This window comes from Amblyraja radiata, chromosome 1 (genome assembly GCF_010909765.2).
Source record: "Amblyraja radiata isolate CabotCenter1 chromosome 1, sAmbRad1.1.pri, whole genome shotgun sequence".
Classification (NCBI taxonomy): domain Eukaryota; kingdom Metazoa; phylum Chordata; class Chondrichthyes; order Rajiformes; family Rajidae; genus Amblyraja; species Amblyraja radiata.
Window position 1 is genome coordinate 103,946,496 of NC_045956.1, and position 72,089 is coordinate 104,018,584.

The 72,089-nt window shown below is 42.6% G+C and overlaps 2 long non-coding RNA genes across 2 annotated transcripts in view; both read left to right on the forward strand.

The window, feature by feature from the left end:
* The first annotated feature begins 14,921 nt into the window (after window positions 1-14,921).
* Window positions 14,922-25,627, forward strand: LOC116974240. The gene is made up of 3 exons (XR_004412320.1): window positions 14,922-14,966; window positions 22,430-22,433; window positions 25,573-25,627. It is a non-coding gene; the product is annotated as an uncharacterized LOC116974240 (long non-coding RNA).
* A 31,206-nt stretch (window positions 25,628-56,833) lies between these two features.
* Window positions 56,834-72,089, forward strand: part of LOC116974286 — an 18,856-nt gene continuing 3,600 nt past the window's right edge. Inside the window, exons 1-2 of the long non-coding RNA XR_004412329.1 lie at window positions 56,834-56,844; window positions 61,041-61,046. This is a non-coding gene — a long non-coding RNA (uncharacterized LOC116974286). The remainder of the gene's footprint in view (window positions 56,845-61,040; window positions 61,047-72,089) is intronic.

The window sequence follows — 72,089 nt, forward strand, 5'->3', positions numbered from 1 at the left end:
AATGTCCTTCCTCAAATTAGGGGACCAAAACTGCACACAATACTCCAGGTGTGGTCTCACTAGGGCTCTGTACAACTGCAGAAGGACCTCTTTGCTCCTATATTCGATTCCTCTTGTTATAAAGGCAAACATGCCATTCGCTTTCTTCACTGCCTGCTGTATCTGCATGCTTACTTTCATAGACTGATGTACAAGGACCCTCAGATCCCATTGTACTTCCCTTTTCCCAACTTGACGCCATTTAGATAGTAATCTGCCTTCCTGTTTTTGCTACCAAAGTGGATAACCTCACATTTATCCACATTAAACTTCATCTGCCATGCATCTGCCCACTCCCACCACCTGTCCAAGTCACCCTGCATTCTCATAGCATCCTCCTCACAGTTCACACTGCCACCCAGCTTTGTGTCATCTGCAAATTTGCTAATGTTACTTTGAATCCCTTCATCTAAATCATTGATGTATATTGTAAATAGTAAGATTAAACGAGAACTTACCAGTTTGAAGTTTGATCTTTATTTTATGAGGAGTAACGTTGAGGGAATACGTGAAGAACCCCGCTAGGACGCATGCGTGTCATTCTTCAAAGCAGCGGTGTGAAATCACAGATAACTGTAATGACTAAACATAGTAAGATTAGAGAAGAGATACCAGTTGAGTATATGATCAAGGGTGGGAGCGGAGGGCACGTATTCCCTCAACGTTACTCCTCATAAAATAAAGATCAAACTTCAAACTGGTAAGTTCTCGTTTAATCTTCCTATTTTACTTCGGAGTCACGTGAGTGACTACGTGAAGATTTTAAAGCTCTGTGATTTCATGCCATGGAAACGAGTCCATGCATCACATCTGCCTTGATTATGGGGAGAATAGTGTTAACATCATTAGATATCAATATGATATTAAAATAACAAAATTTTATTAACACCAAATCATAGCCCCTATTTATGGGGTAAAATCATATTACAGAACTTAAAAGTGTTTCTGCAAATGTTCCAGGTTCAATAACTGGTTTATTATAAAATCGTTGGAACGTTCTTTCCGTTGACCATCCTGCAGTCTTGAGGATTTGGTCCATAGGAACATCCAACTGTATTGCTGCTGATGTAGCTGCAGCCCTGGTGGAGTGACATTTAAAAATGTTAGTATCTACTCCCGCCTTTTTTAGGACCTGTTTTAGCCATCTTGAGATGGTCTGGACTGTCACTTTTTTGTGTGGCTGTTTGAGGCTGATTAACAGTGCCATTTCTTTGCCTCTGATGATTTTTGTATGTTCCATATATAATAGTAAGTGAGTTACTATGCAGAGACGATCATCCGTCGGGTAGGCCCGGAACTCTATTTTTTGCCCTGCTGATCCCTGTCTGTTCTGTTTAATTAATTCATGGATATGAAAAGTCAAATTCCCAGATGAAATAGTCAAGTTGTCCAGCCTTAGTTTTTGTAGTGACTGGACCCTTTGTGCTGTGACCAAAGCCATCAGCATGACCGTTTTCATCGTTAGTGTCTGTAGGGACAGAGCTGTAGGTGGAGACCAGTTCCTCAACATGGTCAATACAATGCTCACATCCCAAATTTGGGTGTACCTGGTTCTTGGGGGATTAGTATTTAAAATGCCCCTCATGAGTTTTGTTACCAAGGGGTGTGTCCCTACAGAATGCCGCTCTGTTCCTTGCCACAGGTAGTTTGACAGAGCACTTCTGGCGCAGTTGATGGCACTATAGCTGAGGCCCTCATCATAGTGGAGGCTTGCCAGAAATTCCAGAACAGACGGAATGTTGTTTGATCTGTGGTTGAGGTTGTTGTCGTGACAGTATTTCCCCCATTTCTTGATGTGCACCAAGTACTGTTTTTTTGGTGGACTGTCTGTGGGCCGATGCAATCATATCCATTGTTCGGTCCGTCAGTCCCAGGTGTTGTAGTGGCGCTTTCAAATTCTACAAGTTAATAGGTTTGTATGTTTATGACAGGGGTGACTTTCCTGTGTTACCGGATGGACCAGTAAACTTGGTCTATGATGGATGGTGATGCATGGTTCTAATACCATGTCTAGTATCACCGGGAACCATGGTTGAGTAGGCCAATCGGGTACTATCAAAATACCAGACGCAGAGTCTTGTTGTATTTTCCTTAATACCCGACTGATGAGGCAGAAAGGAGGGAATGCATAAATAAACAATTTCCCCCAATGCAGCGAAAATGCATCTGTTGCTGCTGCCCCAGGGTCTGGTTCCCATGAAACATAATTTGATAACTGGTGATTGAGCCTGGATGCGAAAAGATCGATATCTGGTGTTCCATACCGTGCTGTAATTTCAGCAAATACATTTTAATCTAACATCCATTCAGTGTTTTCATTGAATTTGCGTGACCTGGTGTCTGCCACTAAATTTAGTTTGCCTGGTAAGTAGGTAGCTGATATCCAAATATTTCTCTGGATACACCATTGCCAAATTGTGTTGGCCAGATTGTGACATGATGTCGATTTATTTCCACCCATATGGTTGATATATGCTACCACGGTGGTGTTGTCAATTTGTAGTCTAACATGCTGGTGATTTAACCCAGAACAATATGACTTAAGGCCATGGAATGCACTTAACAATTCCAGGTAGTTTATGCCCAGTGTTTTTAATAATGATGCCTCCTGTGCATTCCATCTCCCTCCACAGCTGGAGATGGAATTGATAGCTCCCCAACCAAGTGCACTGGCATCAGTTTGTAGTACCATAGACGGGTTGCTGATAATTAGTGGATTGGAACAATATTTTATGTTGTGTTCCCACCATTTTAGTTCCATTATGGCCTCTGTTGGTAGCTTCATTGGTCTGTCAAAATGGCCACCATTAATTTTGAGTGCTCTTATTTTTGCTCTCTGTAAATTTCGATAGTGTAAAGGTCCAAATTGTGTGGCTGGAAATGCAGCCACTATTTTCCCAATTATTCTAGCTACCAGTCTAATGGATGGTTTGGTGATGTCAATGATTTTGCTGCAAGCCTCTTTTAAGGCTGTTACCTTTTCTTTCGGCAGTCACTGACATGAAAACCGAGTTAATGGTGAACCCCAGATAATCCATTTTTGTTGAAGGCGTTAATTTAGACTTAACTGGATGGATGATAAAGCCCAGTTCTTCAAACAATTGTTTTGTGGCTGTTACTGCTCGTTTAGTCAATTCCAAAGTTTTGCCAACAATAAATATGTCATCTAGATATGCCATTACCAAGTGTTTTTGTTTTCGCAGTAACGCTAGGGCTGGTTTCAAAATTTTTGTGAATAACCTGGGGGCTGATGTCAGCCCATTAGGTAGTGCCCTGTATTGTCAGAGCTGACCCATCCAGTTGAATTTTAAATAACATCTGTGGTCACCTCTTATGGGTACTGTATAGTAAGCATCTTTTAAATCGATGCTTGCCATGTAGTAGCCTTCAGAAATCAATTGCTTAGCAGTAACAAAGGTTTCCATTGTCAGAACTGAACGAGGAGGAGGACACAAATGCAGGCTCAGACACAGGGCAGATCAGTCTTCGGCGTTTAATCGGTCCAAGTCAGTACACAGGTAGGCAAAACAGAGGCAACAGTACCATATAGGAGCAGGCAAGAACCAGTGGTCGAAAATACAGGCAAAGGTCGAGATCACAAGGTCACAAGATTTCGAGAGCTGGAACGAGGTGATACCAGGTAGCATACACAACGAACTGGCAATGGGAACTAAAACACAAAAGGCTTAAATACAGACTAGCAGGGGATAACGAGACACAGGTGAAACACATCAGGGCGTGGCCAACAGACGAGCAGGGGATAACGAGACACAGGTGAAACACATCAGGGCGTGGCCAACAATCACATGAGGGTAAACGACCTGACAGGAAATGGGACCTGAAACAAGAGGAGATGTGAGACACCAAAATAAAACAAGAATGCAAACTCTAATACTAAAAACCAATAAGAAACAGAAACTAGATCAAACGCGAGACCTGACAGTACCCCCCCCTCCACGGCCGGCTCCTGACGGCCCAGGATCTTCAGGATGTTGGCGCCGATAGTCCCTGATAAGTTCCGGGTCGCATATGTTGCGAGCTGGCACCCAAGACCGCTCCTCAGGTCCATACCCCTCCCAATCCACAAGATACTGACAACCACGACCACGCCGGCGCATCCCCAGCAACCGGCTGACCGTAAACACTGGACCCCCATCAAGGAACCGGGAGGGCGGAGGGGGTGTGGAGGCAGGAACCAGAGGACTCTCCTTAAATGGCTTCAGACGGGAGACATGGAAAGTAGGGTGGACCCTCATGGCACGGGGGAGTTTGAGACGAACCGCCACAGGATTGATGACCTTCGATATGGGGAAAGGACCAACAAAACGAGGAGCCAGCTTCCGGGATTCCACCCTCAGCGGTATGTCTCGAGTGGAGAGCCACACCCTTTGACCAGGCGAGTATACTGGAGCCGGCGTTCTTCCACGGTCAGCCATCCTCTTGTAACGCGCAGAACTGCGCAACAGCATCTGACGAGCCCCATTCCAAACCTTGCGACAGCGACGGACGAGAGCCTGAGCGGAGGGCACACTGGACTCCTTCTCCACAGCAGGGAACAATGGCGGTTGATAACCATAGGCACACTGGAAAGGAGAGAGACCAGAGGATGAGCAAGGAAGTGTGTTGTGTGCATACTCCACCCAAATAAGGTGTTTGCTCCAAGTTGAAGGGTTCTGTGCCACCAAGCACCGCAGTCCTGTCTCCAATTCCTGGTTAAGGCGTTCAGTCTGTCCATTGGATTCCGGGTGATAACCAGATGTAAGGCTGACCGTGGCGTCCAACAGAGAACAAAACTCCTTCCAAAACCTGGACACGAACTGAGGCCCCCGGTCAGACACAATGTCTCTGGGAAATCCATGAATGCGAAAAACATGAGACAGCATGACCTCTGCCGTCTTCTTGGCGGAGGGAAGCTTGTGCAACGGAATGAAATGGACCATCTTCGAAAATCTGTCCACTACAGTCATGACTGAGGTGTTACCTTCAGAAGAGGGCAAGCCTGTGACAAAGTCCATGGAGATGTCTGACCAGGGGCGTGAGGGGACAGGCAGCGGATTCAGGAGACCAAAGGCGGCCCGACGGGAGGTCTTGTTCTGAGCACAAATACTGCAGGCGGCGACGTACTCCTTAATCCCCCTCTCCATGGAAGGCCACCAAAACCGCTGTTTGGCCACAAACAGGGTTCGGCGGACACCGGGATGACAGGAGATCCGAGACGTATGAGCCCAGTGAATCACCTGTGAACGAAGAGACTCGGGAACAAACAGACGATTAGAAGGACACCCTAGCGGAGACTGAACACCAGCAGTTGCCTCGGAAACTCTCTTCTCAATCTCCCAAGTAACCGCCCCAACAAAACAGGAAGCAGGCAGAATGGGAGTTGAAACCTTAGGGGATGGGTCAGGATCAAACTGTCTGGAGAGAGCATCAGGTTTGCCATTCTTGGCACCAGGGCGGTAAGACAGTACAAAATCAAATCGATTAAAGAAGAGAGCCCACCTTGCTTGGCGCGAGTTGAGGCGTTTGGCTGACCTGATGTATTCCAGGTTTTTGTGGTCAGTCCAAACTAGAAACGGCTGCTTGGTACCCTCCAACCAATGTCTCCATTCCTCCAAGGCTGTTTTAACCGCTAACAGTTCACGGTTACCCACATCGTAATTTCTCTCAGCAGGAGAAAGCTTCTTTGAGAGGAAAGCGCAGGGATGTAATCGACCATCTGTGGAAGATTTCTGTGAGAGTACGGCCCCGATGCCCACACCCGAGGCGTCCACCTCAACCACGAACTGGAGTGACGGGTCAGGGTGAACCAGGATGGGGGCTGAGGAGAAGCTCCTCTTGAGTCTCATAAATGCAGTTTCTGCTTGAGAGGACCAAGAGAAAGGCACGTGGGGTGAGGTAAGAGCATGGAGTGGTGCAGCAGTGACACTAAAGTTCCGGATAAACTTCCTATAAAAATTAGCAAACCCAAGGAACCCCTGAAGTCGCTTACGACTGGAGGGTGTAGGCCAGGTGGCCACAGCACTGACCTTGCTCGGGTCCATCTGTATACCAGCAGGTGATACAACAAAACCAAGGAATTGAACAGTGTTAACATGAAATTCACATTTCTCAGCTTTCACAAACAGATCATTCAGGAGCAAACGTTCTAGCACCTGGTGTACATGCTGCACATGGGAAGGCTCGTCTGGAGAAAAAATCAAAATGTCATCAAGGTACACAAACACAAATCGGTTCAGCATGTCCCGTAATACATCATTAACCATGCCTTGAAAAACTGCTGGAGCATTAGTAAGACCAAACGGCATGACCAGATATTCATAATGACCACTGGGTGTGCTAAACGCAGTTTTCCATTCATCCCCGTCCCTTATCCTCACCAGATGATACGCATTTCTAAGATCTAACTTAGTGAATACTGCAGCGTCTTTTAACAGTTCAAATGCAGAGGAGATAAGAGGAAGAGGGTATCTGTTCTTAACAGTAATGTCATTGAGTCCTCTGTAGTCAATGCAGGGCCGAAGTGTTCCATCCTTCTTATCCACAAAGAAGAATCCAGCTCCTGCAGGTGAAGAAGAAGGTCTGATGATCCCAGCAGCAAGGGCATCGTCAATGTACTTTTCCATGGCGAGCCGCTCAGGTGAAGACAAGGAGTAGAGATGGCCCTTAGGAGGCGCTGTACCTGGCAGAAGGTCGATGCAGCAGTCGTACGGTCTATGCGGCGGAAGAGATGTGGCCTTGGCCTTGTTGAACACCTCCTTTAGGTCTAGATAATATGAGGGAACCTTGGTGAGATCTGGAAAATCCTCCTCCCTTGAACGGGGAGGCTGCCGGAGGGTGGTCCTGGAAGATCCCAGCAAACTGCTCCTTGACGGATCCTTCATAGACTCAGGAGAAGAATCATGCAGATAGATGAGTTTACAGTTATTCCCCCAAGAAATTACTTCCCCAGTACCCCAGTTCATGTGAGGATTATGGTAAGACAGCCAAGGGAGCCCCAAAACCAGAGGATGAAGAGGACAGTCGAGGAGATGAAAACTGATGGTCTCAAGGTGATTACCTGCCACGATGAGTTGAACAGGTTGAGTTCGGTGAATTACCCTGTACAGTAGGCGCCCATCCAGTGCACTAGCCTCCATAGGATCTTGAAGCTGTTCACGTTCCAGCTTCAATTCATCAGCCAAGCGAATGTCCATGAAGTTCTCATCTGCCCCAGAATCAACCAAAGCCTGCAGGGAGTGCCACTGGGAATGCACCAACAATTGTACCGTCGACAATGGACGAGAGGAACGGCTCATAGGAGCGGTACAACTCACCAATGTCCTCTCTTTCATTGGTGAGCTTTGTCTTTTACTGAACAGCTGTTCAACAAATGTCCCAGTTCACCACAGTAAAAACACCTCCCCTCCCTTAGGCGGTGCTGCCGTTCCTCCGGACTGAGTTTGGCTCGTCCCACCTGCATGGGCTCCTCCGAAGATGCAGGCGGCGCTGTAGGCTGACTGGACCGGCCGAGAGGGAAGAAGTCCCGACTGGAAGGTGAAGGGCGACGCTGCCGCCACTGCTGGGAGGAGGACCGAACTGCAGCCGATCTCCTCTCTCGATCTCTCTCTCTGAGCCTAGCGTCAATTTGGATAGCCAGGGAAATCATAGACTCGACGTCGGAAGGCAGGGTTAGAGGAGCCAATTGATCTTTGATAGCTTCAGACAATCCATTGCGAAAAGCATCCAACAAAGCAGCCTCATTCCATCCACCCTTAGCAGCAACAGTTCGAAAGTCAATAGCAAAATCCATAACAGAGCGATTACCTTGTTTCATGGAGACCAGGTTCTGTGAAGCCTCTCGGCCAGGATTGGAGTGATCAAACGTGCGGGACAGAGCTTCCATGAACAGGACCGATGTCTGGCAAACAGGAGAATTCCGAGACCACTCCGCCGTGGCCCAAGCCTCTGCCCTACCCGACAGGTGCGTGATGATAAAGGCTACCCTTGAGCGTTCTGATGAAAAGGAAGCCGCTTGAAGTTCGAAATGCAGTCCACACTGAATCAAAAAAGGTCTACATTTCTCCGATTCCCCCGAAAAGTGTTCCGGTCTTGCCAGGTGGACGAATGGAGATGCTGCAGCAGCCGCGGCCATCGGAGCTCCTGGAGACACAGACAAGGAAACAGACTCGGCAGGCACGGGAGCCGCAGCAGGAAACAAAGAATTCAGCCGAGTAACCAGGTCTTCAAACCGAGAACTTAAAGTGTTCACCTGTGAACCGATGTCTGCCTGGAACCCCTGCTGACGCTCGCCGAGATCCCGGAACCCGGCGACGATCGAGGAGAGTTGACCCTCGTAATGCGAGATGCGCTCCTCTTGCTTCTGGAGCGCTGCACGAAAAGGATCAGAGCCCGCTGAGTCCATTGTTGGCCAGTTCGTAATGTCAGAACTGAACGAGGAGGAGGACACAAATGCAGGCTCAGACACAGGGCAGATCAGTCTTCGGCGTTTAATCGGTCCAAGTCAGTACACAGGTAGGCAAAACAGAGGCAACAGTACCATATAGTAGGTATGTTGTAAAGCCTACCTGAAACGTCGCTGAAAATCTGTCGCTGAGGGTGTGCGCGATTTTGGCGCCGTTTAGAGGGGGGCGGGTTTAAAACGCGATTTTCTCTAGACTGTTCAAATCGAGGATGTTCAGCCTAGTTAATTATTAACGAAAAATCGCTGAAAGACCCCGTCGCAAAAGCTATTATTAGTTTTAAAGGCCTCGTAAAATAGTTATAGTAGTTTAAAAATCAATCTCTAAACCCGCGAACACCAGCAACCGCAGGGTCTCATAAAGCAGTCAATTGAAGGTATGCTGTATATTTTTACATTAAAAAGGGCTTCTAAAGATCCCTTTATACAAAGTTTAATATTGCGAGTAGCTCATGTTGGCCCCATTATATCCCGCAGTATTTTTCTGGGCATTTGGGGGTACAAATCTACCGCAATGTGAACGTTCTAAACCAGCGCGTTCCACAGGAACCCACTGGAAAGCTGATTTAAATGGGCATTTATTTACAGCAATTAAACACTAAATTCCTTCCATTTGGTCTATAAATTAACGTAAATGAGATTTAAAAATCATGTTTTATTGTGAATTATTTGTGAATATTATTTGGACATTTAGGCTATTTAAAAATGTTAATCATTTATTAAGAAATGGATAGATGTTTAGATCTAGTAATTGAAGTCTGAAATTAGCAACAATTGGGTAACTAACTAATTATATGCTTTAATTTCAGGTCATCCAAGTAAGATTATTTTATATTTGTTTCAGAATGCTTCAATCTATGATAACTGAAAATTTCATTCAGTTCTCTTAATTTTTAAGAAAGTTATGGGCTTTTGACTGTTCACGATCACAGCTTTTTTGTTATGTCCATAGAAAGTCAATAGGGAACAAGATGCTCATTTCCCAGTATGAAAATGGCCATAACTTTTTAAATACTTGAGATATGAAAGTGAATTAGGTGTCAAATTAAACTTATGTTTATGCTTTATCTGATGGGATAAATTGCAGACTTGATTTTTAAAATCTCAAAATTTTGTAACATTGCTACATATAGGAGCAGGCAAGAACCAGTGGTCGAAAATACAGGCAAAGGTCGAGATCACAAGGTCACAAGATTTCGAGAGCTGGAACGAGGTGATACCAGGTAGCATACACAACGAACTGGCAATGGGAACTAAAACACAAAAGGCTTAAATACAGACTAGCAGGGGATAACGAGACACAGGTGAAACACATCAGGGCGTGGCCAACAATCACATGAGGGTAAACGACCTGACAGGAAATGGGACCTGAAACAAGAGGAGATGTGAGACACCAAAATAAAACAAGAATGCAAACTCTAATACTAAAAACCAATAAGAAACAGAAACTAGATCAAACGCGAGACCTGACATCCATCTTGAAATGAATATATTGTACAAAGGTATTTAAAGTAGTCAAATCGATGATGATGCGGCAACCACCATCTTTCTTGTTTTTTATAAAGATATTGGACACGAATTCCTGTGATTCGTGTTGGGTGTGTTCAATTACTCCTTTTTTATATAGCCGCTGTAGTTCAGCATGTGCTTTAGATTTTTCTATACCTGTGAGCACGAACATTCGGTTCGGTACATGCTGTACTGGAGGGTTATGTTTTTGAATAAATTCTATGGTATAACCCTGGATACTGCTTAGAATGTAAGTGTCGGTAGTTATCTTATTCCATGCATCCAAATAATATCGTAATCTCCCACCAACTTTCATGCTCCCTTTGATTCTTAAGGAACCAGACCCACCTACCTCCATGGTTACCAGTGGTAGGTGTGTTATTTCTTCGGCATCCTCCGTGGACGTTGAGGCGCCGTTGCCTGGGTCTGTTGTTGGGTTTGTATTGAAGGTTTGCGCATTTTCCAGGACGGTCGGTCTGGGACATGGCCTAAAAAATGCCGATGTTGGGTGTTCCTGGTTTTTGCGCTAGCTCCGGTTTGTATTGGCCGACTCGGGGGTCCGTAGGGGTGATATTTTTGGCCGTAGTAGCTTTTGGTTGCTGATTTTATGAGCCCTGCCGTTAGGACTTTTAGGACTTTCTGAATTTTCAAGTCCCTGGTTCTAATTGATGTCCCCACATGTTTCCAGATGCACTGATTTACACTGGGAACATTTAGCGACTTGCAGTTCCCTGGAGGTAAATGTCGTGCCATGGTGTCTGATAGTGCCTGTGCCTGCAGTTGGTTAAATGACATATAGTCAATGCTTGCCGCTATTTTCGGCTCCAGGTCTTGGCCAGTTTGGTCTGGTTGGATAAACTGGGACACCATGTCCAGCATGTTTTCTGTCACCCCAGGCATACTGGGGGTATGTGCACTGCCCTCTTCAGGGTCAGCCCAGAATGGACCCTCCGTGCTCTCCTCTGATAAGGGAGAGACACTGTGCAGCCCCACAAGGGGTACTGCTGTGGGGGTTACTAATTGTCCACTGTGGCTAGCCTCCACCTCCCGGAGCCTGCCACTTTGGAGTATTTCCTCCAGCAGCCGCTCCAACTGGCTCTTATGCTCTCGGGCATAGGCCACTCGCGGCTGCTCCTGGTCCTGCAGCCGCTCCAACCGGCTCCAATGCTCACGGGCACTGGCAGCTCACGGCTGCTCCCAATCCTGCAGCCGCTCCAACCGGCCCCGGTGCTCACGGGCACTGGCCGCTCGCGGCTGCTCGTCATCCTGCAGCCGCTCCAACCGGCTCCAATGCTCACGGGCACTGGCCACTCGCGGCTGCTCATCATCCTGCAGCCGCTCCAACCGGCCCCGGTGCTCACGGACACTGGCCGCTCGCGGCTGCTCAAAGTCAGACTCATCGGAGTCTGGCATTCGGTCCGTTTTTTGCTTCGCTTTCCCGCCCGGCTTCGCTGGTGCGGGAGCGAAGTCTGGCACAGCTGTTCCCATTTCGGGAGATTGGCGTGCCGTCGGCTGCTGCTGTTGCTGCTGGCTGTCCGCAACTCCGCGGTTCTCCCCCGCCAGCTTTTTCGCAGCCTTCTTTCTCATGGATCTGTCCATCTTTCCACCTGCAAGGTAAGTGGGAAAACGCAGAGTCTCCTTACCTGCTGTTCCTGGCTTTTAAATTCTGCCGCTAAAGGGGAACGTCCTTCCCCCTGCTGTGACTCGTGCAATGCGTGTAGCGATATGGCACGCATGCGTCCTAGCGGGGTTCTTCACATAGTCACTCACGTGACTCCGAAGTAAAATAGCTGCGGTCCCAGCACTGAGCCTTGCGGTACCCCACTAGTCACTGCCTGTCATTCTGAAAGGGACCCGTTAATCCCTACCCTTTGTTTCCTGTCTACCAACCACTTCTCTATCCATGTCAGCACTCTACCCCCAATACCATGTGCCCTAAATTTGCCCACTAATCTCCTATGTGCGACCTTATCAAATGCTTTCTGAAAGTCCAGGTACACTACATCCACTGGCTCTCCCTTGTCCATTTTCTAGATACATCTTCAAAAAATTCCAGAAGATTAGTCAAGCATGATTTCCACTTCGTAAATCCATGCTGACTCGGACCGATCCTGTTACAGCTATCCAAATGTGCGGCTATCTCATCTTTTATAATTGACTCCAGCATCTTCCCCACCACCGATGTCATGCTAACTGGTCTATAATTCCCCATTTTCTCTCTCCCGCCTTTCTTAAAAAGTGGGATAACATTAGCTACCCTCCAATCCACAGGAACTGATCCTGAGTCTATAGAACATTGGAAAATTATCACCAATGCATCCACGATTTCTAGAGCCACTTCCTTAAGTACCCTGGGATGCAGACCATCAGGCCCTGGGGATTTATCAGCCTTCAGCCCCATCAGTCTATCCAACACCATTTCCTGCCTAAAGTGGATTTCCTTCAGTTCCTCCATCACCCCAGATCCTCTGGCCACTACTATATCAGGAAGATTGTTTGTGTCCCCTTAGTGAAGACAGATCCAAAGTATCTGTTCAACTCATCTGCCATTTCCGTGTTCCCCATAATAAAAGGCATAGAGAGAACATGCAAATTCCACACAGATAGCATCCAAGATCAGGATCAAACCTGGGTCTCTGGTGCTCTGAGGGAGCAGGTGCCACTGTGCCACTCTTCTGACTGAGTGCATTATTGGGAGGGTGGGGGGGCGCTTCTGCTGGATGCACTGTCCCTCAAATGAGGTATTCAGCTGAGAGGGCAGCCTGCTCCTTCAATAGACACCAACCAACGGTGCATGGTGTATTATGTGAGGAGGGTCCAGTTGACAATCTGATTCAATTCTGTGGACCACTCCCTTGATCGTGGAAGCCACAAGCTTCTTCATGGCTCCTCCCTGCTGCTATTCATTGACCTTCAACAACAGAATCCACTGGAAGAACACTGACTACCTGTGGTTTCCCAGGAGCTAATCTGGGAAAAATCTGTCGGATTAGAATTTGTGCAGGTTCAGCTGCTCCATTCATGCTTGCTAGGGAGAATTTAAAAAAAACACTTCTTCCTTTTATATTTATTGAATTAAATTAATGATTGTGTCATGAGCCTTTGTTCTTGTATCATTTTGTGCAATTATTTATTTTGAAAAATAATTAATTTAAATAGATTTTGAATATTTTTCAAGGCTTGCAAATATTACAGATATTCATTGGGGCTGGGGCTTGGTTCAAGCAGCTGCCATGTGATTTCTGGGGATGAGGCTGCTACTTTATTTTTCTTTTAATCAAAAATAATTTAATCAATATTAACAATAATATTTACAGTACAAAATAAATCAAAACAAAACCCACCAGCATAATACAAGACAAACAAATATATTAAATAACTACTATACAACTATATTACAATCCTTATTGAGGATGACGTCCACCCCAAGCGGAGCCCAACAGTCCCGGAAATCCCCCACGGCGCCGAGGTTGCTACTTCGGGTAGGAATACCCAGTGCAGTGCACCACATGAGGATCAGGAGTCAGCCTCAGTAACTTGCTCCAGGCAAGGTGTGGGAGTAAAGTCAAGATCCATCTTGGTGCGGTGTACTGAGCAAGCTTGGAGGGCAATAAATGGCTCCGGCTACACAAGGTTAATGCTGCCGCATTTTAAAGTTAAACATTGTGTTCATATTTTCATCCTCTATCGTTTTGCTGTTTTAAAGCTAAATTGCAAAATATGAAGCAATGTGAGAAAAGATGTACAACTGAGTGGAAAAAGTGTTGAAAATGCTTGAGGTAAACAGTGCTACAGACCTACTGACCTGTCATGGGCTTTTCAATTTAATTATACGATTCATTGTTAAACATATTGCACACCCTGTGTATTGCTCGGTCTCTTTCCCATTCCTGCAGTGAGCTGTTAGGGAGCCAATAAATTTAGATGGCTTCTGGTGAACAGCAGAATATTTGAGAAATGGAATGTACCTTTATAGATCAGGTTGAGAATAGCAGATTTAAGCAGTTCTGCTGAGTACATTGCAGATGCCAATAAATATAAATAACCCTCAAATAGTAGGTTATTGCACAGAGACAGACGATGAACTTATTTTAAAAGCAGCTCCCTCCAGGAGATTTTCACTGAGTGCTATAAGTAACAACACCATTATTATGCTTGTAAATAATTCATTTGCAACTTTGCTACACATTGGGGACAAAAAAGTGCAGTCCTTAACATCATAAGCACTATGTCTTCCCCAAGCATACTCCATACCTTGTTAAATTGAGATTCACTTCAGTGCATTGCAGCATTGTAAATCAATTTGTGGGAAAGGGGTTGAAGTGGGATTCGTACTGTGCAGTTCTTTCCTAATCGTTCTTTAATATGAATATACTATTCAGTGCAAATGTAATTCCCCAAATGCATTTTGTGTGGGATCAGCAAAGTGGCAGTAGAAATGAATAGTTTCAAATTGTTGTTTTCTCTTGTCAGAGCAGTGTGGGTTTTGGATGTGGGCTTTCCAGTCAAACATGACCACCGGCAGGTGAGTATAGTTTCCAGCTCACATACCCTTCAATAACACTGACTATGCTTCAATGAAACTTCCCTGAAGAGAGTTTGTTACTTTGGAGATATAACCTAGAATTGACCATTTAATTTGCTTGAAGCACGTATGTTGTGAAGGTAATAAGTTTTGACTACTGTAAATTTCACTGTACATAGGTCTAATTGACTATTTAATTTGCATGGCACGGTGGTGCAACTGGTAGAGCTGCTGCCTCACAGTGCCACAGACTTAGGTTTGAACCTGATGTTTGGCGCTGTCTGTGAGGAGTTTGCACATTCTCCCTGTGACCACGTGGGTTTTCTTGGGGTGCTCCATTTCCCCCCACCTTCCAAAGGTATGCAGGCTTAGAGGCTAATTGCCCGCTGTAAATTGCCCCAAATGTGCAGCAAGTGGGTGAGAAAGTGGGATAACGTAGAACTCGTGTAAACGGGTGATCAGTGGTCGGTGTGGTCTCGGTGGGCCAAAGGGCCTGTTTCCATGCTGTATATTTCAATCGTTCAACCAATCAAGTTAGCTCAACATACGGTGCATTCTAGACAAAACACTGAAGAATCTGAACAGAATGTTTAATTTTAAAATGGAGCTGCATTAACTAGCATTGTTACAACATTTTGAGATTTTAGAAATCAAGTCTGCAATTTATCACATCAGATAAAGCATAAAAATAAGTTTAATTTGACACCTAATTCACTTTAATATCTTCAGTATTAAAAAGGTAATGGCCATTTTCATACTGAAATTAGCATCTTGTTCCCTATTGCTTTTCCATTGACTTAACTCAAAAGCTGTGATCGAGGACAGTCAAAAGCCCATAACTTTCTTAAAAATTAAGAGAACTGAATGAAATGTTCAGTCATTATAGATTGAAGCATTCTTAAACAAATATGAAACAATCTTACTTGGATGACCTGAAATTAAAGCATATAATTAGTTAGTTACCTAATTGTAGCTAATTACAAAATTCAATTACTAGATCTAAACATCTATCCATTTCTTAAGAAAAGGTTAACATTTTTAAATAGCCTAAGTGTCCAAATAACATTCACACAAGAATTCACAATATAACATGATTTTAAATTCTCATTGTCATGAATTTTTAGGCCAAATGGAAGGAATTTAGTGTTTAATTCCTGTAAATTAATGGCCATTTAAATCAGCTTGCGAGTGAGATTTTGTGGAACATGATCGTTTGGAACGTTGCGGTTTGCGGTGAATTTAAACCCCATATCAGCAGGAAAAACACTGCCGGTTCGTATGGGGCTTTAATCACATTTTCGCCGACGAAATTTTGATTAAAGTAATCCTAAGAAGCAAGTTTATATGTAAATTAAAGGACTTACCTTATGTTTTCTCCCCTACGTGAGATCCGTCCCGTTGTCGGCGTTGACGGTGTTAGAAGTAGATTTTTATTTTACTCCAGCAATTAAATTATCCCACGGTTTAAAAAAATAAATTTCTGAGATCAGCAGTCTGAATGATTTTTCAGCATCAGGTAGAAGCCCGAGAAAACATATTTCGGATAGGCAGGAGAGAACGGCATTTTAATTCCACCCCCCCTTCAAAGGCGCCAAAGTCGCGCACACGGCCAATGACGGAACTGCAGCGCCACTGAAGGTAAGTTTTGTAACATACCTACATTAACTCTGCATAGCCTAAGCCTTTTATTGTCCTTCACCCTGCCCCACACATCTATATTACTAAAAGTAAGATCTTGACCACTTCCTGTTTTTCTGTTTCATGATTTTAGAAAAAACGCTGCCACTTACGGCTGTGATTTTTGGCCAGCTTACTCAGAGCCCCCTCCGCTGTGCAGGGCAAGAGATTTTTCCCATCAATGAAACATAAAAGAGTTATTAATGTTTAATTTTTTTTGACATTCTCTCTGCTGCCCCTGCTGGTGGGAGGGGGGAGGGACTATAAAACCAGGAAGTGTTGTGCCTCAGTCAGTCTCTGCAAGATGGGGGAAGTGAGAGGGTCACGTCTCCCAGTCTGATCTGTGAATAACACTGAACGCATGCCCACTAAACTGTGAGTGTGGTTTTACTGACCTTGAGTGCCCTTAATGTGGTTTGAAAAAGAAAATGTCGTTGGGTTGAAGTAAATGCACTGCAAATGGTTGGGTGGGGTTTTGGGTTGAAGTTAAAAGCACTGCAAATGGTTGGTTTGCGGCTTTGGGTTGAAGTAAAAATCACTGCGAATGGTTGGTGGTCTAAACTTGACAACTTCCTGTTTGCACTGTATATTGATTTTAGTTAAAATGCCACCACTTGCGGCTGGGATTTTTGGCAATCTTACTCAGTCCCCCTCCGCTCATCAGGTGCAGAGGATTGTTCACAACAATGAAAAATAAAGTGTTATTAGTGTTTAAAAAATGTTGAGAATCTCTCTCCTGTCAATCACGCCAAGAAGACCACACCTGGGAGGGGGGAGGGATTATAAAACCCGGAAGTATGGGTGTGGCAGTCTCTGCATGATGGGGGAGGGAGAGGTCACGACTCTGTCTGAGCTGTGAATCAACTGAACACACTGAATGTCTACTGAACTGTGTGGTGTTTTGTGTGTTTTAATGGTGGTTTTATGGTGGTTTCACCCTGCTTGAAATGGTACGAAACTGCATTTGAATGTGGTGACCTTGCACCCTGCATGAAATGGTATGAAACTGCTTTTGAATTTGGTGGCCTTGCACCCTGCTTGAAATGGTATGAAACTGCACTTGAATTTGGTGGACTTGCACCTTGCTTGAAGTGGTAAGAAACTGAACTTGAATTTGGTGGCCTTGCACCCTGCTTGAAATGGAATTTCAAGGAATAGCCGTGAGTCAACTGCCGGCCCACCAGCCTTGAGTGAGTTGCCAGCAAATCAGACTTGAGGGACTGAGCTGCCACCCCACGAATCCATTTGGCCCACAATGTCCATACTAGCCCTCTGGAGACCAGTCCCTTCAGCCCACAACACCCATACCAGCGCTCCAGAAAGCTCAACCCCCCCCCCCCTACTGGCCACCAGTATTGGAATTGGTGGAGAGGTGGAATATTGCGTTGGGGGACCAGCCCTCCCGTGTGAACATGAGACCCAACAGGTCCCACTTAGTCTAGTATTTTTTTTATAAAATTCAATTACTTCAAAACTGACTTGGACCTAAATTATGACATTCTGTATCTCATCAGTCATGTTGGTCATACCAAACTGAAAATAGAACAAATTGTGTTCTCTTTTAGTTAGCTGTTCCATTTGAAATATCTCAGTAATTGTAGAATTATGATGGTAGAAAATATACAGAATGCAATTTGATGGATGATATTCTTGCAATGATCAATAGAAAACGACTCCAAACTTTAGTTATCAGTTGCATCAAACGTTATGAAAGTAGCACAGTGTTGCAACTAGTAGAGCTGCGAACTCCCAACGACAGCAGACTCGGGTCATTGCTGGCTTCAGGTGCGGGCTGGATGGGGTTTACTTGTTCTCACCGTGACCGTGCACTTTCATCCAGGTGCTCCCACACATGAAAGACGTGGAGAAAATGTGTTAATTGTTCACTGAAAATTGCACCTAGTATGTAGGCTAGTGTTGGAATCTGGGAGCAGTAAATGGGAATGTCGGGAGAACAAAATGGGTTTGGAATAAATTTGTGTTAGATGGTTAGCCTGGACTTGCTGGGCTGAAGGGCCTGTTGCTGTGCTGCTTCAATATAACGCTCTACTTGAAAAGGATTAGAGAACATTTTACACTAATGTTCATTTTCCAATCTGCATTGTATCAATTCATCTGACTAGAGAGCATGTATTATTTTAAAAATTTGTTTTTAAATATTTTATTATTTTATTATTAAATTATTTTAAAATATTTCATAGTTTATAGAAATAACATATTGAACAAGTTTTTCTGAGGAAGCCCGACACGTTGTGCAGGTGAAGAACAAGTTCATCCAGTGCTTTGTCGGCTTTATCTTTAAATCATTTACAATAGATTAAATGGGGCCAAGGAAAGAGCGTTCACGTCGCGGCCCTGTTTCAACCAATCTTTCCACCACCACGCACAAGAAGCACAAGAAGCGCAAGACAGACACCATTGTGCAGATGCCGAGAAGTGTGTTCAGCTCTGGCTGAAGAACTTCTAATCTTGTGTGTGGACTCGATAAGAAGAAGAATAGATTAAATGCAATATTTACCAGCTTGTGTTATAACATGCACACAAAGTTTGCAATTTGGTCTTGACCAGCATTAAATTAATTAATTCTGGGGATATCAAATATCATTATTTGAAATAATGTTGAATTGATTCCTACATTATTTTTTGTACATTCAAACAGGCCGCACTAATTATTTAAATGAAATTATGAAGTCACTTTTACTAATGTTCCCCTTTCTCAAGACAAATTGTTTGTGAGGATTTTTCAGTTTCAGAATAAATGTTTCAGGAGGATTTTGATTGCTACATTACAATGTGAGCGATACATTACATAATCTAGTTCCAATTAAAAATATATTCACAGGAGATTCTTCCAAGATTGAGAATTAAATTACAGAAAGAACTACTAACAGATCAAGTTAGCAGCTCCCAAGATTTTGAATATAATGCAGATTATCATCAAATTGTTTTGCTCCTGGCCACGTCCTCATTTGACAACATCCCCACGCTTCAGAAGAGATTTTGCTTTCATCAATTGGTTTTCTAATCAGATTCAAATTAAAGAAACTGTTACTTGTGTAAGAAAGCACTCAGCAAAAATATCTCTGCAATTAGTCAACTACTTGGCACCACGGTTCAATATTAATTTTAAGCATTTGGGAATAGGAAGGAAAGATTGCTTATTTTGTGTTAATCTAGAGAATAGATACATTAATCCCTCCAGTGCAAAGTTATTATTTGTGATAAAACAGATAAATCATCTATATCAATGATTTGGATGAAAACATACAAGGCATGATTAGTAAGTTTGTAGATTACACTAAAGTGGGTAGTATTGTAGATAGTGAAGATGGGTGTCAAAAATTGCAGCAGGATCTTGAATGGTTGGGCAGGTGGGCTGAAGAATGGTTGATGGAATTGAATACATAGAAGTGCGAGGTGTTGTATTTTGGGAAGTCTAACATTGCAGGACCTACATAGTGAATGGTGGGGCTCTGGGGAATCTAGAGGAAAGGGCATGTACATAGTTAATTGAAAGTTGTGTCACAGGTAGATAGGGTGGTCAAGAAGGCTTCCCGCACAGTAGCCTTCTTAGTCAGAGCATTGAGCATGGAAGTTGGGAGGTTATGTTACAGTTGTACAAGACATTGGTGAGACCACATTTGGAGTATTGCATTCATTTCGACCACCCTTTTATAGGAAACATTTTATTAAGCCGGAAACGGTGCAGAGGAGATTTTCAAGGATATTGAAAAGGACCTGAGGCTCTGAGCGAGAGGGAGAGGTTGAGCAGGGAGGGACTTTATTCTTTGTAGCACAAGAGAATGAAGAATGATCTTACAGAGGCGTATAAATCATGAGACGAATAGGTAGGGTAAATGTACAGTCTTTTACCCAATAGGGGAATCAAGAACCAGAGGACAAAGGTTTAAGGTGAAGGGGGCAAGATTTAATAGTAACCTGAGGGGCATAATTTTTACACAAATGGTGGCAGGTATATGTAATGAGCTGCCAGAGGAGGTAGTTGAGGCAGGTATTATCATAACATTTAAAAATAGTTTGGACTGGAACATGGATGGAATAGGTTTAGAAGGATATTAGCCAAACACAGGCAGATGGGACTAATGTAGATGGGTCATGTTGGTCGGTGTAGGCAAGCTGGGCTAAAGGACCTGTGTCTCCAGAAGTTATATACACCAAACATGATGACCTCTCTAAAAATTCCACCCATCTAGAAAACCAGTAGTAATTGGCTTTTTGTTACTCCTATCTGCCAGACATTCTCCTTTTTATTGAAAATAAATGATTGCAAAAGCGAAACAAAGACAGAAAATTTAAAAAGCCAAAATATAGGTTTTACAGCAACAGAAGAGTGAAAAGTGATAATGCTTCAGATGCACTCTTCCTTTGACTTTGGTTTCAAGAAATAGCTCAGATTTGGATAATGAATGTCAGCTTTCCAGTATGTTGTAATATTGTACAGATGCACCCTGTCTTGGGTGAACATGTGCAAATTTGTCCAGTGTTCAGTTCTGTTTAATGTTGTCTGCAGTTTCAAATATGGGAGTGGGGTAAAGCTTTTTAATTCATTCATGGGATAAAGCTCTTGGAAGCTGGCAAAACCAGCACACAGTGCCTTTCCATACTGCATTTAAGATGTCGCGGTAAGCGGACTTGCAATCCCTTTGGCAGAAGTTCTGGCATTTTGCTGTTAGTGTGAGGACTTGCATGTTGGCGTATTTCTAAATCAGGGTGGTGTGTGACAAGAAGATGATCTTAAAGGTTGTGAGGTTTCCATGCCTCCATTGCCTTTATTTTTCTGGTTGTAAAACGGAACTTTAGGTTCTGAAGATACAAGTTTTGCTGTCCATGCCAACTCGTCCATGCCTACTGGGATACCCCATCTATGCTAGTCCCACTTGCCTGGATTTGGCCATTTCCCTCTAAACCTTTCCATGTACCTGCCCAAGTGTCTTTTAAAATCACTTACACTATCTGCCTTAATTACCTCTTCTTGCAGCTCATTCTATTTATTTACCACCCTCTGATTGAAAAGGGTGCCGCTCAGGTTTATGTGAAACTAGCCCCTTAAATATATGTCCTCTTGTTTTTGATTCCCATACTCTGGTTACGAGATGCTGTGCATTCAACTTATCTATGCCCCTCTTGATTTTATACACCTTATAAGACCACTCCTCAGCTAATAGCACTCCAAGGAATAAAGTCCTAGCCTGCCCAATCTCTCCCTGTTGCTCAGTCCTCATATCCTTGCAACATCTTCATCAATCATCTCGGCACTCTTTCCAACTTCATGATATCTATATTACTAAAAGTAAGATCTCGGCCGCTTTTGAATCACTGCGATGTGATTTCCGAGGGAACGCCGCCACTTACGGCTGTCATTTTTGGCCACCTCGCTCAGAGCCCCCCTCCGCCGGACCGGACGAAAGGGTTTTCCCCATCGATGGAAAATCAGAGAGATATTAATGTTTAAAAAAATGTCATCATTCTCTCTGCTGCCCCTGCTGGTGGGAGGGGGGAGGGACAATAAACCCCGGAAGTGGTGTGCCTCACTCAGTCTCTGCAAGATGGCAGAAGCGAGAAAGTTACGTCTCTCTGAGCTCTGAATAACACTGAACACATGTCTACTCAACTGTGAGTGCCCTTAGTGTGGTTTGAAAATGAAAATACCATTGGTTTGAAGTAAAAAAGGCACTGCAAATGGTTGTTTGGGGGTTTTGGGTTGAAGTAAAAAGGCACTGCAAATGGTTGTTTGGGAGGTTTGGGTTGAAGTAAAAAGGCACTGCAAATGGTTGTTTGAGGGTTTTGGGTTGAAGTAAAAAGGCAATGCAAATGGTTGTTTGGGGGGGGGGGGTTTAGGTTGAAGTGAAAAGGCACTGCGGATGGTTGCTTGGGGGTTTTGGGTTGAAGTGAAAAGGCACTGCAAATGGTTGTTTGTCTAAACTTGACAACGACCAGTTTACACTATATTGATTTTAGATAAAACGCTACCACTTACGGCTGTGATTTTTGGCCATCTTACTCAGTCCACCTCCACTCATCAGGTGCAGAGGATTCTTCCCATCAATGAAAAATAAAAGTGTTATTAGCGTTTAAAAAATGTTGAGAATCTCTCTCCTGTCAATCACGCTATGAAGGCCACACCTTTTCCGGTTGGAGGGGGAGGGATTATAAAACCCGGAAGTGTAGGTGTGGCTCAGTTTCTGCATGATGGGGGAGAGACAGGTCATGACTCTGTCTGAGCTGTGAATCAACTGAACACATTGAATGTCTACTGAACTATGAGTGTGGTGTCTTGTGTGGTTTTATGGTGGTTTCACCCTGCTTGAAATGGTATGAAAATGCATTTAAATGTGGTGTTGTTGCACTCTGCATGAAATGGTATGAAACTGCACTTGAATTTGGTGGCTTTGCACCCTGCTTGAAGTGGCTGGAAACTGCACTTGAATTCAGTGGCCTTGCACCCTGCTTGAAGTGGTATGAAACTGCACTTGAATTTTGTGGCCTTGCACCCTGCTCGAAGAGGTAAGAAACTGCACTTGAATTTGGTGGCCTTGCACTCTGCTTGAAATGGAATTTCAAGGAATAGCCGTGAGTCAACTGCCAGCCCACCAGACGTGAGTGAGCTGCCAGCACATCAGGCTTGAGGGACTGAGCTGCCACCCCAAAAATCCATTTGGCCCACAATATCCATACTAGCCCTCTGGAGACCAGTAGTCCTTGCAGCCAACAACACCCATACCAGCACTCCAGAAAGCCACTGGCCACCTATATTGGTATTGGTGTAGAGGTGAAATATTGCATCGGGGGACCAGCCCTCCCATGTGAACACTTAGTCTAGTCCTTTCTATAGAAGAGTAGTCAAAACTGAGCACAATATTCTAAGTATGGTAGCACCAATGTGTTATACTTGGTTCTTGGTTTCTTGGTCCTCCAAAATATTCCAAATGGAATTTAAACTGGAGGTGGTGAAGGGAGGGCTTAAGCCAGAAAGGGTTATTGGGAAGAAAGAGCTACTTTAAATTTAGTTGCATCTGGTTGGGTAACTATAGTTGGAAGGAGATTATTCCATGCATTAATTGTGCGGGGGAAGAACGAATTGCTGTATACATCTGTCTTTGTAGCTGGGATCACAAATTGGATCGAATGCCCTCGTCTGCTCCTAATTGGTTTGGGTTTGGTGTAGGTCTTGTAATTTATGTCTAGCTGACCATTTAACATTTTGTAAAAACAGGTCAAACGATGAGCTTCACGTCTGTCTTGGAGAGGGTTCCACCCCAGAGAATTTAGAAGTTTGGTGACACTCGCTTCTCTCTCATAGGTGTTAGTAACAAATCAAGCTGCCTGTCTTTGGACACGTTCGATGGAAGAAATGTTTTTATTTGTGTATGGGTCCCATGCTGCAACTGCCTAGTCCAAATGAGGTCTAACGAGGGTGAAGTATAGCTTCTCCTTGACAGAAGTTGAACAATGATGAACAATGATGAAAGTTGCGCCTCAGAAAGTTTAGGGCACCTGTTGCTTTCACCGTTGCATGATGAGTCTGACCATTCCAACGCAGATCATTCTGCAACTGTCACGTAATGTCTCGACGTCTATACTCAATATCCAATCTGATGAAGGCCAATGTACCAAACGACCCCTTGACCACCCTATCTACATGTGACTCCACTTTCAAATCCTGATGCAGGAGTTTGACACAAACCATTGACTACTACTTTACCACCACAGATGCAGTTTGAACTGCTGGGTTCAGTGATTTGTTTTTTGTACGAAAAGTAGTTTGAGATACTGGTATTGAATTATTGAGGTCTAAAATATTGCTTCAAGTCTGACATGTTTAGATGTTGAACAAGGATCAATAGGATCAGATCTTTGGGCCAGGTGCCAGTAATGCTGGATACAATTGAAATTCTAGCAAGGTATTGACTTCAGCAAGGTATGTGGCTGAAGAAGGGTTCCGGCCCGAAACGTTACCTACTCTTTATCTTTAGAGATGCTGCCTGAGTTATTCCAGCATTTTATCTATCTCTCAGGTATCGACTCAAGAAAATCTTAATGAAATATTAATACTTGAAAATTTCATTTAACACTGACCAAGGATCATTGTTCAATGCAATATTAAAGATGTCATTGTGAAATATAATACATTTAAATTACTTAATTTGTAACAATATCTATTGTTCACTATCTTGTTATTTTTGCCATATTATTTTAAAAACCTTCTTACATATCTTTATGCTTCATTGGACAATTAATCTTAAATTTAAGGGTCTGCTTTGAATTAACCCACAAATATGGGTTGAAATATGCACTGAATAAAGGAAAGTTGTCTTCTCACTTGTACAATACTCACTAGTAGCCTGTTGAGAAGCCATTTTGTGGTTCACATTTTCAGGGGTTATTGCTCTTTGTGGCTTGTAAGCTTAGAAATCTGATTTTAAAAGCCTATGGCCACATTGAAATAAATGTGTCACTGTGCCACTATGGGTTGACACAGTAGCACCGATGTTAAACAACAGCCTCACAGCGCCAGAGATCCAGGTTAATCCTGATCTCGGTTGCTGTCTATGTGGAGTTTGCACGTTCTCTCTGTTCTCAAGGTTACATACCTAAGTTTAGCAATCATCTTTCTCCTCATTTCCAATGACAAATTTAAATAATAATTTCTCACTGTTGAATCCTCTGCAGTGGAAATAGTGGAACAGATCTCGATTAGACCAATACTGTGTGGGTTTCCTCCTGGTGTTCCGGTTTCCTCCCTTATCCCAAAGAGGTAAAAATGTCATGTTGAAGATCTCCTTCAACTATGTAGAAGACCTCCTTCGACCTCCCTCGACTATGTTGAAGATCAGCTTCGACTAGCTACGACTAGCTACGACTAACTTCGGGAAAATTGTATACCGAATAGTGGAGAGTGAAGACGACCTCCTTCAATCTCCTCCGACCTCCATTCGACTATGATTAAGACTATCTACGACTACCTTTGACTACCCTTGATTACCTACGACTAACATGTCGACCTACTACGACCTACTACGACTAAACCTACGAGTAAAAAAAGTATCGATATTTTCTATGGCGACCTTTTTTTACTCGCAGGCATTTTACAACATGTTGAAAAATACGCCGCGACCTAGCTGAGGCCTCGAGTACACGGGGACTACTCTCGAGCATGAAGGAGAGTCACAAAGACCTCCTACGACCTCGTGTCGACCATGCTGCGAGTATGAGTCGAGGGCAAACTCGCCTGAACGGATTAGGTCGCCCAAGTAGGACAGGCCCTTAAGGGTTTGTAGGTTAATTGGCTTGTGTAAATTACCCTCACTATGTATAGAGTGGATACAAAGCTGGGATAATGTAGAACTGTTGTGAACAGTTGATCATTAGTTGGCATGTACTATGTGGGTGAAACGGCCTGTTTCCTTGCTGTATCTTTCAATTAATCATTCAACCAATCGGAACGGCAATACATGTCTGCCAAAGAATGGTTAAGAAGCCTTTTTGTTTGATTTAGTTCAATAGGTTTAAATGAATCTAAAGGGCCTGTCCCACATTCACGACTTAATTCAAAACCTTTGCCGAGTTTAAAGGATCTAAAAAAAAATCAAGATCGTGGTAATCTACGAACTCCTACGACCTTCCACGACTATGTTCACAAACTCCTACGAACTCCTACGAGTATGTCTACGAATTCCCACGACTATTTCGATGCCCTTACGAGTAAAAAGTTGCAATTTCTTTCATTCCGACCATTTTTTTACTCTTGGACAATTTTTATTGGGCTGGAAAAAACGTCCCGAATTACCTGATGCTACGAGTACCTACGGCTAGCATAACGAGCCGTTACAATATATCTACAAACTCCTACGACCTCCTACGGACCCGTTACGAACATTCTGCGAGTTTGAATCAAGGGGGAAACTCAGGAGAATTCGTGAATTACCTCGTGAAAGTGGGACAGGCCCTTAATTGTTTTTCCATGTGTGTGCCTTATAAAAAAAACACAATTAAAAAAACTAATATTAGTATTAATTTTATTCCTTGGATGTTTGTTACAGTAAATGAAAGACATTCAGCCATTTTTAACAGCTCGTGAGACTGGGGAAGGGGGTCACACTGTCTTTCAAGGTCTTACTGTGAGTAAAGCTGGTCACTAGGGGGAGCAGCATAACCTATGTGATGCTGGGCCAAACCAATGAACTGGGACCTGGCATCTGAGCATCTGTCTGTACCCAGCACCAGGCTGGATGTCACAGTAAAGTGCAAAGCTAGCAGTTATTGGTGCTCTGGTCAATGCAAGATCTGTTCCACTATTTCCAGCGCAGAGAATTCAACAGTGAGAAATTATCATTTGAAGTTGGCATTAGGAATAAGGAGAAAACAGATTGTTAGCCTTAGGCATGTAACCTTGAGAACTACCTCATATTTTATACTGAAGGGGCCGTAAAATCAATTACTTTGCCTTTCTTTTCACCCAGATGCCAGCAGCGCACATGGTATTCAGGGTGGGCAGGAGATTTCTTTAAATTTAAATCTCCACCATTTGCAGTCTGGTCAGTTTCATTTCAAAAACTGAGTGCTCAATCTAAATCTGGATAGGCTTCAATCCTGAAATAGAAACTCTACAAACAGCATATGTTCAATTATCTGGTGTTGCCAAATGCAATTAGCTATACAATGTTTTGTGTTGATAAATTAACCTATCAGTAGTTGAAATATAAACACAAGCCTGGGTGCAGTCCATGCAGTCAAGGAGTCATAGAACCATACTGGATGGAAACAGGCCCTTCGGCCCAACTCGTCTTTGCTGACCAAGCTGTTGTCCCAAGCTAGACCCATTTGTCTACAGATAGACACAAAATGCTGGAGTAACTCAGCGGGACAGGCAACATCTCCGGAGAGAAGGAATGGGTAACATTTCGGGTCTTTTCTATCCATGTACTTGTTTAAATGTCTTTTAAATGTAATTAGGTCATAAGATCATAAGCAATAGCAGAATTAGGCCATTCGGCCCATCACGTATACTCCTCAATTCAAAGATGGCTGATCTATCTCTCTCTCTCCTAACCCCATTCTCCTGTCTTCTACCAATAACCTCTGATACCTGTACTAATCCAGAATCTATCTAATCACACCTGCATCTGCGGCTTCCTTTAGAGGCTCGTTCCACATACCCAGCAACCTTTTCACCGAGAGAGATGTGAATCTGTGGAATTCTCTGACTCAGAAGACAGTGGAGGCCAATTTTCTGGATGCTTTCAAGTGAGAGTTAGATAGAGTTCTTAAAGATGGTGGTCAAGGGATATGGTGAGAAGGCAGGAATGGAGTACTGAATATTGATGATCAGCCATGATCATAGTGAATGGTGGTGCTGGCTCGAAGGGCCGAATGGCCTTCTCCTGCACCTATTGTCTACTATCTATTGTCTATTGTCCATAACTTCTGTGTGGAAAAAGTTGTCCTTCCGTGAAAAAGGATGGGTGATGTTTTGGGTGGGACCCTTCTTCAGACTCATCCCAATTCATCACCCATCCTTTTTCTCAAGAGATGCTGCTTTGTTAATACTGACCAAATTAAAGACACCATAAAATGGACAATCCCTGCACTTGTCAGCTGAAAGTTTACAGGCTTTGGATGGTGCCAGCCAGTTTAGGCTTAGACTACTATGCAGGATGGTGAAGGATCCAGGTGTTCTCCTTGTTTCTCCCTAACTTGATAAAATGTATAGCAGTTTTGCAAACGAACCTTAAATACATAATTTTGATTGGATCACTGCAAGGGCATTGTAAATAGTATAAATAATGTTGCGAGATGGTTAATTTGTTAATTGTTGATTGGTTGAAATGTTGAGCCTTGGAGGAACTGTTTGAATCCCAGGGCACATGTTGCACTATTCTTCTGTGTTGGCTTCCTTCTAGAAGCTTCTTGAGAATAAAATGTAGTTAAGATTATATTATTGGGTTGGGGAACTGTCAATTATGTACTGTTTTAATCAATATAACCATATATAACCATATAACAATTACAGCATGGAAACAGGCCATCTCGGCCCTACAAGTCTGTGCCGAACAATTATTTTCCCCTTGTCCCATCTACCTGCACTCAGACCATAACCCTCCATTCCTTTCCCATCCATATACCTATCCAATTTATTTTTAAATGATAAAATCGAACCTGCCTCCACCACTTCCACTGGAAGCTCATTCCACACAGCTACCACTCTCTGAGTAAAGCAGTTCCCCCTCATGTTACCCCTAAACTTCTGTCCCTTAATTCTGAAGTCATGTCCTCTTGTTTGAATCTTCCCTACTCTCAATGCGAAAAGCTTGTCCACGTCAACTCTGTCTATCCCTCTCATCATTTTAAAGACCTCTATCAAGACCCCCTTAACCTTCTGTGCTCCAGAGAATAAAGACCTAACTTATTCAACCTTTCTCTTTAACTTAGTTGCTGAAACCCAGGCAACATTCTAGTAAATCTCCTCTGTACTCTCTCTATTTTGTTGACATCCTTCCTATAATTGGGCGACCAAAATTGTACACCATACTCCAGAATTGGTCTCACCAATGCCTTGTACAATTTTAACATTACATCCCAACTTCTATACTCAATGCTCTGATTTATAAAGGCTAGCATACCAAAAGCTTTCTTTACCACCCTATCTACATGAGATTCCACCTTCAGGGAACTATGCCTAGATCCCTCTGTTCAACTGCATTCCTCAATTCGCTACCATTTACCATGTACGTCCTATTTTGATTTGTCCTGCCAAGATGTAGCACCTCACACTTATCAGCATTAAACTCCATCTGCCATCTTTCAGCCCATTCTTTCAAATGGCCTAAATCTCTCTGTAGACTTATATGTATGATTGGGTTATAAAGAGACCATCTCCATGTGGTACGGCCCATCAAGTTTCGGGGACATATAAAAGGCAGCACCCACGAGGTCCGATGTCGATCTTCTGGAAGAGCGCTTGTGACTGCGTGACCTTTTGGAGTGTCTCTGCTTGCACGAGGCTAGAAGGGCTTGGCCAAGCAGATACAAGGATCGAACCTGCGGTGGTTAGGTATCGTATAGGGGAATTTGTGTTGTGTTATCCAAAATAATGTTTAGTTGCTCAAGTGCTTGATTCAGTATTTTATTGACTGAAACTAGACGGGGGGAGCTTAGAATGAGCTATTTACAGCTTGCCCCGCTGAGTTACTCCACCACCTGTGTCTATCTTTTGTGTAAGATAAAGACAGCATCTCTTGTTCCTTGCTTCTACATTGAACCATAAAGGGGCCTTAACTTCCCTTAGTTACAGCTTTGCTCTTAATATACATCTGTTGCAAGTATATAATTAAGATAACTCTTGTCCTCTTTTTGTCCTCCTGATTTCTCTCTTAAGTGTAGTACTACACCTTTTAAATTCCTCAAGGGGTTTGCACCAGGCACGGGGGATAAATTAGCATTAAAAGTGCATAAGAGGTCAGAATTTGTAAAGGTCAGAATTAGAAACATAGAAACATGGAAAATATGGTGCAGGAGGAGGCCATTCGGCCCTTCGAGCCAGCACCGCCATTCATTGCGATCATTAAATATATTGATTAATTAATTATATTGATTACATATTCTCGCCATTAGATGAGCGGAGACTGAAATATGCATCCTAAAAATAATGACTTTACCTTCCTTTAATTTGTGTGAGTTAAGGCAATAGATAGCATCTGTTTTTTTTTGTTGTTGCCATGCCTCAATATTGCCCATCACAATTTAATACAAATTCTGAAAATTATGTGAAATGTCTTAGAGAATAAAGGAAAATGTTTTATATGCACAATATCTGGCTGTTGATTATTCGGAGGTATTATGAGAACATTAAAAACGTTTGCCAAAAATATAGATTGTAAATTTGTATGCACGTATATATGTAATCACATACACACCACACCCACACATTCACATGCATTCACATATGCACATTCATTGTAATTCTCTCTTGCTCACTCTCCCCCATACCTCCTTCTCCCCCTCCCTTCCTCTCTCTCCTCTCCCTTCCCTTCCTCTCCCTCCCCATCCCCCTGTCCCTCCCTCTCCCTGTACCCCCTCCCTCTCCCTCGCTCCCTTCCTTTCTCTCTCTTTCTCTCAATGCCCAGTATTGTCTTTGTTGTTGGAGGAACTTTTTCACACTTTTACAGTAATCAAGTGCAAACCAGTTCCCATTCTCAGGCATCACAGCTCCAATACATAACAGGTGGTAGAATTGGGGTTGTGTATGCAGCAGGAAATGGGCTTTGAGTCTGGAAGGCTGGGGATGTAGATGTCCACCTAATCAGTAACTCTTGTAGATGAGTTACAAGCCGGGCAGTCTGCCAGAGGGACGAAGCAACAGTCAACGGGATCTGATGGCGATCCTTGTGAATGGCCCTCGGGAAGAGAGCATGGCAGTAATTAGAAGAGAGACGAGGCCCACACTCAGGGGAAGGAGTGGAAAATACCCCAAAATAGAAGAAAACACTCAGCAAGTCGGCAGTATTTGTGGAAGGAGGATTGGAGTTAATATTTCAGGTTAATGACCCATCAACAGAACTGGGCTAGGGACTGTCATTGAAGATCACTCGCTAACAATATTGTTCAAAACAAACTCTCAATTATTGTGTGGGAGGATGGCCTATATATTAAGACTTTGAATGCTGACCTTGTCATTCCCAAGGGCAGCACAGTGGCGCTGTGGTAGAGTTGCTGCCTTACAGCGCCAGAGATTCAGTTTCGATCCTGACCTCGGGTGCTTTCTGTACGGAGTCTGTACATTCTCCCTGTGACCATGTGTATTTTCTCTCACATCCCAAAGATGTGCTGGTTTGTTGGTTAATTGGCTTCCATAAATTGTCCCTAGTGCACAGGATTGAACTAGTGTGAACAGGTGATCGCTGATTGGCACGGACACGGTGGGTTGAACGGTCTGTTTCCTCGCTGTATCTCTAAAACCAAAAATCTAAAACTAAAACTAAAGTCCCAGAGTTATGAGCAGGGATCTGAGTGTGCTATGGAGGCTCATAAGTTAAACTTCTTTGTACCTCTCAGCAATACTATCTTTATACCCGCTCAGGGTAAACAAACCAGACATCAGGTTTAAATAAACATAAAATATTATGAGCATAGCGTCCTGCTTTCATTGAATGTGTTTCCTCGGAGGAGGAGGATTTTTTAGTTTAAAAAGATACCATTACTATTTAAAAACATTTGCTTTTGTCGTAGAGCTCAGGTGGCAGTTAGTCACTCTATGCCGATAATGCGAAATGAGAAATATGTGACAGGACTGTAAAAAATTGGCAAGCCCCTTGTCCAGATGGATGTTTTATTCTGCTAGCTTGAGGATGTGTTCAACAAATGAACCAAAAAATATATATTTAGGTTACTTTTAATTCACACTTTCCTCCTTTTCAATTATCTACAAAAAATTTACCCTGAATCATATTGGAATGTTTACTTTTCATTGAATGTTTATTTTTTTACTATGACATGGATGTACGATAATATGATAAGTATATCATTTTTAGATAACTAATAATCTACGGTGCCCTCCATAATGTTTGGGATAAAGACCATTCATTTATTTATTTGCCTCTGTACTCCACAATTTGAGATTTGTAATAGAAAAAATCACGTGGTTAAAGCGCACATTGTCAGATTTTATTAAAGGCCATTTTTATACATTTTGGTTTCACCATGTAAAAAATACAGCTGTGTCTATACATAGTCTCCCCATTGCAGGGCACCATATTGTTTGGGACACATGGAATCACAGGGATTTGTAATTGCTCAGGTGTGTTTAAATGCATTCTTAATGCAGGTATAAGAGAGCTCTCAGCACCTAGTCTTTCCTCCAGTCTTTCATAGAAACATAGAAAATAGGTGCAGGAGGAGGCCATTCGGCCCTTCGAGCCAGCACCGCCATTCATTGTGATCATGGCTGACCGTCCTCTTTCCATCACCTTTGGAAAATGTTATTGCTGTTTATCAACATGAGGACCAAAGTTGTGCCAATGAAAGTCAAAGAAGCCATCACGAGACTGAGAAACAAGAATAAAATTGTTAGAGACATCAGCCAACCTTGGGCTTACCAAAATCAACTGTTTGGAACATCATTAACAAGAAAGAGAGCACTGGTGAGCTTACTAATCGCAAAGGGACTGGCAGGCCAATGAAGACCTTCACTGCTGATGACAGAAGAATTTTCAATAATAAAGAAAAATCCCCAAACACCTGTCCGACAGATCAGAAACACTTTTCAGGAGTCAGGTGTGGATTTGTCAATGACCACTGTCCGCAGAAGACTTAATGAACAGAAATACAGAGGCTACACTGCAAGATGCAAACCACTGGTTAGCCGCATAAATAAGATGGCCAGGTTACAGTTTGCCAAGAAGTACTTAAAGTGCAACCACAGTTCTGGAAATAGGTCTTATGGACAGATGAGATGAAGATTAACGTATCAGAATGATGGCAAGAGCAAAGTATGGAGGAGGGAAGGAACTGCCTAAGATCCAATGCATACTACCTCATCTGTGAAACACGGTGGTGGGGGTGTTATGGCCTGGGCATGTATGGCTGCTGAAGGTACTGGCTCACTTATCTTCATTGATAATACAACTGCTGATGGTAGGAGCATAATGAATTCTGAAGTGTATAGACACATCTGATCTGCTCAAATTCAAACAAATGCCTCTAAACATTGGCCGGTGGTTCATTCTGCAGCAGAACAATGATCCCAAACATACTGCTAAAGCAACAAATTAGTTTTTCAAAGCTAAATAATGGTCAATTCTTGAGTGGTGGCTCAATTGAGCATGCCTTTTATATGCTGAAGAGAAAACAGAAGGCTACTAGCCCCCAAAACAAGCATAAGCTAAAGATAGCTGCAATACAGGCCTGGCAGAGCATCACCAGAGAAGACACCTAGCAACTGGTGATGTCCATGAATCGCAAACTTCAAGTAGTCATTGCATGCAAAGGATATGCAACAAAATACTAAACATGACTACTTTCATTGACATGACATCGCTGTGTCCCAAACATTACAGTGCCCTGAAATGGTGAAACCAAAATGTATAAAAATGACCTTTATTTAAATCTGGCAATGCGCACTTTAACTATGTGTGATTTTTTTTCTATTACAAATCTCAAATTACAGAGTACAGAGGCAAATAAATAAATAATGGGTCTTTGTCCCAAACATTATGCAGGGCACTGCACCACATGACTTTAACGGAGAGTGTAAATAAATTGAAATGAAAATCATGGCCGTTATATAATGTAGGTATGTTGCAAAGCCTACCTGAAGCGTCTTTGAAAATCTGCCGCTACGGGTGTGCGCGATTTTGGCGCCGTTTAGAGGGGGCGGGTTTAAAACGCGATTTTCTCTAGGCTGTTCAAATCGAAGATGTTCAGCCTAGTTAATTATTAACGAAAAATCGCTGGAAGACCCCGTCGCAAAAGCTATTATTAGGTTTAAAGGCCTTGAATAATAGTTATAGTAGTTTAAAAATCAATCTCTAAACCCGCGACCGACAACAACCGCAGGGTCTCATAAAGCAGACAACTGAAGGAAGGTTGTATATTTTTACATTAAAAAGGGCTTCTAAAGATCCCGTTATACAAAGTTTAATATTGCGAGTAGCTCATTTTGGCCCCATTATATCGCGCAGTATTTTTCTGGGCATTTGAGGCACAAATCTACCGCAATGTGAACGTTCTAAACCAGCGCGTTCACAGGATCCCACTGGAAAGCTGATTTAAATGGGCATTTATTTACAGCAATTGAACACTGAATTCCTTCCATTTGGCCTATAAATTAATGTAAATGAGATTAAAAAATCATGTTTTATTGTGATTTATTTGTGAATATTATTTGGACATTTAGGCTATTTAAAAATGTTAATCATTTATTAAGAAATGGATAGATGTTTAGATCTAGTAATTGAAGTCTGAAATTAGCTACAATTAGGTAACTAACTAATTATATGCTTTAATTTCAGGTCATCCAAGTAAGATTATTTTATATTTGTTTCAGAATGCTTCAATCTATGATAACTGAAAATTTCATTCAGTTCTCTTAATTTTTAAGAAAGTTATGGGCTTTTGACTGTTCACGATCACAACTTTTTTGTTATGTCCATAGAAAATCAATAGGGAACAAGATGCTCATTTCCGAGTATGAAAATGGCCATAACTTTTTAAATACTTGAGATATGAAAGTGAATTAGGTGTCAAATTAAACTTATTTTTATGCTTTATCTGATGGGATAAATTACAGACTTGATTTTTAAAATCACAAAATTTTGTAACATTGCTATATAATGGGCAATCATATGGATTTTGCCAGAGATGTGCAGTTAGAACAAGAAGATGGAACATTCAACAGTACAGGATCAGGATCTTAAGCCCACAATGTCTGTGCCATGCACGATGCCAAAATAAGCTAATCTCTTCCTGCACAAGATCCATATCTCTTCATTCCCTGCCTATCAAAAAGCCTCTTAAATGCCACTCTCATATCTGCCTCTACCGCCACCCCTGGCAGAACATGCTAGGTACTCGCCACTCTCTGTGTTAAAAAACTTGCCCCACACATCTCCTTTAACCATTGCCCCTTCCACCTGGAAGCAATGCCCTCTAGTCCTTGACATTTCCACTCTGGGAAAAAGGTTCTGACTGTCTACCCTATCTATGCCTCTCATAATTTCATAACACCAGCCTAAAGGTGACTTTGAATCCTGTTGCACCACATTTCAGTTTAAAGGCAGAAAGTTGTGCTGGTTTGATTAACTCCAAATGTAACCAAAACATAACCAAATTATTTTTCTAGTCATCGATTTGTTGTTATCCCTTGGATCTACCGTTTATCGCATGCACTGGACGAAAATAATATCTCAAATTATACTTGCAGAATGAGAATTCAGACAGCATTACCCTTGCATTCAAAGTCCTGCAGGTGTCTATTGTGTGTGATGTCCTTTGAGGTAAAATGTCTGGAGTGATGATTTCTTTAAGACAATACTGGTGAAAATCTCTGTAATGGTTGTTTGCTTTCTGGAAATAAACTACTTGTTTTTCTTTAAGCATCTTTCATAATTCCCTTGGAGCATTCCTGACATTTCTGCAAGTCATCGAGTAAACAATGCAAAAACCTTTTGTAAATCAGTGTGCAATCATCACGCACTGGCACAGAGGTTTGTGCTGCTGCCTCATAACCCCAGCAACCTGGGTTTGATCTTAATCTGGGGTTGCTGTTTGTGTTGAGTTTGTACATTCTTTCTGTAAATCTTCCATGTTTCCCTAAATCCTCTTTTCTCATCTGATCACCCCCCATCCCCTCAATCCCCCACACACCCCAAAGACATACTGGTAACTTAATTGACCACTATAAAATACCTCCCGTATCAGTGGGTAGTAGGATGATAAGGATGGAATTTCTGTGCATGTAGAGAGAAAGGGTTGCATGGAAATAAATGTGAGGAAGGAACTGAAGGGAATGTTATGAGAGCCACAGGGACTCAATATGCTGAATGGCCTCATTCTATGTTTGAAAATATGACCCACTGAAGTACAGGTTAAGCTATTATTGTTCTGGCATGGAAATAGCCATTGGTAGTCATTAGGTTTGTGTCTCACTAATCTGATCAGAAACATAGAAAGTAGGTGCAGGAGTAGGCCATTTGGCCTTTCAAGCCAGCACCGTCATGGCTGATCATCCAGAATCAGTACCCTGTTCCTGCTTTTACCCCATATCCCTTGATTCCATTAGCCCTAAGAGCTATATCTCTCTCTTGAATACATCCAGAGAATTGGCCTCCACTGCCTTCTGTGGCAGATAATTCCACAGAATCACAACTCTCTGGGTGCATTTTTTAGATGTAACCGAAAGGGTTGATGAGGGTAGAGCTGTAGACATTTGTATATATTTATTTCAGCAAGTCATTCGACATGGTAGGCTGCTCTGGAAGGTTAGAGCACATGGGATCCAAGGAGAGATATCTGAATGCATTGAAAATTGGCTTAATGGAAGGAAACATGGAAGGAAGTGATGGTGGAAGGTTACTTTTTGGACTTTGCTTTGGAGGCCTGTGACTAGTGGTGTGCCTCAGGGTTTGGTTATGAGCGCATTGTGGTTTGTCCTCTATATCAATGATTTGAAGGACAACGATCATGGCAAGATTATCAAGTTTGCAGATGACACTAAAGTGGGTGATATTGTAGATAGTGAAGATGGTTGTCAAAAAATGCAGCAGGATCTTAATTAGTTGGGCAGGTGGGCTGGGGAATGATTCATGGAATTTAATATAGAGAAATGTGAAGTGTTGCATTTTGGGAAGTCAAACATGGGCAGCAGCTATGCAGTAAACTGTAGGACTTTGGGGAGTGTTGTAGAGGAAAGTGATCTAGGAGTCAGATACACATTCGCTTGAAAGTGACATCACAGGTAGATAGGGTGGTGAAAAAGGCTTCCGGCGCATTGGGCTTATCAGTCAGAGTATTGAGTATAGAAGTTGAGAGGTCATGTTGCTAAAATATAAGATATTGGTGAGGCCACATTTCAAGTATTGTGTTCAGTTTTGGTCACCATCGTTTTGGAAAGATGTTGTCAAGCTGGAAGTGGTGCAGAGATGATTTACAAGGATGTTGTCAAGTCTCAGGGGCCTGAGCTAAGGGGAGAGATTGAGCAGGCTAGGACTTTATTCCTTGGAGTGCAGGAGGATGAGGGATGATCTTATAGAGTTGTACAAAATCATAAGAGGAATACATTGGGTAAATGTACAGAGTCTCTTGTCCATAGTAGGAGAATCGAGAACCAGAGGACATAGTTTTAAGGTGAGAGGGGAAAGATTAAATAGGAACTTGAGGGGTAACTTTTTTACACAAAGGGTCGTGGATGTATGGAATGAGCTGCTAGAGGTGGTTGTTGAGGCAGGGACTATTGCAATATTTAAGAAACACTTAGACAGGTACACGGATAGGATAGGTTTAGAGGGATATGGGCCAAATGCTGTTTGGTGGGACTAGTGTAGATGGGACATGTTGGTCGGTGTGGGCAAGTTGGGCTGAAGGACCTGTTTTTGCATGCTGTATGACTCTATGACTATATTTGATATTAGGGAATTGATTTGAGATGTTATTCTATGGGTGCCAAGCTTTACATTACTGAGAATGCTGTGGTCAATGGTCAATGTCCACAAGAATCTGATCTGCATTAAATCCCATCATCCTGCACACATCCCCAGAAACGGACAGAGCTCTGTGACAGAGCAAAATCCTAAAACTGTGGGCTTACTTTAACACAGCCAAAAGGATAGTAAAAATGGCTGCTGTGGGAATTGGAAAAATGTCACGCTCTTATGAAGTTGGGTTTAATACACATCTCAAAGTGATTCTGTGGAGCTGTAGCTGAGCCGAGAGTGCTGGTTGCTGGGCACTGAAGGCATCGCACTGAACCATGACCCAAAGTTTAAAAGCATAAGCATGAAATTAAAAAGCTTTGAGAGAAGCTGGGGATTAGAAGAGATTCTTTCCCAGTGGGAGAGTGGATTCATAGAACAGACTCTCAACCAAAGCAGAATAAAACAAGAACTATATCAATGGCAATGCAGGTGCCGAATTGAATGTTTTAGAGATAAATACCATCAGATTTGATCAATTACTCTGTAAGGCTTAATGTGCTGCTGATTTTACAGTGATGTCCTCACCGTACTCGCTGGAGTAGAAGGATGAGGAGGGACCTCATTGAAACTTAGTGAATAGTGAAAGGCCTTAATAGAGTGGATGTGAAGATAATGTTTCCACTTGGGGGAGAGTCTAGGACCAGAGGCCATGGCTTCAGAATAAGAGGAACGTACCTTTATTTTGCTTACCCTTAGTGCCAGGGTGAATGGAATGAAAGGAGGGATGCTCCTCCTGATCTTCATTTATCTAAGTGTTACAGGTGATCGTAAGCATACTGTCATCTTTCTGGAATCAACTAGTATAATGTCAGCTGGCTTCATCTGAAATTTTGTAACTTGACAACCACAATGAAAAATATACCAAGTGCTCAAAGAGGAGTAGGAGGATGCTCCCTTGGTCCCTGCTGATATATTTGCTGTTGACTCACTGAAGTATAACCAAAGGATTTCAGAACAGGAAATTGAGCTTTGCAGAAATCAAAGTGAATGAGGTCTTTCCTTCAAAGGATTTGGAGGGAAAAAAACTTCACAGGTTTTCTCACCATGAAATGTTGTGACAGTTTGGTTTCACAGAGAGCTACTCTGGAAAATATTTCTGAAATAATTCTCACTACTTTGCAAGCTGATCATTGGGTTTCTGTAGTCATGGCTGCTGTTTTTGTTTTAATGTCACTGATGCTGACAGGTTTGAAGAGGTGTGTATCATATTATTTAAAATTATTGAAGAGGAACTAATGAAATATTCAATTTACCGAACTGATACTGCAGCGTAATTTCTTTATGCACAGCGAATAATCAGATTAGGGCAAAAAACAATGAAATACCACTTCTTAGTGATCCCCTTGGCACTTTACATAATCTCACATTGAGAGCAAGTGAACATACCATCACTGCCACTCGGTACCACTGCCACGTTGCAAGTGAGGCAAACCATACTCATTCACTCTTATTCAGTGGGTAAGGGGAAACCGCTTTGGTCGCCTCCTCCACGGAGAGGCGACTTTTTCTATGTTGCCTCCCCTGTGGCCTAACAGCAAGGATCGGTGCGGCCTTTCCCGGAGATGCGCCTGGGGCTTCAGCGGCGGGCGCAGCGCGGACTCTCGCCGTGGAGCGGGCGAGCCCTCGCCGGGGCTTGCTGTAGGGGAGAACTCCAATTCGCTGGCCCGCGGCAGCCTGAAGCCTGAAGCAGCGGTCTGCAGAGCTCCAGCTGGCGCGGCGTCCATAGCCTGGGATCCCTCGTGGGGGACCCGGGGGAAGAAGAAGCTCCGAATGCCGGCCCACGGCCAACTTCTACCGCGGGCGCTGCATGGACTTACCATCAGGAGCGGGGTCCCTCGCCGAGGACCACTGGAGGGGAGCTTCGACTGCCGGTCCTGCAGTCTGCGGTGCTTTTGGCTGCGACGCAAATTTTAAATCTTCGACCGCAGGCCTGCGGCCTACACCAACTTGAAGCCGCGGTCTCCAGTGGGGGAGGCACCGTTTCAGGACTTACTTGGACTTTTTACCTTGTCTGCACATCTGGAGCCCCGCATGGGTGACGGCTGCGGAGGGTTGAGGTCCCGACCACGGGGGAAAATGGAGGAGGACTGGCCAAATTTTGTGCCTTCCACCACCGTGATGAATGCTGCGGTGGATGTTTGTGTTAAATTTTTAGTGTGTTTTTGTGTGTTCTTTTTCATTGTACCGCTGCTGGCAAATTCATTTCACTTGCACTTTATGTGCAATGTGACGAATAAAACTGATGTTGATTGGTTGATTGTTGATTTCTCTTTCTGGAAAGACACTCTTTCAGCTTCATTTGATATCCTGACAGTATTCAAGATAGAAAAGGACCTCATTCTGACACTATTTAGCACTTTAAAACATGAGACCAGTTATTTCTCATGATTTATTTAATAAGATCCTCTTTGATAATTGACATTTGCATGTCTCACAGCTAGACTCCTGTTAATTGAATCTTTAGGTATAATATTTTGATGGTGTCTGTGATAATTTCCATTATGATAGTGCTATTGACTGAGGACAGAAGACAGAAAGAAGGAGTAAATGGTAGCTTTTCTATAGGGTTGTACAATACTTAAGACTTGGCCACATTTGGAGTATTGTGTGCATTTTTGATCACCCCACTAAAGGAGGGATGTGATTAAACTAGCAAAGATTCACATTGATGTTGCCTGGACTGGAGGGCTTGAGTCATCTGGAGATATTGAGTAGCTGGGACTCTTTTCCTTGCAGTTAAGGAGGATGTCCCATTGCCATAGTGCAGTATTAGTGCCAATAGACAATAGATTATTGACAATAGGTGCAGGAGTAGGCCATTTGGCCCTACGAGCCAGCACCACCATTCAATGTGATCATGGCTGATCATCCCCAATCAGTACCCCGTTCCTGCCTTCTCCCCATATCCCCTGACTCAGCTCTCCTGTATATTAAGGGGAAGTTCCGCATTTTAGCCTTCACTTAGAGATCATGAACTTCCAACCAGTTACATCCGTAAAAGTCAGTAATTCCTGGTAGCATTACAAGCTTTTAACTGAATGATCCAAGCCAATGAATACGGTCTCCTCGCATTCATACAATTTTCTGTGTAAACTATTTGTATTTTGCATTTTAATCTAAAGTCTTACAAAGAGCATGGAATGGCTATCTTTATTTACCTGCTGTAGATAGACATTAGTACATCTAAACCTCAAATAGAATGTGCAGGATAGGTGGCTGAGCAGACGCTTGAGCCAGGGAAACCTTTCAACTCTCAGGGACAGGACAAATATGTCCTCAAGGACATCTTCAACCTCTCGCTTCTGTGGTCTGACCTGCCTCAAAAGGGCATCCATTGTACCAAAGCCCAAGAAGAGCACAGTGACCTGCCTCAATGACTATAATCCAGTAGCATTTACATCACTGTAATGAGGTTCGAGAGGTTGGTTATGGTGCAATTGAACTACTGCCACAGACATGACCTGGATCCACTTTAGTTTGCTTATTGCTTCAACAGGTCAACAGCAATTGCTATCTCTCTGGCTCCCCACTCTGTACTGGGCATCTGGATAACAGGAACTATTGTTAATAGACGCACATAAAACTTTTTTTTGTGGGGTTTTTTGGTACTTCCATCATTCACTACAATTGGTTTTTTTTCCTTTGAATTTCATTTCTTTCACAAAGTGGATGAGAACACTCAGGGGGAAAATGCGAGCAGATGGGATCAGTGTAGATGGATAAAAGAGTCAGCATAGGTGTGATGGGCTGAAGGACCCGTTGATGTGCTGCTCGATTCTATGGCTCAATGAAGTTGGGTTGATCATCCTTATCCTGAATTTAGCAGTTAACCAAACTGAGGAGATTATGGACACAAGCCTCATTCAAGTGACTTAATTACATGGTCTAGACCGATACTACAGAGTGGAACTTTGAGATATTAAAAGTGATAAAACTAGCAAACCATTCACCTGCATGCCTTGTCACTCCATGATGCTTAAGGGCGGGGAAGATTTAATAGCGGTGTTGCAATTACAAAGCACTTTAGGAGCATTGGTGACCAGAGGACAACGGAACAAAACAAGGATGAGGTGACTTTCTTGTAGGCAGTGATTAGTTTGACATGAAATTGATCGCCAAAATGAATCGCTGGTTTAACAAAAAATAACCTACAATACAAATAAGACACAAAGTGCAGAAGTAACTCAGTGGGTCAGGCAAGATCCATAGATAGAACATGTTCTCCGTAAATACTGCCTGACCTACTCAATTACTTAGCACTTGTGTCTTTTTTTTAAATCAGCATTGGCAGTTCCTGGTGTCTAAACATACAGCACAAGCAGATATATAATAATATATAAACAGCAGCAGATATTGTGAAAATCATGGAAAAGGTGGGCAGACACTCATTTGTTTGCCTGATTAGCTTTTCCAGTGATTTTCACTAATTCCCTTTGAAGAGATATTTTGACATTGTCCTGCTCACGCTTGAGCTGTCGCCCTCTGTTCACACTGTGCTTGTGAATAGGCTGTCAGTGCATCGTATATTTTCTGCTGCCTTAAAGTGATTATTCTTCCCATCAATGTGTCCACTCCAACCCCCACTCACAGAATATAGCATCTGCAGCAAACTGAGCAGAGTGCAGAGCATTGCTGATGCAGATTCTCCACAATAGCACTCGCTATCACTGATTGCCCTTGCTCACATGTAAATGTCAATCATCAAGTGAAAAAACAGCTGTCTAAATAATCCGACTGAATTGCACGTACATGAGACGTTACATCAACACATGTATCCAGCAACAGTGCACCTGTCGCATAATTAGTTCAGCATAGGAATTATGCCCACAGAAGATTTTATGCCCACAGTCGATGCAGCACTTCTACCTCTTACAGCATTTTGACTTCTGCTTTTAATACCAAGGCATATGGTTAGCATTCCATAAACAAACAGCTTTGTTTTACTTTGAGTTACATCTTCCATAAATACCATCACCACTTCTACAAATCACTCAAAGTGCAATGCTCACACATTGCTCGCACATCCCCAAGTTATCTAATCACTGCTCTGTACCAGTGGTTCCTCAGCACGGTCTAAAATATAACATCTTCAGATTTTATGGAAGGGAGATGTCGGAGATGGTCCAAGTGGATTTGAGTGCAGGATGGAAATTGGTAGTGAAGTTTTGGAATTTGGTCTGAAGAAGGGTCTCAATCTAAAACATCACCCATTCAAAGGTTCAAAGGTTCAAAGGTTGATTTATTGTCACATACACCTAGATGTAGTGAAATTCTTTTTTGCCAATGCAGCACATAAAAAAGAATACAAACATAACAATAATAAATAGCTTTAACATAAAAACATCCCCCCACAATGGTTCCCATTATGGGGGAAGGCACAAAGTCCAGTCCCATCCCCAATGTCCACCCATAGTCGGGCCTATTGAGGCCTCCACAGTTGCCTCTACGGAGGCCCGATGTTCCAGGCCGTCCTCGCCGGGTGATGATGTTCCGGCGTCGGGAGAGTCCTCTCAGCGGCATGGGACCCCTGGAACGGCCGCCTCCCTACTCGAGACCGTGGCTTCCGGAGCCGACAAGGCAGCGCCGAATGGAGCTCAACTGGCGATCTCGTCGCGAGATCCCAGGCTCCCGATGTAAAGTTCAGCGCCGCCGCCCGCAGCTCCGCGATGTTTTTAACGCCGGTCCCAGCTCACCGGAGTTCCAGCGCGGCGACTCAGGCAAGGCACCGCCCGCCCCGCAATGGCGCTCCAGTGCTGCACCGCCGTCCTCAGACCCGCAGCTCCGCCGCCGCCGCCGATGCCGCCGCCGCCGATGCCGGTGCCGCCGATGCCGAGGCTCCGGGCGGTCCCCTCGCTCCTCGGACCCGCAGCTCCGCAGCCGCCGCCGATGCCGCCGCCGCCGATGCCGATGCCGAGGCTCCGGGCGGTCCCCTCAGGAAATGCCGCTCCATGCCCGCTGGTAGGCCGCGAGGACGGGTTGAAAGTGCAGCCCGGAGAAAAGCTGCATCTCCGACCAGGTAGGGACCCTGAAAATTAGTATCCCCCTTCCCCCCCCCCTCCCCCACACATAAAAAAGCTAGAACTCCTTAAAAACAAAACACTAAACTAACTAAAAATAAGAAAAAAGAAATGAAAAACAGACAGCTGCAGGCTAGGCAGTCATACCCCCCACCAGGTCGGCACCAGAGACGCTGTTTGTTCCCCTGAGTTACTCCAGCATTTTGTGTCTATCTAAAGTTTAACTGACAGGTCATCACCTCCTTCACCTCTGTATGTTCATACCTCCTGTTTTCTGTTATACATTACATTGCACTTATACACTTATATACTGGAAATGCATCATCAACTGAATGCTCTGTTCCCAATTTTTAGTCAATCAATAAGAAGAGCATAACCCGGTTTGCCGACTCTGTTATCTTCATTATTATCTTACTATATGTAAGCCCAGATGCAGGCTCTGATGTGAGAAATTGCTTTTAGAAGAGTAAGCCATGATAAGTATTATAAGTTCTGAATATATCTTGTGAAGTAAAAATGATCTTTCAACAGTCAGAAGAATCCAGTTCAACCTATTCCACAGTTGTCTCAATAAAGCACAAAGTAGCCCAGTTATGCCTACATACTTTACTTTGAGAGTTTCTGCTTCCTTTTAGCCATTGGGAGTAGGGAGGATAATTCCACTAAACTTGTTGCCTCATTGTTCCTGGACTTCAACTGCATACTTGAATTTCCTGGTGGAAAGATCAGTATTTTTTACTGCCAATGCTACATTGTTTACAAGGTGCAGTTTATGATTAAGATGATCATGTTTCAATCTCAACCTTTTATGCTCCATGACATGCCCATGTATTAGAGCCCATTCTTTCACCAGGTTGCTATGCTTTCCTCTTATCTTTAGTGGTTGGCGATACAGAAATGTCATCAATCTCCAGGGCCACAACTGCTGCAACTGCAACTGTGAGACAGGTGGAGGAACTCTCCTTTTTGTTTTGTGTTCTGCTCTTCTTTAAAATGCACACGTGTATGGGGAGTAGATTTCAGTGGTACTTGGCAATATTTGTTTTACAATTAAATTAGATTACACCTTATTTTTTCAGATTTTAATATAATCTCAGTTTGCTCTTTTCAATCTAACCTCACAGAAAAAGTCCTTCATCATAGGAATCTATCCGGTGAACTCCTGCAGTACTTCTTCCAGGGTAAATCTACTTTCACTTGGTTCAGAAACCCTAAATCATACAAATACTCTTGATGTATAAAACCCTATATAATTGCAACATGTCTTTACTCTTACCCCCCTCCGTCCGATCCTTACAAGATATTTGATGATTGACAATTGATTTATCAATTCTTCTTTGGAGCCTCTTTGTGATCATAAGGCATATCATCTTCAGTGATCTTGGATATATTACATACAAAATTAACAAATAAAATCCGGGACATTGAGGAACTTTACCCATTCTCCAAAGTGGTGTCTTTCTTATATTACTCAATCAAATGAAGAGGCAGACGAGAACCTAGGTTACTGGTGTATTCAAATAATAGCACATCTATCAGTGCAGTACTTCTTTTGTAATACAATTGGTGCAGCAGCCTGGATTGTATTCTGTTTCACTAATTGATCTTGGATGTGCATTCTCCTGATTCCAGTGAGTGAAAGTGCAACTCACTAAGACATGATAAATGTAACCAACACCATTTTAATACCGAGAATCCCACCACAGACAGGTGGACATCTCATTAATATTCACAATTCTCTATCACATGACATTACCTGAACTCTGAAACCCATTTAATCAATAGATGCACAAGTCCTATACATATTCAGAATGCAAGCTGAAACTGTCAGCTGGCAGCTAGTCAGCAGAAGTTCAGTTAAATCCAACTCATCCCAAACTCGGGAACCCTGTACTCAATTAGGGGAAATGAAACTGCAAAAGAAGAATTCAATACCTTTTGAGCTCAAGCACTTTTGTTCATTTTATTTTTAGGTTATTAGTTCCAGGTTAGAAATGAAATGGACAATTGTTCAATTATATCTTGTACATAAAAGACAGTGCAGATCCAATCTAACTAATTAAGAACCTAGTTTCAATCATTAAAGTGGTGGAAAGTGTCATCAACAGTATTATCGAGCAGTATTTACTCACCAATAACCTGCTTATCAATGTCCTTTCTTTGTGTGCCAGAAATGCACAATTCCTGGCATGATCACAGCTCCAGTTCAAATGTAAAGTATAAAAGATGAATTCGAGAGGTGAAATTGAAATCACCACCCTGGATATAGTGTGGAATTAAAGAGCTCTGGTAAATCTGATGTCAATGGGCATCAAGAAATTAATATTCCAATGGTCAGAGCTATATCTTTCACGAATGAAGATGGTAAAGGATGTTGGAGGTCGATCATCCTAGCCCCATGACATTACTGCACAACTGCTTAAGCTCAATGTCCTCAGCCCAAATATATTTTGAAATTTTCATCAACGTCTTCTCTCCATCATGACATCAGAAGTAATCTTTGCATAATGTTCAACTCCTCCGCAAATGTAACAAGACCAAGAAAACACTTTGTCCTGAGCTGAAGCGGCAAATGACATTTGTATCCCTCAATGCCAGGCAATAACTATTGACACAAGAGATATTCAACGGGATCACTTCCACTGAGACATCACTTTCAATATGCTGTACACCACCGATAAGAAACTAATTTGTGCTATATGATACACTAGCTACAAAAATAGGTCAAAGGTGGAATACCCTTCCTAACGCTCAAAGCATTTTCTACAAAGGTGTGTAATGGTGGGACTAGAATAGCTGGGGGGGGGGGGGGGGGGGCAGGTTGGGCTGAAGGGCCTGTTTCCATACTGTATTACTCTCTGTCTCTATGACTCTAAGAAGTGTACTGAATGGGTGGTCACTTACCATTACTTGCTTAAGGGCAATTGGAAATGGGTAATGAATGCTGGCCTCATCTACAGTGCCAAAATACCCCTCCAGAAATGAATGAAAATCTGCCACTTTAAGCTGGTGCAGACTCTGTAGCAGCATCGGTATCATCACAATGTACCTCACTTACAGTGAGTGCTAATAGCTCAGGGAGCCCAGTCCTGACTGCAGCACTGGCCTGAGTGACAACATGTGCATCAGGGTCGGAGTAGGTCACGTCACTGGGCTGGAGTCACGGAACAATGCATTTCTGGGACAAACATCAACATGATGAAAAATCTAGGACACACAATTTCAACAAATGGTTCTTTTCTGCTGAATCAATCTTATCTGCCTCATTAGTCTGACGAAAATGTCTTTTGGGAACTACAACAATTGTGTGAAAGCAATGGCTCTGGCACTGTTACACCAAATCCCAAATGGCTGAAATGCTTCAGCTAGAAAAATCTGCAATTGTAATAACTGAAGAGAAATTAAGATTACGGAATGTTAATACCGGTGTATTGACCAAATTGTTAATAAACTGCAGAAAATCAAATCAAATTCTGCAAACATTTTTGTACTGAGATGCAAATCACAGCCGTCCAGAATTTGTTGGGCAGAAATGGGGGTGGGGAAACTCGTGACTCTTGTCACACAGGGCAGTGTTGCAGTCAGGACTGGGCTCCCTGATCTATTAGCATTCACCTTAAGGGGTGTACACTGTTGGTAAAGAGGGCAACGGTGAGACCTATGCTGCTACAGAGCCTGCACCAGGTTAAAGAGACGTCACTCATTAGTAATCCTTTTCCTTCAACCTTCAGCTTGACACAAGGTTGCGGTGAAAATTGCTGGGAGTAGGAGCTGATATTGGCGCAGCAAGTAATTCCTTGAAACTCACAAGGAGGTGAGAGCAATCTGTTGTTTGCTCAAAGCTAATTTTCAGAATATAGCTAGTGTAACCCATCGAGCGTCACTTCCCCATGAAAAGTTGCCAGTGGTTAATGCTCATTAAAGAGATGACATCACCTCTCCCCCACCCTCTCCCCCACCCTCTCCCCCACCTTCTCCCCCACCCCCCACATAAAACAAACCAAAGAACATTAACACAAACTTTTAAACACTAAAAATAACAAAAAGACCGAATCGACAGACCCTGGTGGCGGAGTCACTGTGGTGGATGTTTATGTTAAAACGTATTTTGTGTGTATTGGTGCTTTTTATTGGTATGACTATGGTAAATCAAATTCCTCCTATGTTGCAAAACATACTTGGCTAATAAAGTATGATCATGATATTAATCGCTATATTTTTGTCAGTCTTATTCTGAGGCAGTCCCTTAGCAATGAGGATGACTTCCTTCCACTCCAAGTTTTTCGGTCCCAAATGGTCAACCTACCAACAACTAGAGAGCAGTCCTGAGTTACTATCTACCTCATTGGAGACCCTTGGAGTATCTTTGACCAGACTTTACTGGACTTTTTCTTACACCAAATGTTATTCAGGTTATTCTCTTTATCACGTATCTGTACACTGTGGATGGCTCGATTGTAATCTTGTATTGTCTTTCTGCTGACTGGTTAGCATGCAATGAAAGCTTTTCACTGTACCTTGTTGCATGTAACACTAAACTAAACTCACAACTGTCTATTTAGTCCAGCGTTGCTGATTCTCCTGACCAACAAGATGCCAAAAAGGCCATAACTCAACGAAAAATACAACAAGGGCTGAAGTTCGAAAACTCATAACAAAGAATGTCAGTCACAACTCCATAACAACATTGTCCTCTTTTCAGGAAAGGAGGATGCACCCGAGAACTCAGAGATGGTACAACTGTGACCATTTTCAAGAAAAGAAGCAAGACCATTTTTTTGCCATAGCCACAATGCCTCATTTCCTGGTGAGACAGTTTTACAATAGCCCAGATAAATGAGACTCCTTCCAGGTTGTAGGTGAAGAGGACAATCATAATAAGAGAGATTTTTGATATCGGTACTAGACATGACTGTGACATCTCCATTGCCAAGATTCTTTTTACAGCATAGGCTTTCTGTTTAATTAACACATTTTAGTTTAATTATTTTCCAATCACTTTAGGTACATGGGGGTGGCACAGCAGGGCAGCAGTAGTGTTGTTCCCTCACATCGCCAGAGACCCTGGTTCAATCCTAGCTACAGGCGCTGTCTGTACGGAGTTTGCACTTTCTCTCTGAGATCACGTGGGTTTTCTCCGGGTGCTTTGGTTTCTTCCCACACTCCAAAGACATTACAGGTTAGTAGGCTTTGGTAAAAATATTATAAATTGTCCCAAGTGTGTAGGATAGTGCAAGTGTACAGGGTGATCGCTGGTCAGTGCAGACTTGGTGGGCTGAAGGACCGGTTTCCACGCTGTATCTCTAAAGTCTAAAGTAATCTCAATCTCAACGCACAACAATCTCATTGGCTTTGTTCCCAGCCCCATTACGGGGGTTAATTTGAAGCTGCTGGCCAAGTAACTTTCCAACAAGAGTTAAAAAGCCGAACTGGAACTTTGTGCACGGGTACCAGGTAATGCTTGTCTTCAGATAAACAATGACAGTCCAGAGTCCACAAATCTGACCTTTTCGCCCTTAGGATTGAGTCAGCTGCAGAAACTGTATTGAAAGATAATTTGAAGTCAGGCACTATCTTTCATTTTACACCCAAATCTTTCAATCTACTAAGGCAAAAATGTTGATTGTATGCAACATTTTCATCAAAAAATGTGTATTGAATAAAATAGATTGAAGGTTATTGCAGTCATTGTCTTTGCTAGCTGTTGCTATATTTAAATAGCTCTTTTGGCTTCAGCATGTCTTTGATCTCAGCTCACATGATAATTACTGGCATTTTATTCTGAATTCATTAATTAATTGTTGAGCTGCAAAAAAAAAAAAATCTAATGTGGCAAATCCAGAAATAAAAATTAAAGGAACTGTGATAGCAGATTAGGTTATATTTTCTCGTTAAATATTCAGTTTGGCCATATGCATCTTCTTGGGTTTCGAAGGTGTTAATCAGGCCTGCTTGAGCACGGCATCTTTATTGACATTGGTTTGCACAGCACGGTATTTGCTTGTACCATAATGGGACCTTGGGCCAGGATCATCCAAGACCTTCCCTGCAGGCATCCAATTTTTACATCTTGTCTGTGGTAATCTATTGCGTGATTGTCAAACCTAGGAACATAGAAAATAGGTGCAGGAGGAAGACCTTTAGCCCTTCAAGCCAGCACCGCCATTCATTGTGATCATGGCTGATCATCCACAATCAGTAACCCATGCCTGCCTTCTCTCCATATCCCTTGATTCCACTAGCCCCTAGAGCTCTATCTAACTCTATTAAATTAATCCAGTAAATTGGCCTCCACTGACTTCTGTGGCAGATAATTCCACAAATTCACAACTCTCTGGGTGAATTTTTTTTTTCTTATCTCAGTTTAAAATGGTCTCCCCTTTATTCTTAGACTGTGGCCCCTGGTTCTCAACTCCCCCAATATTGGGAAAGTTTTTCCTGCATCTAGCTTGTACAGTCCTTTAATAATTTTATATGTCACGGCAGTGATTCTGAGTAATGAATCAACTTGTTTATCAACACCATTTATGCTAAAGGTTATCCCATCCAGATGTTAATCTCTTTTTGATTATACCTTGAATATAAATTGTTATGTCATTTTTCTCTCACCGCCTGTCTTACCTTTTGGCTGCGTCCTAATGGATAAATGAAAAAAACAACTTGCAATTATGTTTTACTTTCAAAATCAATGAAATGCTCTTGTGCTGTAATCCCTGTTTTAATGCCAGAAACATGTCAACCAAATTACATGCAGCAGATTCACACATGTACTGTCTTTCCAATTATTGGACAATCTACTTTAGTAGTATTGATTAAGGGGTAATTATTGACCAGGAAATGTGATAATCTCCCCCTGCCTTCTATCGTCATGAACTATGTTTTCATTTTATTTCCTTTCTCTCTGCATTGTCAGTCTATGTTATAGCTTCAGCCCTACTCCATCATATAGTTTTTCAGTTGCTTAAACATGAGCACTGTAGACTCGGAGCAAGAATGAAAGCGGTTGCAAGAAAGACAGAGAAGAGAGATGAAAGAGAGAGGTAGAGTGCTTTGAGAAAGCACGGAGAATGATAGAGAGTTGGACAAAGAGATGTTGCTCATATCATGTAAACATTCCACATATCTGGAGGGAAGGAATGGGTGGCATTTCGGGTCGAGACCCTTCTTCTGAAGAAAGGTCTTGACCGGAAATGTCACCCATTCCTTCTCTCCACAGATGCTGCCTGTCCCGATGAGTTAGTTACTCAAGCTTTTTGTGTCTATCTTTGGTTTAAACTAGCATCTGCAGTTCCTTCCCACACATGTAAACATTCAACATTGATTAGCATCAAAAAGCCTCAGAAAACCCATCAATTAGAATCAAATCTGGCACAGCAGCAAATATATTGGTTTCTAGAAACTGGTTATTGCAGCTCTACGATGTAAATACTGGGGTCACTCTGGGAAAAATTGTTATCCCGACCCCATTTTGCCACTATATTGCTGACCTGCATCCCGTCATGTGGTGCTGCACAGGCCTGTATGAAGATGATTTGACAGTGGTCAGAGCTCCAAGCATTACTCTTCAAATCATGAAATAATACCTCCAGTTATAAGAACTTGCAGATGTTATTATCAACTAGAAAGAAGTATTCATGCCACTTGTAATAAGAACTAGATTAAATATGAAAAGCAGGCTTTGTGTTTTGTGATGAGCAATTCATGTCCTGATAACTCCATGTTTTAAATCAAGAGTCTAATTCCACTCTCCTGGATGAATGAAATGGCAAAAAATGTATAAGATGCTCCATGTTAAGGGTGTTGCAGTGGCGCACTTGGTCGAGATGCTGCCTCATAGCGCCAGAGACGCGAGTTCGATCCTGATCACTGACGCTGTCTGTATAGCGCTTGCATGTTCTCCAGCTTTTCCCAAATCTCAAAAACATGGTTTTGTAAGTTAATTGGCCTCTGTAAATTGCCACGAGTGAATAGGAAGTGGATGAGAAAGTGAGATACCATAGAACCTGTGTGAACTAATGGTTGGTGTGGACTCAGTGGGTCAAACGGGGCGGTTTCTGTCAAGGGCAAGACAATCCCTGTGATTTCAAGTCCTCTTGCCACCTTCAGTAATCAACCCCTCCCACACCCAAGTGCACTGTAGCACCAATTTATACAGTCTGCATCGGCATAACTTGTCAAGGTTAATTCAAAATTCACAAACCTGAATGATCTGTAAAGCTATGGGAACATATCTTCTCCAAATTAATCTTTAAGTCACAAACTATTCTGACTTATCCTAGCAGTCTTTCTTTTTCAGGACCAGCATCTTGCAATTCCGTTCCCAGCACCTAAATGAAGTGCCACCATTACAAAGACTGCAGGGGAGAATTCACACCATTGCTTACTTACAAATAACAAGGGGCCATCATGACAGTTTCATGCTCCTCTCAGCCACATTCTTCTCAAGAAGCTAAGGTGATCTGTGTTTTGAACTCTCAGGGTTTTTCTAAAAAGGTGTGTATGTTCTTCATCTTGGATTTGCATCTTTCCTATAAGATGAACATTCTGGATGACATTATTCCAACTCAAGTTTGGTAACAGAAGGTAACAAGACAACATCAAATTTTACTATACCTTGTTTCAACAATTTTTGTATCTTCTTTTCATCTAATTTCCTCATCTAACATGAAACAATCAAGTCCCCATGCACTTTAGTTAGAAGTCTAATTTGTTGCTTTGGTTGTTTCTCTCTCTATTTCTCTATCAACTTGACCAAAAGGCACAGTACAGTAATCCTCCTAGTTATGACAGGGTTCCCTTCCTGAGAACCTTTCTTAACCTGGACTATCCGTAAGTCGGGAATGAGCAGAAGCAGATGTGCCAAGAGAGCGAGCAAGTGCAGGAAAAGCAGCTGCCAGCCGGCCCCATCAAGTCAGTGAGATAATCTGCTCAGTGCTTCCAGCTCTGTTTGGCTGGACCCAGTCCCTGATTATTGTGGTTAAGTTTAGTTTAGTTTGGTTTAGAGATACTGCGTGGAAACAGGCCCTTTGGCCCACAGAGTCTGCGCCGACCAGCAATCCCCGCATAATAACGCTATGACAGTAGGGACAATTTTACACATACATCAAGCCAATTAACCTAAGGTCGACAAAAGTGCTGGAGAAACTCAGCGGGTGCAGCAGCATCTATGGAGCGAAGGAAATAGGCAATGTTTCGGGCCGAAGCCCTTCTTCAGACTGATGAAGGGTGGGGGGGAGGAAAGAAGAAAGGAAAAAGGAAGAGGAGGAGCACGAGGGCTCAGGGAGAGCTGAGAAGGGGAGGAGACAGCAAGGGCTACCGGAAATTGGAGAATTCAACGTTTATGTCGCTAGGGTGCAGACTGCCCAAGCGGAATATGAGGTGCTGCTCCTCCAATTTCCGGTGGTGCTCACTCTGGCCATGGAGGAGGCCCAGGACAGAGAGGTCGGATTCGGAATGGGAGGGCGAGTTGAAGTACTGAGCCACTGGGAGGTCAGGTTGGTTAATGCGGGCAGAGCGGAGGTGTTCGGCAAAACAATCGCCAAGCCTACGCTTGGTCTCACTGATGTAGATCAGCTGACATCTAGAGCAGCAGATGCAATAGATAAGGTTGGAGGAGATGCAAGTGCGATGGGAGCGGATCCCTTGCCTGGGATCGCCCCCACCACGGCCTGCGGACTTAACATCAAGGGCTCGCAGTCTCGGGAGAGGCAAGTTGGGAGCTCCAACGCCGCAGAAGGTTCGACCAGCCCCGATGCGATATTTGATCGCCTGACGCGGGGGAGCTGACAACCCCCCGATGCAGGAGCTGAATGCCTCGACACAGAGGGGCCCGAACGCCACCAGCTACGGGAGTCAAGATCGTCCCATTAACGGGGGCTCGAGGCCCACGACCAAGGAAGAACACAAGGGAAGGACTTGAACTTTATTTCGCCTTCCATCACAGTGAGGAATGTGTAGGAGTCACTGTGGTGGATGTTCATGTTAAAATGTGTTTTTGACTGATCTGTTGCTTTTAATTGTATGACTGACCTGGCCAATGAAATTCCTCATATGTTGCAAAACATACTTGGCGAATAAAATCTGATTCTGATTCTGAGTGATTGTATGGGTGCAAGTCATCCCAATGTCCGAAGCATGCGCTTGGACCCAAGTACTGGGCTGCATACAAGTTGGGAGATTACAATAATTTAACGCAATGAACGACAGTAAAACCTCAATAACTGTCCCTCACTAAGTTACAAGCTTAACCCAGCATATTCAAGGGCATCTTATTGATCAATCTGACATTCAGTTAGTCAACCAAGTCGACCACATCACTCTCGCACTCCAGTGATTGCATGGCTAAGGGACATTCCGTTTATGCCAAACTCTCTAAACTGGCCATTAGTGACACTTTTTCTGGTTTCATCTTTGATCTCTCACTAAAGTTTTTGATAACCCCTTCCTTGGCTCCTGGTTTGAAAGAATTCAGCCCATCTTTGCCTTTTCTCATTATAATCATGTGTGTTTCCTCTTAGTGCTCCAGTTTTCTTCCCACATGCAAAATACATGCTTTCAATGCTTTCTTAAACTCAGGTAATTTTACCCACAATTTGCAGAATTTACGGGCAGCACAGTGGCGCAGCTGGTAGAACCGCTGCCTCACAGCGCAAGAGACCTGGGCTGACCTCGGGTACTGTCTCTGTGGAGTTTGCACATTCTTTCTGTGAACATGTGAGTTTCCGTTTCCTTTCGCATCCCAAAGACGTGTGAGTTTGTAGGTTAATTGGCCTATAAATTGCCTCATGTGTGGGAAGTAGATGAGAGGGTGGGATGGCATGGAATTGTGTGATGGGTGATTGATGGTTGGCATGGACCCAGTGGGTCTGTTTCCATGCTGTATATCTAAACTAACCTTCTCTGAATGGCTGAGTTTGGCTACAATCTGCCATTAACAGATTTGTATGGTCAATGCTTCTATTTAATCACATATGTTCCCCTCTTCCATCTGCTTTTGTGCCCCATTGAGCAAGGTTACATTAGTAGATATTTATTGAAATTGGTATTTCTCAGGAACGTATGTACATTTGCTAAAACTAAAATATGATCAGTTGAGTTAATCAATGTGATGATGATTGTTCGAAATATCAATGGAAATGTTTTTAAATTACAGATGTGACTTCCAGTTTATTTTAATTTAGTTTAGCTTAATTTCTGATGTGTGCTATTCAATCAGTGAGAAGGCTATACATAATTACAATCAAGCCACCCACAGTATACAGATACAGGTTAAAGGAAATAACATTGAGTGCAAGATAAAGCCCAGTAAATTCTGATTGAAGATAGTCTGAGGGTCTCCAATGAGGTAGATGGTAGGACAGGATTGCTCTCTAGTTATGATAGGATGGTTCAGTTACCTGATAACAGCTGAGAAGAAACTGTCGCTGAACCTGGAGGTATGCATTTTCAAACTTCTGGACTTCTTGCCTGAATGGAGAGGGGAGAAGAGGGAGTGTCCGAGTTAAGACTCATCCTTGACTATGCTGGTGCCCTTGCCAAAGCCTCATGAAGTGTAGATTAAGTCAATTGAAGGGAGGTTGGTTTCCGTGATGGTCTGGGCTGCGTCCACAACTCTCTGCGATTTCTTGTGGCCATGGTTGGAGCTGTTCCCAAACTATGCTGTGATGCATCCTGATAAAATGCTTTTATATTGCCGCAAATGAAACTTTGTACTAAGGAATGATACATTTCAACACTCATTGCTATAAGTATTGCAGCCAATCATTCATTGCGATAAATATTGCTTGTTTTTTTTAACTTGAGAAAGTAGTTATTTTAACAATTTAGGTTTAGATTTAACCTGATCTAGGGGAGATATGACAGAAGTCTATTAAATTATGAGAGGCTTACATAAGGTAAACATTCAGAACCCTTTTCCTATGGTGAAATATCAAAGACTAGAGGGCATTGGTTTAAGTTGATAGGGGCAGAGTTTAAAGGAAATGTGCACAGTAAGTTTTTTCTATGGAGTGTGCTGAGTGCCTGGAACGTACGAGTAATGTAGCTACTCGGGAAATCTGGTAAACTCGTGACGTTTTTTCAACACTGTGAAAAATGATCACTAGTAAAAAAATACTTGGGATGAAAAAAATGGTTACTTTTTACTTATACGAGCTGCTACGAGACATTCATTAACTCCTACGGACCCGCTACGGACATTCTCCGAGTTTGAATCAGAAAAATCTGGGAGAACTCTTGAATTACCTCGTACAGTGGGACACGCCCATTACTGTGCTGTAAATTCATAGACAGTCATAGAATCATACAGCGTGGAAACAGGCCCTTTAGCCCAACTTGCCCACACTGGCCAGCATGACCCATCTACACTAGTCCCACCTGTCTGCATTTGGCCCCTATCCCTCTAAACCTATTCATGTACCTGTCCAAATATGTTTTAAACATTGTGATAGTACCTGCCTCAACTACCTCCTCCAGATACTCGTTCCACATACCTACCACACTTTGTGTGAAAAAGTGGCCCCTGAGGATCTTATTAAATCTTTCCCACTTCACTTTGAACCTATGCCTTCTGGTTCTAGATTCCTGTACTGCTCTATGTTCTGTGTTCTATGTTAACACTTAAATGATTAACCAAATAAAGAACACCTACAGTCTTTAGGATTAAGAAATAGACGGTAGTTGCGGAACTGAGTCACCAAAGCCTCGACCATTCCATCTTCCAGTCTATAAATAGCACAGTTGAACATGCGGACGGACATGCAACAATTTACTGTGACTATTGATGTGCCTCAGGGTTCGGTGCTGGGCCCGTTACTGTTTGCCATCTATATCAATGATTTGGATGAGAACATACATGGCAAGATTAGCAAGTTTGCTGATGATACAAAAGTGGGTGGTTTTGCAGATAGTGAAGACGATTGTCAGTCTACCCCCGCAACAGAAGGGGGAGAAGTTGTAGAGTTTGATAGCCACAGAGAAGAAGGATCTCCTGTGGCATTCTGTACTGTATCTTGGTGGAACCAGTCTGTTGCTGAAGGTACTCTTCAGGTTGATCAGTGTGTCATGGAGGGGGTGAGCTGTATTGTCCAAGATGCTCCAGAGTTTGAGGAGCATTCTCCCCTCAAGACTACCTCCCATGAATCCAACTCCACCCCCAGGACAGAGTCAGCCATCTTGATGAGTTTGTTAATCCTATTGGCGTCCGCAGCCTTCGCCCTGCTGCCCCAGCACACGACCGCGAAGAAGATGGCACTGGCTACCATTGATAGGTAAAACATCTGCAGCATCTCACCGCAGATGTTGAAGGTGCGGAGCCTTCTCAAAAAGTACAGCCAGCTCTTGTACAGGGCCTCAGTGTTCCTGGACCAGTCCAGTTTACTGTCCAGGTACATTCCAAGGTATTTGTACTCCCTGGTAAACTGCACATCCACACTATTGATGGAGACAGGGGACAGGGGTGTTCCTATCCTCCTAAAGTCCACAACCAACTCTTTAGTCTTGTTCTTTGTTGAGCTGCAGGAGATTCAGCCCACACCACTCAACAAAGTCGTTGACTACATCTCTGTATACAGCTTTCCTTCCCTCACTGATGCAGCCCGCAATTGGTTTAAAGTGAAAAGTAAAAGATTTAATAGGAATCTGAGGGGTAACTTGTTCATACAAAGGTGGTGAGGATATGGAACAAGCTGCCAGAGAAAGTAGTTGAGGCAGGGACTATCCCAACGTTTAATAAACAGTTAGACAGGTACATGGATAGGACAGGTTTGGAGGGATATGGGCTACACGCGTGCAGTTGGGTCTAGTGTAGCTGGGACATGTTGGTCAGTATGGGCAGGTTCGGCCAAAGGGCCTGTTTCCACGCTGGATCACTCTATGACTATGACTCTGATTGATGGTCACCTATATTGACCAATCGATATTCACTTATTTCGTCAATGGCTATCCCAAATAGGTAGCATGTTCCACGAGAGAAAGAATTTGCCTGATGTGTTACAAAAATAACACAGCTTGGTATGCTTCTGGTAAAGATCTGTATTTGAATGGATCACATTGAAATTAAGCTGACAGGGTAGTAAATCCAGTGCTCTGACTCATGTTCCCCATAAGCCATGTGTCTCTAACAGGAGACTCCTCGATCTTATCATCACATTATAAATGCATTAACAAAGCAATCAAAAATATATTACAGTATACTATGTTCAAGAAATATGCTTGACATTTCATAGGGAAGGAGGAAGTCTATTAATCTGCCATCTATGTTGGAATAGAGCTGAAAGTAGTTAATTCTACATTTGCCTGGAGCATTTGCAAGGAAACTACAGTGGAACTGAATAGGCATTGCTCCATTCCACACAATTTTCTTCAGAATAAAGGCACTGTTAATTTGCAGCTTCTCAATTGCCCTTTATACGCATAACGTCATTAACCTCCTTCCCTGTGACCTTTCCTATTAAATGGAAAGCTGAGCTTCTCTCTTCCAGATGTGAATTTTGGTCTTTCAATCTGAAGAAAGGCTTGCATTTATGTACTACGATATTTCACTGGAAAGTCTCAAATGCTTCAGTTTGATTGGACAATTCCATTGACCATTTTTCCCACAGCCAAATCCCACAAATGGAAATGAGACAAAAAGCCTCTATTTACTGGGATACCGATGGATTTAACAGTTGCTGCTATCATCATGAGATCTTTGAATTTCATTGCACGTGGTACTTGCCAAAGGGCTTAATTTAATATCACCTAAAGAACACTCTTTCGGCATCAAGTGCTGAAATCTTAGTGAATTGTTTAGAAACTGTAAATTTGTGATTCAATAGTTGAACCTCTCTCAGTTGATCCTCATGCAGCGTTGCTGAAGGGTCATTTCATTGACCCACTCATCCTAAAGTCCTCCAGAGAACCCCACCTCAAGTTTATTCTCATGTTTGAACCTTCAGAATAGGTGCTAATGGAATCTTACAAGTGGAAACACACAGGTGCTCACTACAGGTGTTGGGCCAAGCAGTTACAGTAGTTGCTAAGATGGAGCTAGGCAAGGTTCAAAATCTCAAATGTTTCTCAAAAATTCTCAAATGTTTCACTTTGACTGAACAAAATCCATCAGCCATTTTTCCCACATTTGGAAAATGATACAAAAATGTCCAAAAAGCCTCTGGATATTCAAATACAGGTAGATTTAAATGCTCATCGTCCATCTGTACCCCAAATCACTCACCTTTGCCTCACTCCACCTTGCCCAAATAACTGCCTGGCCTGATATAGGGTGGAGTATATTGGAAAGGCAAATTGGTCCTGTTGTACAGTTGTGATCAGGGAATGGTGTGGTTGGTGTGTGGGGATCCTAGGGATGATCTGGAGTGATGGGAAAGTTCATTATTTAAAACGGAACTACCTGAGCTGCATTCCCAGTGCCAGATATCATGAATAAATCCTGCTCAGGCAAGCCCCCTTATGTAACGCTGAAGCAGGTGTGTCAGGCATATCAACGACCGTTTCTCCATGAGCAATCTGATTGCTGCTCACAGGATGCTCAAAACTCATTCCCAGCAATGTTGTCCAAGCAAGTGTTACACCTGTTGAATGTCACTATGCTTGTCAAGGCTCTTCTGTCCTTCAACAAGTCAGATGCAGAAAGGAACCTGATGGCTTTCCAGAAAAGTAATAAGATTTATGTTGCCAGGATTTGAAGGCCTGAGCTATAGGGAAAGGTTGGGCAGACTAGGACTTTATTCATTGAAGAGCAGGAGATGAGGGGTGATCTTATAGAGGTGTATAATACAATGGTGAGAATAGATAGGGTTGATGCACAGTCTATTACCCAGTGTAGGGGAATCAAGAAATAGAGGACATGGGTTTAAGGTAAGAGGGGAAAGATTTAAAAGGAACCTGAGGGGGAACCTTTTCACAGAGAGGTTAGTGGATATATGGAATGAGCTGCCAGCAGAGATGGTTGAGGCAAGGACTATAACTACATTTAAAATGCATTTGGACAGATAAATGGATAGGAAAGATTTAGGATACAGGTCAAACATAGGCAGGTGTGACTAGTGTACACAGGGCATCTTGGTCAGCATGGGCAAGTTGGGCGAAAGTTGTTTCCATACCGTATGACTCTTTGACTATGACTCCAAATCCCAAATTTTAATGAACTATATATTTGTATTTTATTAAATTTAAATTGAATCATGCAAAGAACAAATTTATGGCAAACATAATCCAATTTCTAAACACAAATTATATTGTTATATAAGGTGGTAGCAAGTCAGTTGCCTATTTTACTTATTCCAAAGCTTGTCCCAAAGAGGTTATTGAGACATAATCAGATACTGACCTTCAATCATTTATTTTATAGGATCACACAAAATTAAATTCAACCCCATTCCAATAGTCATTAGAATGAAATGTATACAGGATTCAGGTTTTAATGTAGATTGCGATTAAGCGCTCACACTTCAGAACTATTTTAATCGAAGTGGCATTAGTAATGTAACAAACGTAGACTTTCTGAAATACAGAGGGGCTGAATTGGTAGAACAGGGCAGAAACTTGCTTTGTTGGTTCAACTTTTTCATGCAACTTTCATTGCAGTCATTTTCTAAACTGTAAATTGCTGGAAGTTATAGTTGATAACAGGTCAGTGAGAGTAGCAGGTGTACACAAAAATGCTGGAGAAACTCAGCGGGTGCAGCAGCATCTATGGAGCGAAGGAAATAGGCAACGTTTCGGGCTGAAACCCTCCTTCAGCAGGGGTTCTAGGTGTTGACGGGATTAAAAGTGCTTCTCCTTAATGTGAATGAATGGTTTTGAACCAAATTCGTCAGAATGTGTGTATTCAATGTCAAGATACTGTAGATACAATTAAAAAAAGATTCGATTCACGTAAAGAGAAGAGAAATGAAGCAGGATTAATTAAAAATGTCATAGTTAGGGACTCGTTGGGAACAAGTGACCACAATATGGTCGAATTCCATATTCAAATAGAAGGGGAGCAGGTTGAAACTCAGGCTAGGGTGCTTAGTCTAAATAAGGGGGATTATGAAGGTATGAGGACTGAGCTGATCAAAGTTGACTGGGATAGCAGACTCAAGAATAAGACGGTACATGAGCAGTGGTGTACGTTTAAGGGTCTACTGTATAACCTTCAAGAAAAATTTATTCCTATGAAGAAAAAAAGGGGTAAGGGTAAGAACAGTCAGCCATGGCTCAGTAAAACTATAAAGGATAGTATTCGGCTGAAGGCAAGGGCATATAAGGTAGCCAGAGATAGTGGGAGGGTAGAGGATTGGGAAGCATTTAAAGGTCAGCAAAAAATAACTAAGAGATTAATTAAGACGGGGAAAATAGACTATGAAAGGAATTTAGCAAACAACATAAAAACTAATAGTAAGAGTTTTTATAGCTATATAAAATGAAAAAGGGTGGCTAAGGTGAACGTTGGTCCATTGGAGGGTGAGACTGGAGAGTTGTTGGTGGGGAACATGGAAATGGCAAAGGCATTAAACGAGTATTTTGTATCAGTCTTCACCATAGAAGACACAAAAAATATTCCAACGTTGGATAAACAGGGGGCGGTAGGAATGGAGGAGCTAAATACTATTAAGATCACCAAGGAGGTGGTATTAGGGAAATTAATGAGACTGAAGGAGGATAAATCCCCTGGGCCTGATGGATTACATCCAAGGGTCTTGAGGGAGATAGCGGTGGGGATTGTGGATGCATTGGTGATAATTTTCCAAAACTCCCTGGAGGCAGGAACGGTCCCAGTGGATTGGAAAATGGCCAATGTAACACCTATATTTAAAAAAGGAAGTAAACAGAAAGCGGGTAACTATAGACCGGTTAGTCTAACATCGGTGGTGGGTAAAATGTTAGAGACAATTATTAAAGAAACACTAACGGGGCACTTGGATAAACATGACTTCATCGGACAGAACCAGCATGGTTTTGTGAAGGGGAAGTCCTGTTTAACGAATCTGCTCGAATTCTTTGAGGAAGTAACAACCCGGGTGGATAAAGGGGAACCGGTGGATGTGGTATACTTGGACTTCCAAAAGGCTTTTGACAAGGTGCCACATAAAAGACTATTGCTAAAAATAAAAAATTATGGAATTGGGGGTAATATATTAGCATGGGTAGAGGATTGGCTAACAAATAGGAAGCAGAGAGTGGGGATAAATGGTTCATACTCGGGATGGCAACCGGTAACTAGCGGGGTTCCGCAAGGGTCGGTGCTGGGACCCCAGTTGTTCACAATTTATATAAATGATTTGGAGGAGGGAACCAAGTGTAATATATCAAAATTTGCGGACGATACAAAAATGGGAGGAAAAGTAGGGGATGAGGAGGATAGGAAGAGTCTGCAAAAGGATATAGATAAACTAGGTGAGTGGGCAACAACTTGGCAGATGAAGTTTAATACTAATAAATGTGAAGTCATTCACTTTGGGAAAAAAAATGATAGGGCAAGTTATTTTCTAAATGAGGAGGAGCTGCGTTGTAATGCAACGCAAAGGGATCTAGGGGTATTAGTACATGAATCACTAAAAGTTAGTATGCAGGTGCAGCAAGCAATCAGGAAGGCCAATGGAGTTTTGGCCTTTATTGCTAGGGGGATTGAGTATAAAAACACGGAGGTCTTGCTGCAGCTGTACACAGTATTAGTGAGACCACATTTGGAATACTGTGTACAGTTCTGGGGTCCATACTTAAGAAAGGATGTACTAGCCCTGGAGGCAGTGCAGCGAAGGTTTACAAGATTAATTCCTGCAATGAGGGGATTGACATATGAGGAAAGGTTAAGTAGGCTGGAACTCTACTCTTTGGAGTTTAGAAGAATGAGAGGCGATCTCATTGAAACATATAAGATCGTGAGGGGCCTTGATCGGGTGGATGCACCGAGGATGTTCCCAATGATCGGGGAAACTAGAACTAGGGGACATAGTTGCAGAATAAGGGGGGGCTCTTTTAAAACTGAGATGAGGAAGAACTTCTTCACCCAGAGGGTGGTTAATTTATGGAATTCACTGCCCCAGGGAGCAGTGGAAGCAGAAACTTTAAATATATTTAAGACTAAAATAGATGTTTTTTTAGCTGCCAAGGGGATAAGGGGCTACGGGGAGAGGGCAGGGATATGGACCTAGGTATGGTTAGTATAGTAAGACCTGAGTGATCTCCTGGACAAGTGTCGATCGCCTAGATTGGGGTCGGAGAGGAATTTCCCGGATTTTTTTCCCGAATTGGACCTGGGTTTTTATCCGGTTTTTTGCCTCCCCCAGGAGATCACGAGGTTTTTGGGGTGGAGAGGGGTGATAGCGGTATAAAGGGAAGGGTAGTGTCTTGTGTTCTGTGTCTTGTGTCTACTGTTTGTGGGTAAGTGTGTCTGTTTAGTGTTCAGCCATGAGCGAATGGCGGTGCGGGCTCGACGGACCTGGTGGTCTACTCTCGCACCTACTTTCTATGTTTCTATGTTTCTATGTAAATAAAACAAGCAAACTTAAGAATGTAAACATTTCAAAATTTCAAAATTTACATTTTTGAGATGTTACTTTCACAAAGTTAATGGCAACATGTTTAAATTCTCCCATATTTAAAGGTAACTCACAACTCATGAGTAATATGTATTAACTTCTCCCAATAAGTTAAAGCACAATTTGGAAATAAATAATATTGTGCAATAAACAAACTGCTGGAGGAACTAAGTGAGTCAACGGCCAATGGCATGTTGGCATTAATTGCGAGAGGATTTGAGTTCAGGAGAAAGGAGGTCCTACTGCAGTTGTACAGGTGCCTGGTGAGACCACACCTGTGCAATTTTGATCTCCTAATTTGAGGAAGGACAGGGGGTGGGAGATTGCAACTATCACGTGGTCTGCCCTGTTTCGACGAATGCAATCAACATGGCATGCACAATCAAATAAGATCAAATAGAACAAGTTATCCTACAACTTTAGGCTATGCACGCCATACGCAATAAGTAAAAGAAGAAGGAAGGACATTATTGCTATTGAGGGAGTGCAGCGTAGGTTAACCAGGTTAATTCCTGGGATGGCGGGACTAACATATGATGAAAGAATGGGTCCACTGGGCTTGTATTCACTGGAATTTAGAAGGATGAGAGGAGATCTTATAGAAACATATAAAATTCTTAAAGGATTGGACAGGCTAAATACATGAAAAATGTTCCCGATGTTGGGGGAGTCCAGAACCAGGGGTCACAGGGGTCATTAGGGGTAGGCCATTTAGGGCTGAGATGAGAAAAACTTCTTCACCCAGAGAGTTGTGAATCTGTGGAATTCTCTGCCGCAGAAGGCAGTGGGGGCCAATTCACTGGATGTTTTCGAGAGAGAGATTTAGCTCTTAAGGCTAAAGGAATAAAGAGATATGGGGGAAAAGCATGAATGGGGTACTGATTTTAGATGATCAGCCATGATCATATTGAATGGTGGTGCTGTCTCGAAGGGCCGTATGGCCCACTCCTGCACCTATATTTCTATGTTTCTAGTCAGGCAGTATCCATGGAACAAATAGGCGGATGGCATTTCAGGAAGTGCCACGACCCAGAACTTGCATCTGTCCGTTTTCCTCTACTAATGTTGACTAACCCTTGAATTCCTCCAGCACTTTTCCTTTTGTTCAGGATTCCAACATCTGGAATTTTCTTGTGTCTCCAAATAATAGTGTGTGTCATTCACACATTGTTAGTTTCTCAGCAAAATTTGATCTACTGTATTTAATTGGGCTGTGTATTTCATTACATTTGTATGCATGCGGAAACAATGCAATTCCTAGTACGTAACTAGACCAAGTCTAGACAGCATCACACAGGAAGGCTAATCCCCCCAACGCAACATTCCATCTATCCACGGATTCCAATATTGGTAGCCAGTGGGGGGGGGGGGCTTTCTGAAGCACTAGTAAGATTGTTGTGGGCTGAAGGGACTGATTTCCAGAAAGCTAGTATGGACATTGTGGGCCATATGGATTCCTGGGCTGGTGGCTCAGTCACTCACACACTCACGGCTGGTGGGCTGGCAGTTGACTCACAGCTATTCCTTTAAATTTCATTTCAAGCAGGGTGCAAGGCCACCAAATTCAAATGCAGTTTCATACCATTTCAAGCATTTTTTTCTCTACCTATGGTTTTCTAATTTCAAAGTAGCAGTAAATTTTCTGTAATATAACCTTTTAGGGAAGACCAGACAAGCTAGTGGGATCATAACTTTATAAATGGCAACACTGGAGGATCGCCGTAGGCAACTGTTGAACTGTAACTTCACTTTGTGTAGCAATTTAGCTACCAATGTTGATATTTGGTGGTATTGTGAGCTTTCGTCGGGGACAGATAGAGAAAGTTACTAGACTAAGTGGAACCCGTTGGGTCCTGGCATCACAGGGGAGGTCTGATCCCCCAACACATATTGGTGGCCAGTGGAATCTTGGGCTGGCGGCTCAGTCACCCAAGCCTGTTGTGCTGGCAGCTCACTCACGGCTGGTGGGCTGACAGTTGACTCACGGCTATTCCTTGAAATTCCATTTCAAGCAGGGTGCAAGGCCATCAAATTCAAGTGCAGTTTTTTACCACTTCAAGCAGGGTGCAAGGCCACCAAATTCAAATGCAGTCTCATACCATTTCATGCAGGGTGCAAGGCCACCACATTCAAATGCAGTTTCATACCATTTCAAGCAGGGTGCAAGACCACTAAATACAGCGAGTCGTGACCTCTCCCTCCTCCATTTTGCAGAAACTAAGCCATGCCCACACTTCTGGGTTTTATAGTTCCTCCCCCCTCCCACCAGTAGGGGGGTGGCCTTCATGACATGATTGACAGGAGAGAGAATCTCAACATTTTTTAAACACTAATAACTCTTTTACTTTTCATCGATGGGAAAAATCCTCAGCACCTGATGAGCGGAGGGGGGCTCCGAGTAAGATGGGCAAAAATCACAGCCGTACATGGTAGCGGTTTTTCGAAAATCACAAAAGCACCAACAGGAAGTGGCCATGACTAGACTTTTAATGATATAGAAGGCAAGGCAACTTTAATTAGGCAAGGCAACTTTAATTAGGCAACACAGCTTTAGTATTTCCAAACCAAAGGCAACACAGCTTTAGCATTTCCAAACCAAAGGCAACGCTGCTTTAGCATTTCCAAACCAAAGGCAACACAGCTTTAGCATTTCCAAACCAAAGGCAACACAGCTTTAGCATTTCCAAACCAAAGGCAACACAGCTTTAGCATTTCCAAACCAAAGGCAACACAGCTTCAGCATTTCCAAACCAAAGGTAACACAGCTTTAGCATTTCCAAACCAAAGGCAACACAGCTTTAGCATTTCCAAACTATATTTTCAAACCACATTAAGGGCACTGACAGGTCAGTAAAACCACTCACAGTTTTGTAAACATGTGTTCAGTGTTATTCACAGCTCAGATTGAGAGACGTGACCCTCTCGCTCCCCCATCTTTCAGAGACTGACTGAGACACTCAACACTTCCAGGTTTTATAGTCCCTCAGGAAGGGGCATGGCCTTCAGTAGAGAGAATCTCAACATTTTTTAAACACTAATAACTCTTTTATTTTTCATCGAAAAAATCCTCTTGTCCTGCGCAGCGGAGGGGGACTCTGAGTAAGATGGCCATAAATCACAGCCGTAAGTGGCAGCGATTTTTTCTAAAATCAATATACAGAACAACAGGAAGTGGTCAAGATCAGACTTAGTAATATAGATGGTTGTATCAATCCACCCTGTAGAAGCAATTGACTTCCTTTTGTTAAATGGAAGAAATTCAATGAAAGGCTACTCGAGGAGGAATTTTCTCCTTAAATCTTTGCTGCAGACCCGTTCCTTAGAAAAGATTAGCCTTAGCCAAAAATATAGAAAAGTGATGATTTTTTTAAACTACTACAAACATTTTTGTGGTGACTAATCACAGTAAAGCCATAAGCAAATGAGGGGATACGATTTTCAGATTCTTATCACACTCAAGCATACCTTTAAATTTATGTTAACACTTACAATTACAAAGGAAAGTGTTTATTTGTCACTATATTTTGAAGTACTAACCAAGGGTTGCAATGAAGCACATAACACATGCCATCCATTATTAATGAGTATATATTGAGTAAAGAATATTTCATGTGAAAATAAATACATTCACAAATCCAAGTCTTTAAACAGCCACATTAAACATTCTTTGGTTAGAATATGCATTGTAAATTACCCAAAACGATATAATTTGAAAGGTTGTGGCTGGGTGGAGAGACATTAGCAAACTTCTTTGCTGTCTGATAAAACTTCCAAACCCCATAAAATCTGCTTCTCCAAGGTCCATTGAAGTTGAAAGCCACTGCCACATATAGTAGCAGATCCTAGAGTTCTACACACACACACACACATAGTGAATGTCCAGTCTCAACTCTGAAAAGGAATCATTCTGCAAAAGGATAGCAAGTACATCCCAGTCAAGAATCAAAAGGCTATTCATTTGTTGCCATCATACATTCAGTGGTAGCTGGCTTAAGGATAGCAAGAGTATAAATCTGGGGAAAGTGCACAATTCTGATCAGAAGGACATGCTGCATGGTCCAGGATAGGCAGGGTAATGGAGACCCTTCTCCCTCATCTGTTTCTCAGTACTCCAAGTGCTAAAGTTCACCTTCTACATTTAATAGCCTCACAACAGTATTGGTAAGCTAAAATGTCATAAAATAAGACCTTGTAAACTCCCACTACACCAATTACTTTTATGAAGTTGGGCGTTAGAACCAGCAAATCCATTACATCCATACTAAAAAGCCTAGGAGTCATAACTCAAATATAAACGTTACTCTGTGGATGCAAGGATCTGCAAATGCAGGAATCTTATGTTGAACACAAAGTGCTGGAGTAACTCAGTAGGTCAGGCAGCATCTCGCGATAGGCGATGGTTCAGATCAGGAGTCTGAAGAAGGGTCCCGAACCGATACATCGCCAACCCATGTTTAGTTTGGAAATACAGTGGAAACAGACCCTTCGGCCAATCGCGTCTGTGCCAACCAACGATCACCCGTACACTAGTTCTATGTTATCTCACTATTGCATCCTTCACACTAGGAGCAATTTACAGAAACCTATTAACCTACACACCTTCACATCTTTGGAATGTGGGAGAAGACCAGAACACCTACAGAAAACCTATTCCCATCCAAGGGGAAAGTACAAACTCCAAACAGACAAGACCCATAGTCAAGATCAAGCCCAGGTCTATGGTGCCGTGAGTGCGTCATCTCTACCACTGTTGAGTTACTCCAGCACATTTAAATATTACTTTCACTGTTGTTACTGTGGAATCTTCTTCACAATGCCTATGATAGAAAACAGCTCCTTTTAATATGTTATAATGTCCCAAAGTGACATAAGAGCTTAATGTGATACTGAATCATACAAGAGAAGAAGTCCAAGCACTAATGGCATTTTGACAATTAACAAAAGTGGGTTTTAAAAAATACCTTGATAAAGAGAAAATGGAGGTTAAGCAGTAATGAGGTTTACGTGGGAGGTGGGAAGAAAGCCTTTTTGTGTTTTCATCTCAGGCTTTTGCTCAATCATCTGCCAATTAACAGCCCCTTTACCTGTCTCCCTAACCGTATAATTTCCAAGGCTTTGTTCAGCCCCACCTCTCTTCCAGCTTCCCCCCCCACACCCCACCCACGCCCCCACAATCAATCTGATGATGATGCCGACCTGAATCCCCATCCATGTTTTCCAGAGAAGCTGCCTGACCTGTTGAGTTACTCCAGAACTTTGTGTCTTTTTTTTGTAAACCAGCATCAGCAGTTCCGTGCATCATCACCATTGTTTGTAAAGATGATCATAGGTTTATTACTATCCACTCTAGATAAGGAAGGTAGGAAGATTTATTGGTATTAACTACTCCAATTTCACGCTCTCAACAGAATAACCAAATACTTCACAATGACAGTTTTTTTTTTAATACAACAATGTCAACAAAAGGTCATGGCAAAAGACAATATAGATGTATACAACTAAATAGAAAGTTAGACAATGAATCAATGCCTTGATCTTATTACACCTGGTAACTTTAGGAAATATCATGAAGATCAAATTGACCTGAACTGAATCGAGAAGGAGCCAACCTGCAATATTAGAGTTTGAAAGAGTGTAACATCCCTCCAAGATCTTTAAGAATTTTTAGAATGAAAGTCAAAGGTATTTTGTGCCTTCGAATGACACCTCCAATGGGATTTTATATGCTGATTGTAAGTGCGGTGGGCTCGGTCTCATGGACATGTAAAATCCATCTGCAATCATTGGAAAATTGATTGCAGTAAAGAATTCTATAAATCCCCAAATTAGTTTTCATGACAGAGACATTGCAGGTCATAGAGAGGCTGACGAATCCTGAAATATGAGAAGCAATCAAACATTTCCATGGAGAAAATCTAAGACACATGAAGTCTAAAGGCAGAATCGTTGCTGATGATAATAGAGATGATAATGTACAATGGATACTGTTGATGAAAGGTTCCATGCAATCATAGCAAGATCGGAAATATAAACAGAAATATGGTTGTGGAGGTTGGCTGAATTTAGAATATGTCAAGCTACAATATTTTGCTTTGAAAAAATACAAAAGATGCAGTTTGGGAAAAGAAACAATGGTTCACATGTGTGACGGTTGTTTTATGGTTAAAGATATGAATTAAAACATAAAACAATATCAAAGAAGAGCAGAAAGATAAAATCACTTGGTCGGGACAATCAAAATCTGAAACAAGTCCGCTCTTGAAACCAAATTTTTTTCCAGTATTGGGGATAAAGTGTCTGTGGTAAATGCAAACCTAGAAAATGCGGACAATACTCACTCTAGTAAAGTGCGACTTAAAGAATGATTCAAATACAAACATTTGGAAAAAAAATGGGCCAAAATTCTTGTTTTTAACTAATAATTGATTATTAGGAGAATTGATTGAAAGAAAATGATAGTGTGAGATTTCTTGATGTTAAGAGCTTTTTCACCTTCACTGTCTAAATTTCACAAATGCTTTATCTTCTTGTTTTCAAATTTTTATGGACTATTGACATTTTTTGCCATTTGTACTTTTTTTATTAGTTACTTTTATTTTGCATGTGACTATATCAGGTATAATAAACACAATCTAATGTGGAGAATGCCTCCTCCACCCTTTCACTAATTCTAAGTTGTCAGACTGCTTGTCTATTTCCTCCAAATTTCCACAAAAAAAAGCCTGAGATTGCTTTTCCTAGATGTCAACTCTGACACTCTCCTTGTCAATTATCCAAGACCAAGACTGAGTCTGGCAACTCTCGACCCCCATGTCATTATGATATTGAGATTACCTTCCGATCTCTGACATTCCTTTGCTGAAACTACCTCTCAAACCATGGCAATGGAACGCTGCCTCAACCTTTATTGCTGAAACCTTCAACCTTGCAACTTCAGCTATTCCAATGTTCTCCTTGCTGATCTAAGCTGATTAAAACACCCCCTCACCTGTATCCCTCCTAACCCTATCACTTCCCAGGTTCTGTTCTGCCCCTCTTCTCTTCCAGCTTTTGTCAACACCTCCCCCCACCACATTCAATCTGAAGAAAGGTGCTGACCCAAACCGTCACCTATCCATGTTCTCCAGGGATGCTGCCTGACCCGCTGAGTTACTCCAGCACTTTGGGTCCTTTTTTTGTTGTAAACTATCTGCAGTTTTTTGTTGTAAACTAACATCTGCATGCTACACTTGTCGTTTTACCTCCCCCCTTGACTTGCTACACTTGTATCTTTACCTCCCCCCTTGACTCCATTCAAGGACCCAAGCAGTCGTTCCAGGTGCGACAGAGGTTCACCTGCACCTCCTCTAACATCATCTATTGCATCCGCTGCACTAGATGTCAGCTGATCTACATCGGTGAGATCAAGTGTTGGCTTGGCGATCACTTCGCCGAACACCTCCGCTCGGTTCGCAATAACCAACCTGATCTCCCGGTGGCTCACCACTTCAACTCCCCCTCCCATTCCAAATCCGAACTTTCTGTCCTGGGCCTCCTCCACGACCAGAGTGAGGACCACCGGATATTGGAGGAGCAGCACCTCATATTTCACTTGGGCAGTTTGTACCCCAGCGGTATGAACATTGACTTCTCTAATTTCAGTTAGTCCCAATTATCTCCTCCCCTTCTCAGCTCTCCCTCAGCCTTCTGGCTCCTCCTCTTCCTTTCTTCTTCCCGCCCCCCCCCCTCCCCCCCTTCCCCCACCCTCACATTAGTCTGAAGAAGAGTTTTGGCTCGAAACATTGCCTATTTCCTTCACATCCTTAGATGCTGCCTGTCCCGCTGAGTTTCTCCAACATTTTTGTCTACCTTCGGTATTCCAGCATCTGCAGTTCCTCCTTAAACATCTGCAGTTCCTTGTTTCAGCACTTTAACACTTTACTACGTGCAGGCGTTTATTGTAAAGTATGCAGGCAGAGAGAGAGGTCGTGGAAAGGAGAGAGCGTTGCCCCCTGTATTTCTGTACAATTACCTCAGTGAAGGGTGGACTAGTTAGCAGGAGGTGGTCACAAGACTGTCCATTTGCAGTGACACACACTGCACCACAAGCAATGCCAAAGGAAATCTTATCACCCCACTAGATAATTGAAGGTGAGAGTGGTCACGCTTGGAGTACAAAAGTCAGAATGAGCTCTCATTTAGGAAGTGTGTTGTATCAGGTTGGAATCTTATATTATAAGCGAAACAATGATTAGGTAAATCATACAGAATTAAGGTAAACAGAGGTTTAGTTGTTTTAAACCTCCATATCCATATAAAGGGCCAGAGAGGTTGTTCAGTTTCCATTTGTCATTAAAAATTCATCACGATTGCAGTAACCGTGGAGTTTTCTGGCAAATTGAATGGGGAACTAGGGGCCAAGTGACTCAAGTTCATGCCTTTTCATTGAGTTCAGCTCCCAGATTGTTGGCAGGGCAGTTATGCGGGATCCGTATCCTCTGGAAGATCAAGACATATCAGGCAGCAGCTTCTAGATGTTCACATTTAGAGTGGGGAAAATAGATGTCCTTAAAGCAAACTCATTAGCTACATAGATAATTAAACAAGTGAGGTCTTTATCTTCAACCCTGAGAGGCTATCTCTGCTTTATGTCACTGCTATTTTGCAGTCTCTGATACACCACCCTGGTGAACCAAGACAATATATCAGTAAGTGCTCTTAAAGTCCAGGAATGCTGCTCGAAAACCATCACGGAAACACTTCCCTGCAATGTACTGCTTCCAATATATTAGCAACCGAGCATCCCATAATTGGCTACTTTACAATACAATACAATTACAGATGATGGTCATTTATCGTTAGAAAGAAACAGATGATGGTCATTTATCGCATTGGTGGTTTCTGGAAGTTTTATTGTATGTGTTAGGGAAGCACCGTGAAAACAGGCATCCATTTTGACAGTTTCTGTTTACTGGCACTTCCACTTCAGGTTAGCAAGTCACGAGGGAGAATCTGTACTGACCAAAATGATAGCCTTGCCAAGGTATCTTCCACCAGCTAATGCAACATATTGTCTGAAAATAAGTTGCTGATTGTTATCTTTTCTTCCTTCACAATTAACATAGAAACATAGCAAATAGGTGCAGGAGGAGG